This window comes from Plecotus auritus, assembly GCF_963455305.1.
Source record: "Plecotus auritus genome assembly, chromosome: 7".
NCBI lineage: Eukaryota > Metazoa > Chordata > Mammalia > Chiroptera > Vespertilionidae > Plecotus > Plecotus auritus.
Window position 1 is genome coordinate 120,126,717 of NC_137774.1, and position 72,089 is coordinate 120,198,805.

At 38.7% G+C, this 72,089-nt stretch overlaps 1 protein-coding gene across 1 annotated transcript; it reads right to left on the reverse strand.

Annotated features, from left to right (window-relative positions):
• Positions 1-5,162: 5,162 nt before the first annotated feature.
• Positions 5,163-50,625, reverse strand: ERAP2 (endoplasmic reticulum aminopeptidase 2). Its single transcript, XM_080680125.1, has 19 exons — positions 50,598-50,625; positions 47,346-48,041; positions 44,409-44,547; positions 40,822-40,956; positions 39,058-39,178; positions 36,559-36,713; positions 33,534-33,647; positions 31,876-32,007; positions 31,499-31,630; positions 29,877-29,945; positions 28,738-28,913; positions 26,549-26,628; positions 25,405-25,588; positions 21,479-21,635; positions 20,815-20,999; positions 17,802-17,963; positions 17,163-17,303; positions 14,780-14,861; positions 5,163-6,344 (listed from the first exon to the last, which is right to left on the reverse strand). Exons 2-19 carry the CDS (start codon positions 47,900-47,902, stop codon positions 6,201-6,203), a joined length of 2,865 nt encoding a protein of 954 aa, XP_080536251.1. The 5' UTR covers positions 47,903-48,041; positions 50,598-50,625; the 3' UTR covers positions 5,163-6,200.
• Positions 50,626-72,089: the final 21,464 nt, after the last annotated feature.

The following is a 72,089-nucleotide window of genomic DNA, read 5'->3' on the forward strand; positions in this document are numbered from 1 at the left end:
TCCTTAAGGCCCTTTTCTCAAATAGAGAAAACAAATTTTTTTAAACTCACACTAAAGCATGACTAATAAATTATAATTTAATATGTTAACATTCTCAGCCCAAAGGAATAAATCTGTAATGATAAAATGGTAGAAGAAAAGGCAACTGGATAAGGAGAGATGTATTATGAAACAAAACCTATGAGATTTGTTTTTCAGACAGCACTTTTTAAATTTGGATTTGCAAGGTCAACAGAGCAGGTTGTTATTTCTTTCTAGGTCCTCAAGTGAGACATAGGAACCAACAGTATACTCCCCTTGGCCTTAAAATACAAATAGCTAGGCTTCCCAAAGTAACAGTTATCTGAAACAAGAAGAAGAAGAATAAGTTTTTCCTATTTGGTAATGGCTTTTCTAAAATACAGAACACACACACACACACACACACACACACGCTATTTTTTTTTAAGATTTTTTAATTGATTTCTAGAGAGAGAGGAGGGGAGAGGGAGAGAGAGAGAGAAACATCTATGTGAGAGCAAAACATTGGCTGCCTCCTGCATGCAACAGGCAACCTTTGGACGCCCAGGACAACACCCAACTAACTGAGCCACACTACCTAGGGCTAGAACATTATTTTTAAAACAGTGCTTTGATCAGTAGTTATCATGACTACTATCTATATAGAGATAAGGCACAACTTAGAACAAAAATAAACAAATAGAAACCTTTATATGCTCTCCATCCTCTTTCATTAAATAACAACTTATTCATTGTTGCTTAAATGACCCGGATTCAGCCCCTGAGTGTGAGTTGATTCCCGTGGACTGTGTCAGGTTCACACAGATTGTGCGTAGTTGTTCCAGACCAGACCTTATCATTGCCTGTTTACCTTACATGCTAAAAAGTTCTATTTGTCCTTTTAAGATTCCTGCTTTTAGTCTTTGGGTCTACATGCCAACAGCCTTATGCCATGAAGACAATTATTTCCCCCATCCACATCCCACTTCTTTCCATATTTGAATTTTTAATGTGTCCTATCCATCCTTTTCTCAACTCCAACTCAACGTATTAGAAAGGAGTGAGAATTTTCAAACTCAGTTTCCTAGAAAATAATTTTAAAGGGGAATAAGGTTTTAAAACATAATGTCCTTAATATATTTTTTTGTCTTAGACAATTTGCTCTGCCTACTTTAAAATGAGATTTGTAATTATAACTGAGGTATTGTTTGGATGATTAAAGGGATACACCAGATTGTTTACATGGGTGGTCCTTACAGGAGCATGAACCTGAAGTGCTGTATTAAAAGAATGAAGTATGGCATAATTCCACAGAGGGAGGCAAGAACTTTAAAGTGTGGAAATTCATATGTCTAAATACCTAAAAGTGAGAATTAATGAGTCACGTACTGAGAACAGAGAACTGTTTTTGTTGTTTTTTTTCTTTATCTGGGAACATGATAGAAGATGAGGACTTTTAGGGAAAGAACAAATTAGCAAAAGATCTTGAAGTTATAGTTGCAAAGTAAAGTTTGCAGAAGTGATTGAGACATAGAAATGTTTTTCTATCTTGTTAGTGAAATCTGCATTTCTCAGACTTTCTAAACCATTTCTCCCTATGAATATTGGAAATTTTTCTTGACTTAAGTTCTGACTAAATGACTGTTTACACTACTAGCTTCCTAATTATGATACAGTGTTAGGCATCCCACAATCTCATCTATGAGAAATCGATATTATGTAGTCAATACAGCAAACAAATTTCCGTACTAAGGAGCCTCATATGTAAAAGTGTTAGGTATTTGCATATAGGAAAATAAATTATTATGGCTTTTGAGAATATACTAGACTAGGTACCCTGGCTGACCTTCTTGTTAAAATGTTTTAAAATGTAGGATAAAGTATGTTTTGAAATTGTTTTTACGCATTGATGTCCTGCAAAGTTAGTAAGGAAGACTCATGGATGAGAAATGCAGTGAAGGCAGGAACCCTGAGGGGTAAGCAGAAGGCTGAAATCAACATTCACCTTGAAGGTATCTGAAGCTTTAATTTTTATGTCTTTGAGAATGGAGGGGACAGATAACAAAACCCGGGCCTGCCCAAGTTGGGGAACATAAAGGAAGCAAAACTCAAGTATATTCTGTTTATAAAAAGACTCAACAGAAACTAAAGGATATAGAAAAATTCAAAGTAACAGAGTACAAAAAGTTTTATCAAGCAGATACCAGTCAAAAGAAACTAGTGGCATAGCTATGTAAACATTTAGTAATACTAGATATAAGAGGTTAACGTTTGGTACTGACAAGTACAGAATATAGCGGTAAGAAGAAAGTGAATTAACATCCCCTTTCAGAAAAATGGCCTGGCACTATCTTTTAAAATATTAGATTACATAAGATACAATACACTTCAGCCCTGTGTGCATGTCTGTGTTCATATTTCCCCTTCTGATAAGAACACCAGTCATATTGGATCAGGGGCCTATCCTACTCCAATATAACCTCATCTTAACTAATCACATCTGCAACAACCCTGTTTCCAAATAAAGTCCCATTCTGAGGTGCCCCACAAACCCATGTCTTTCATAATCCTTTTCATCTTTCTTCCTTATGATTCGAAGACATGATTTTGATGAGATTAAGGTTTCAGGAAGCAAATGATATAAGAGATGATTGATTTAAAGTTTATGATAATTTTTTATTTTATTTTTGTTAATCCTCACCCGAGGATATTTTCCCATTGATTTTTAGAGAGAGTGGAAGGGAGGGGGAGAGACAGAGAGAAACATTAATGTGAGAGAGACACATTAATTGGTTGCCTCCCACACGGCCTGCAACCAAGGTACATGCCTTTGACTGGAATCAAACTCAGGACCCTTCAGTCCAAGGGCTAAACACTCTATCCACTGAGCCAAACTGGCTAGGGCTGAAGTTTATAAATGTAAAGGTGGACACATAGTAAAATGGAAGAAAGAAGGTCAATAATGAATATAAGTAAAGAAGGGCTGCAGAGTTAAAATGCGGCCATTTTAAACAACCTGTGTTTGGTAGATATTAATGTTCAAGTGGAAAACTAGCTCCTATGACTATTTGGAGGTCCCCTTGTGGTTTGGGATAAACCCCTCCCTAACTCCAAAAACAAAACAAAACAACAAAAACCCATTCCCTCCATTCCCCTCAGGAATTTCCCCCAGAAAATCAAGATCTCTTGTAGTAGTACTTCCTGGTCAGGCTTGCTTCTCTGGAACCTCAAATAGACCCAATGACACAGCACGGAATGAAATGCAGAAGTGTGCACATGAGACAGGGCAAAGTCCTGTCATGGTGTTAAGTTGGACTCTTGAGGACTGAAGTGCCTATTCTCCCCACACAAACCCTGAAAGGGAACAAGCCATTGGTTCTGGGCCCCCCTGACTTGGAAGGTTTCTCATTCTGAGAAGGTTGCAGAGATCACAAAATTCTCCCAGGGGGCTCTGTGGGGAATCAGGGAGGCACAGAGAAGCTGTGTTTGCTCACTCCGTCAACTATTCATCATGTTATAACTTTTCCACAACCTGTTTGTTCATTTGGGGTAAAACTAACTTTAGCCAAGTCTTATTTGGTATTGGGGGTCTGGCACCATAAAGCTTTTGAAATACCACACTAGTAAGAACAATACATCAAAAAAAACTATTTGTTAAAACATTATTGATACATTAATTCTCATGTTTATTCTCATTAAATAATAAAATTGCTTCTTTCTGCACTCAATTCTTAAGAATCTGAAAAATTATAAATGTACTTAAATAAGGAACTAAAAAAAAGAGTTAAAAAAAACATGGAAAATTATAATAAACTAGGGGCCCAGTGCACGAATTCGTGCACCTTGGAAGGAACTGTGGGCCACGAGGCTGCAGTAGGCACAGGGGCAGGTCTCGGCCCATCCTCTGTGCCCCTGCCCAGGCCCCTCCTGCCTCAGCCCCTCCCCTTCCTGGTTACCTGTCTGTCAGCAGCCCCGCTCCCGCTGCCACCGCTCCCGCTGCCACCGCTCCCACGTGCTGATGGCGCTGGCCCTGCTCGCAGCTGCTAAAGGCGCAAAGCAATTGGGGCCGGCACCGTCAGTGGGTGCAAGTGACAGCTGCTGCCCTGATCACCCCGCTGGCACCCGCTGATGGTGCCAAGTGATTGGGACCAGCGCCGGGTACTGGCAGCAGGTGCAAGTGGCGGCTCTGGCGCCCGCTGCGGGTGCAAGTGGGCCGGCACTAGCAGTGGGTGGGAGCAACGGCTCCAGCACTGGCAAGTGTAAGTGGGGCTGTCACCGGCAGCAGTTGTGAGAGGTGGCTGCCGGCCCCGATCTCCCCTCAGGAGCAGGGGGAGGTGGAGAAGCCCTGAGGGGCGATTGGGGCCAGCAGAGCCACTCACACCTGCTGACAGCGCCAAGCAATCGGGGCCAGCACCAGACGCTGGCAGTGGGTGCGAGCAGGGCTGGTGCCGGCATCAGGTGCAAGCACCGGGTGGGACCGCAGTGCATGGGAGCAAAGAATTTTCAGTAACCACCAGAGGCTCGCTCCAATGACAGCGACCGTTGCCCCACCTTGGTCTGGCGCCCCCGTTCACCCGCTCCACCGTCCCACCATGGCTGATGCCCACCATGTTCCACACACGCCCCGTGGTGGTCAGCACACATCATAGTGACCAGTTGTTCGATTGTTCGGTTGTTCCACTGTTCATTCTATTTGCATATTAGCCTTTTATTATATAGGATAAAGTATTGTACAAAATAAAGAACTTTGATTATTTATGGAAATGTTGATGGCACAGTTCTACCAAAACTCATATACATTTCACTACTTAATTTATATATTGTCACAGTGGGGAAAAAACAGTAGTCTTTACTCTTCCAATTTCCTTATGCAAAAGTTTGTATAATTCCAGCGGGATATCCCTAAGGTATTATACAGATATTGGTGGGACCCTAACCAGGTCAAATCTATAGTCAAGACGCTTCAAAGATTCCAAGAAATTATTTGAAAACAATCTTAACAAAACGTGTATTGGGTCATGCCCACGGTCCATCCAAACTGTATTCTGTCTCTGACTGAGAAAGGTCATAGACTTTATGATATCACTCCAAAAGGGGTTGGATAATACCCCAACTGACCCCTGGCCCATTACCCCAGCTTCCCTTAATAACCCAGACAAATTAATCATTGGTTCATTTATTAACAACTTTTTATAACTTATTTATACTTCAAACTGTTTCATATGTGGGATCATTAATTTATTACATGTACTGCCTGGATGTAGAGGGGTGTTTTCTTTATTCCAAATATCTTATTCAAACAATTAAGAGAAGCATTTAGAAAAGCATTTCAGAGATCAAGAGGTTCCCTTAAAACATGAAGAAATACTAAAATTGGGTTACAAAAAGATGATGCATTTAAATATTTACATTAAACCACTATTTAACCCAAATATACACAATATAATCTAATTCTTTCAAAAGATTTATAAATAATGCAACCATGTATGGATTAAAGTGGTGTGGTATAGTCTTTCTCTCCTGTACCACTGTGACTACAGATTTTACTTCCTTTCGAGATGACCTCAAAAGGTTATCCTTGAGGCTCTTCATGAATGTGAGGCTCGAGCCAAGAGGCCCTCCTGGCCTCCTGGATAAACTCTGACAACTAGTTTCTAATAATCTGAGATTTGGTGACAGAGCCTCTGTTATCCTGATATTTGCTTTATATTTGATTCAGATTTTCAATAAATGGTAATAATTAAACTACTCAGGCTAAGTTCAAGGACAGGGAGAGTGGGAGATAGCAGGATGCAAATGAAAGATTTATTTCATGGATTTGCTGTGTTTCCCTTAAACTGGTTGGGTAAACTCCAGGATACTAGGCGAGGTTAAAAAGCAGCAAAGTGGCAAAGGAGTGGCATAATGTGAGGCAATGTAGATAGTTTGTGCTGCAGCTAAACTATTACAGGTATATCTATATGTCTATATCTATATCTCCCCATATCTTCAGAAAAGTTTACTTTTAAAAGGGCTATGAACTGGCCTTACCCTACCTTCAATGCCATACACTGGTCCACTAGAGACCATAGCTTAGAGCAGGCAGCTGTGCCGGCTGATTTCTTGAGGCTTCTTAGACAAAATCTCTGGAACTCTGACTTGAGCTTTGCCAAAGTCAAGCAGATGTAATGTGCATTTGATGTGCTCTTTGTATTGACCGTTTAAGTCCTAGCCAGTAGCCAAGTCCTTAGAGTGGGAAGATTCTTCTCCAGCCACTTAATATTTTTGGATATGGTTTCCAGAACAATTTGAAAAATATCCAGATGTAATCCTTGAGCTTTAAGAGAGTCAAAGAACAGTTTCACCTAAAAAAAATAAGCAAGAAAAGAATTACTGACATGGTTAAAAAACACTTTCTCTTCCAAAGGGTTTCAAACAGCTTGCGAATTATACAGATACAGGTGCAAGCATTTCTCTGCCAATCTCTAAAAGGTTATTTTCTTCTCCTCCTCCTCGTCCTCCTCGTCCTCCTCCTCCTCCTCCTCCTCCTCCTCCTCCTCCTCCTCCTCCTCCTCCTCTTCTTCTTCTTCTTCTTCTTCTTCTTCTTCTTCTTCTTCTTGCATAGTTAGTACTTCACTTTATCTTCAAACAATAAATAAAGACAGGAATGATAAACCCCCATCTTACAAGTGAGCACACTGTGAGAAAAATGTTGTGATTAAGCCAAGTCATTGAGTTTGTAGTGACCTGGATTAAGTTCTAGAATTTTGAGTTTGCTTAAAGTGTAAATAAATTCAGAATTTATTGTGGAAAGAAGATGTAAAACACCAGAATGCTTTAAAAAAAGACAAGTAGAGAGAGAAGGAATAATGGCGGCGGAATAGACAGACGTGTTCCGAGCCTTGTCCCGGAGCAGAAAGAAAGAACAGCTGAGGGTCGCACAAGGAGTGTTTGTTGGCTGGTTGGGAGACAGCTGAATTCCAGAAGGAGGTGGGGGACTGCTAAACGGGGTTCCCCTGACCTGGCAGCACCAACTGAGGCTGGCTCCCCTCCCGGAGCTGCGAGGTTGGACGCGGAGTCTGCGCCATCTTGATCCGGAAAGTGGAGCTTATCGGAAGCCTGAGAATCCACAACTGCAGCACCCAAGGAACAGCTGCGAGCCCCAGAACAACGCTCCCCAACTGGCGCAAACACACGGGTTCAGAGGAGCTCTACACTCCACCACAGAAAGGTCAGATTTCGCCTGGGATAAGGTGAGGTCTCTGGTCCCAGCGGGAGAGAGGAACGCGCGTTTTGCGGGAGCTGGAGGACCAGGGAAGTCTGTGCCTAGAAAAATCCGTGGCTGTAGGGGCTGGCGTGATCTGTGATTGTGGAAAGGGGTCCTCAGAGCTGCTAAGAGAAGGGCACTCTAAAAAGCAACCCATTTTGATCTGAAGTGCAGGGACACCCTAAGAATTTCAGGCAGTCCAGACTTACGCGCAGCCCCTGCGTTCCCTGGGTGCCTGGGCTTATGCGCAGTCCCGGAGTTCGCACAACTGGGCTTTTACCTCTTGAAATTCTTGCTTCTGATTACTAAGCCCAATACATAGGATCACCCAGTTGGGGACACCCTGGGAGACTGCAGGGGAAAGTTGTTTTTCTGGAACCTGGGGATCTGAGCAGGGAGTGACCATCGGAGAGTCAGCTCTGAGGGAGCCCACTCCCACAAACCAGTAGCGAGTGCCACAGGGAAAGAAGGCTCTAACACTGCCTAGAGAGGCCATAGATAGACCCGGAAGTCAATCCAGAAACACTGCCACCCAGGGGCTGAATCACAAATTGACTCTTGTGTAATCAAAAATAAAGGAATACGAGAAATTAAGACACACCGCCTGCTTAAAATCAGGACTGGCTTACAACACCGAAGAGCAGTGGATCGCAGGGAACTGCAATACTGTCTGGACTGAGAAACAGGCGTGCCAAACAGAAAAACAGAGGAAGTGAATGACCTTCACTACTTCACATTTTATTTTTACCTTTTATTTTTTTATTTATTTTATTTTTTTTTATTTTTTTTATTTTCATTTTTTGCATCTTTTAATCAAGAAACTTTTTTTTCTTTTTTCATCACTTGATTTTACCTTTTTAATTATTACATTTTTATTTTCAATTCATATTATTACTACTGCTATTTTATCTTTTTTTTTTTTAAAGTGTCATTTTATTTTCTCTTCATTTTATTTTGGGATTAGGGTTCTACATTCTATTTTTATCTTTCCTTTAGCATCGTTTTACTCTATCTCAACTCTACCTTTAGGCCATCACTCTCTTCCTAACCTCCCCCTTTTCAGTGTCCTGTTTATCTTACCCTTTTACTGCTTTAGATTTTCCCTATTCTTTCTGTTTACCCCTTGTTAAAATTTCACCCTACTTACATATCTAATCTCCAATCCCCTGCTCCAAGTCCACATACACCTCTCCCTTCGCTGTCTGAGCTATCCATAAACTTGTCCTTCTCTCTGTCCTTTTGTTGTTGTTTGCTTGAATGTAGATTATATCGAATTTTTATGCTTTTTTGTGAGATTGTTTTGCTTATTCTTCTTTTGTTTATTTTTTTGTTTGTTTTGTGCTTCAGCTTTCCCTTGCCTCACTCCATATTAGCTGCTGTTGTAGTTTGTATTAATCCCCAGGCACTTGTTGCTGGCATTTGCTGGGATTAGTGATTGTTCTATTGGAGTTTTATCCCCAATATATATAGTCTGTTCCCCTTTCTCTCTTAGTCACTTTCTTGTCTCTCTTACTTTTTTTTTTCTCTTTACTTTCCCTTTTCCCAATTTCATTTTCACACTCCTTTTTTCTTTCTTTCTTTCTTTCTTTCTTTCTTTCTTTCTTTCTTTCTTTCTTTCTTTCTTTCTTTCTTTTTTCCTCTTCTTCTTTCTCTCCTATCACCTAATTTGCCTTTCTCTGGTGGTCACCTATATTGGAGGTTATTAATATCGTGAATACATTCCTGTTCAGTGCCTTGTGAGTTGTACCTGGTAGTGCTGTAGTTTGTGCCTTTAAATCAACCCAGGAGAGAGAGAACTACATAACCAGACACCCAGAGAAGAGAGACCATGGGGAGACAAAGAAGCAGCCCGCATATTAAAGAAAAGCAGGCATCACCAGAAAAGGAAGTAAACGAAATAGAGGCAAGCAACCTTCCAGAAAAAGAATTCAGAGAAATGGTCATAAGGTGGCTGAAAAGAATGGAAGACAAATTCAACAATATGAGCAAGAACCAAGAGGAAATGAAGAAGAACCAAGAAGAAATGAAAAATGACATCGCTGCTGTAAAGAACTCAATAGAAAGCATCAAGAGAAGACTAGAAGAAGCAGAGGACTGCATCAGTGAGCTAGAAGACAAGATGGAAAAAAATACCCAAGTAGAGCAACTTCTAGAAAAAAAAATTAAAAGGCAGGAGGAGAGTCTAAGGGAACTTTGGGACAACACGAAACAAAAAAACATCCGCATAATTGGGGTTCCAGAAGGAAAGGAAGCTGAGCAAGGAATAGAAAACCTCTTTGAAGAAATAATGACAGAAAATTTCCCTGATATAGGGAAGAAAAAACCCACACAAATCCAAGAAGCTCACAGAGTCCCAAGCAAAATGAACCCCAAAAGACCGACGCCAAGGCACATTATAATTAAATTGGCAAACACCAACGACAAAGTAAGAATCTTAAAAGCAGCAAGAGAGAGACAGAAAGTTACATACAAAGGAACCCCCATCAGACTAGCAACTGATTTCTCAACAGAAACTCATCAGGCCATAAGGGAATGGAATGAAATATACAAAGTCATGCAAAGGAAGGGTCTGAATCCAAGAATACTGTACCCAGCAAGGCTGTCAATCAAAATTGAAGGTGAAATCAGGAGCTTCACAGACAATAAAGGACTAAGGGAATTTATTACCACCAAACCAGCAATGCAAGAAATGCTAAAGGGTCTGCTATTAAAAAAAAAATAAAAAAAAGAAAGAAAGAAACAGGAAGCGAAGAAGTAACACAGGGGTAAAGAATAGGAATGGCGACAAATAAGCACCTATCAATAATAACTTTAAATGTAAATGGATTAAATGCCCCAATCAAAAGACATAGGGTAACGGATTGGATAAGAAAACACGACCCATATATCTGCTGTCTACAAGAAACCCACCTCAGAAAAAAAGACGCACACAGACTGAGGGTGAAGGGATGGAAAAAGGTTTTCCAGGCAAATGGAACTGGAAAAAAAGCTGGGGTAGCAATACTTATTTCTGACAAATTAGATCTCAAACTGAAGGACGTAACAAGAGATAAGGAAGGCCATTTCATAATACTAAAGGGAGCAATCCAACAAGAAGAAATAACTCTGGTAAACATATATGCACCCAATACAGGAGCACCCAAATACATAAAAAAACTCCTGGAGGATATCAAGGGAGAGATTGATAGCAATACAATCATAGTAGGAGACTTTAATACCCCACTATCACCATTGGACAAATCCTCTAAACAAAAAATCAGCAAAGAAACATCAATCCTAAATGACTCACTAGACCAGATGGAATTAATTGACATCTTCAGAACATTTCACCCCAAAGCCACAGAATATACATTCTTCTCAAGTGCACATGGGTCATTTTCAAAGATAGACCATATGTTGGGACATAGGCAAAGTCTCTTCAAATTCAAGAAGATAGAAATCATATCAAGCATCTTCTCAGACCACAGTGGCATAAAACTGGAAATCAACTACAATAAAAACAACCCAAAGAAATCAAACACATGGAGACTAAACAGCATGCTATTAAACCATGACTGGGTTACCAGAGAGATCAAAGAAGAAATAAAAAACATCATGACAACAAATGACAATGAAAACACTACAATCCAAAATCTATGGGACACAGCGAAAGCAGTCTTGAGAGGGAAGTTCATAGCTCTACAAGCCTACTGCAAAAAACAAGAAACAGGGGTAATAAATTACCTAACCCAACAACTCCAAGAGTTAGAAAAAGAGCAACAAGAAAAGCCCAGTGTAAGCAGAAGGAAGGAAATAATAAAGATCAGAGCACAGATAAACGACATAGAGACCAAAGAAACAATACAAAAGATCAAAAAACCAAGAGCTGGTTCTTTGAAAGGATAAACAAGATTGATGAACCTCTAGCCAGGCTCACCAAGAAGCAAAGAGAGAGGACCCAAATAAACAAGATCAGAAATGAAAGAGGTGAAATAACAACAGATCCCGCCGAAATACAAAGGATTGTTAAAAAATACTACGAACAACTCTATTCCAACAAACTGGACAACCTGGAGGAAATGGACATATTCCTAGTAAAATATAACCTTCCAAAACTCAATCAGGAAGAATCTAAACAGCTCAACATGCCAGTAACTATGGAAGAAATTGAAGCAGTCATCAAAGAGCTTCCGGCAAACAAAAGCCCGGGGCCAGATGGCTTCACAGGAGAGTTCTACCAAACATTCAAGGAAGAACTAAAACCTATCCTCCTCAGACTATTCCAAAAAATTCAAGAGGAAGGAACACTTTCAAGCTCCTTCTATGAAGCCAGCATCACCCTAATACCAAAACCAGATAAAGACAACACAATGAAGGAGAATTACAGGCCAATATCCCTCATGAATGTAGATGCCAAAATCCTCAATAAAATTCTAGCAAATAGGATCCAGCAGTACATCAGAAAGATCATACACCATGACCAAGTAGGGTTTATCCCAGGAATGCAAGGATGGTTCAATATCCGCAAATCAATAAATGTGATACATCACATAAACAAATTGAGAGATAAAAATCACATAGTCATATCAATTGATGCAGAAAAAGCATTTGACAAAATCCAACACCCTTTCTTGATAAAAACTCTCAACAAGGTGGGAATAGAAGGATCATACCTCAACATCATAAAAGCTATATATGATAAACCCACAGCTAACATCATACTCAATGGGCAAAAACTAAAACCATTTCCCCTAAGAACAGGAACAAGACAGGGATGCCCACTCTCACCACTCCTGTTTGACATAGTACTGGAAGTATTAGCCACTGCAATTAGACAAGAAGAAGAAATAAAAGGCATCCAAATTGGAAAAGAAGAAGTAAAGCTGTCCTTATTTGCAGATGACATGATATTGTACATAAAAAACCCGAAAGACTCCATCAAAAAACTAACAGACTTAATAAATGAATTCGGCAATGTAGCAGGATACAAAATTAACACCAAGAAATCTATGGCATTTCTATACACCAACAATGAACTTACAGAAAGAGAGACTAAAAAAGCAATCCCATTTTCCATCGCACCAAAAAAATTAAGATACTTAGGAATAAACCTAACCAAGGAGGTAAAAGACCTATATGCGGAAAACTACAGGACACTGAAAAAAGAGATAGAGGAAGATGTAAACAGATGGAAGAACATACCATGTTCATGGATTGGTAGAATCAACATCATTAAAATGTCCATACTACCCAAAGCAATCTATAGATTCAATGCACTCCCCATTAAAATACCAACGGCGTATTTCACAGACCTAGAAAGAACTCTCCAAAAATTCATCTGGAATAAAAAAAGACCCCGAATAGCCACAGCAATCCTGAGAAAGAAGAATAAAGTAGGAGGGATCTCAATACCAGATTTCAAGCTGTATTACAAAGCCACTGTCATCAAAACAGCCTGGTACTGGCACAAGAACAGACATATAGATCAATGGAACAGAATAGAGAATCCAGATATCGACCCAAACCAATATGCGCATTTAATATTTGACAAAGGAGGCATGAGCATACAATGGAGTCAAGACAGTCTCTTTAATAAATGGTGTTGGGAAAATTGGACAGATACATGCAAAAAAATGAAACTAGATCACCAACTTACACCATACACAAAAATAAACTCAAAATGGGTACAGGACTTAAATATAAGACGGGAAACCATAAAAATTCTAGAGGAATCCACAGGCAGCAAAATCTCAGACATATGCCAAAAGAACTTTTTCAGTGATACTGCCCCTAGGGCAATGGAAGCCAAACAGAAAATAAACAAATGGGACTACATCAAAATAAAAAGCTTTTGCACAGCAAAAGAAACCATCAACAAAACAACAAGAAACCCCACTGTATGGGAGAACATATTTGCAAATGGTATCACTGATAAAGGTTTAATTTCCAACATCTACAGGCAGCTTATACAACTTAATAAAAGGAAGATAAATGATCCAATAAAAAAATGGGCAACGGACCTAAATAGAAGCTTTTCGAAAGAAGACAGAAGGAAGGCCAAGAGACACATGAAAACATGCTCAAAGTCACTAATTATCCGAGAGATGCAAATCAAAACAACAATGCGATACCATCTCACACCTGTCAGAATGGCTATCATCAACAAATCAACAAACGACAAGTGTTGGCGAGGATGCGGAGAAAAAGGAACCCTCGTGCACTGCTGGTGGGAATGCAGACTGGTGCAGCCACTGTGGAGAACAGTATGGAGTTTCCTCAAAAAACTGAAAATGGAACTCCCATTTGACCCAGTAATCCCACTCCTAGGAATATATCCTAAGAAACCAGAAACACCAATCAGAAAGGATATATGCACCCCTATGTTCATAGCAGCACAATTTACAATAGCTAAGATTTGGAAACAGCCTAGGTGCCCATCAGCAGATGACTGGATCAGAAAACTATGGTACATCTACACAATGGAATACTATGCTGCCGTAAAAAAGAAGGAATTACTACCATTTGTAGGCACTTGGATGGAATTAGAGAACATTATGCTAAGTGAAATAAGCCAGTCAATGAAAGAAAAATACCACATGATCCCACTCATTTGGGGATAATGAAAAACATTATAAACTGATGAACAAAAAGATAGTTACAGAGGCAGTAAAGCATCAAACAGACTGTCAAATTACAGTGGTAAGGTTAGGGAGAGGTGGGGGAAATAAGAGATCAACTGAAGGACTTGTTTGCATGCATATAAGAGTAACCAACGGATGCAAAACATTGGGGGGTGAGGGCATGTATGGGAGTGGGGTGGGGGTGGGGGGCAATGGTAAGATATGTACACAATAATACCTTAATAAAAATTTGAAAAAAAAAAAAGACAAGTAGAATTACCAACAATAGGAGTTGTTAAAAATCTTTAAGAACTCTTTCAATCTTCAATATAATCATTCATGATGATGCAATAATGAGCAAAATAACACAAAAGGACTCATCTCTCAAGGGTAATTTTCATTTCAAACGCTATGTATTTTAAAAGGTTCTAGTCCTTTGCCTTCCATTTACTTGCTACATAACATTGGAAAAATAAATTATTTTCTTTTCATAAAATGAGAACTTCAAACAAGATTGCACCTGTTGGCTTTCAACTCCACCACTTGAACATTTATTTTTAAACTAGAGGCCTGGTGCATGGATTCATGCACGAGTTGGGTCCCTTGGCCTGGCCTGTGGGGATCAGGCCAAAACTGGCTCTCCGACATCCCCTGAGGGGTACCGGATTGCAAGAGGGCACAAGCCAGGCTAAGGGACCCCACTGGTGCATGATCAGGACCAGGGAGGGACCACGGTAGGGCTCCAGGCATGTCCGGCCCCTTTTGCCCAGTCTGGATCTGCTGGACCCCAGCAGCAAGCTAACCTACTGGTCAGAGCGTCTGCCCCCTGGTGGTCAGTGCATGTCATAGCGACTGGTCAAACAGTCAAATGGTCAGAGGGGCAATTAGCATATTAGACTTCTATATATATAGATTGGTAGCAATAGTCACAAACCTCTTGTAACTCATCCTTGGAAGAAAAGTGAGAGGTTGTGCCAGAGATGATTATTCTCACATCAAATGAGCCCAAGCCAAATCTGAAAATAAAAGGAAATTTAAGTAATAGAAATACTGGCCTTATGTTTATTATATCATATACTTTTTAAATGTATAACATTAATAGCTATATGATAAGCTTGTATACTTACAATAGGCAGTATTAATTACCATAAGAATAACTGATATTCACCCAGTAAAACCCCCAAGGTATAAATATTAAATTTGACCATAAAATTAAAATGTAGATAAGGCTGTCCTGGACAGTTGTAGCTCAGTTGGCTGGAGTGCTGTCTGCATACCGAAAGGTATCGGGTTCAATTGCTGGTTGGGGTACATACCCAGGTTGCCAATTCCCCAGTGTGTGTGGGGGGGGGCGGGGGGGGCAGAAGGGGTGGGCATGTAGGAAACAACTGACAGATGTTTCACTCTCATATCAATGTTTCTCTGTCTCTCTCTCCCCCTCTCCCTTTATCTCTCTCTAAAATCAATAAAAATTTGTTTTAATGTAGATAAAGCTATTTTAGGAAATATGACTATCATATTCAGCAATGTTTATATTTAAATTTATGTTTATGTTTAAAGCAGCATTCTCTACATTTTCTTTTTTCTTTTTCTTTTTTGGCTATGCACCCCATCAGTAAAGGTTCTTGGACCAATAACTTCCCAAATTACATTTTATATATGAATTAGATGCACCAAAGGCCAAATAAATAAATAAATAAATAAAATGTAAATGGCATAATAAATAATATATGTGGTAATATTTTCTTCTTGCACTCCAATGTATTATCTTACTCACTTCCCAGCCCATTTTGGATACCACTGTGCTTAAACCTTGTATTTATTAGGGCAATGTTACTTGGTTGAGCTCTCATTTGTAGCCAGACTGCATCCTTCACCTAGGCAGGGGTCCTCAAACTACGGCCCGCGGGCCCCATGCGGCCCGCCGAGGACATTTATCCGGCCCGCTGGGTGCCGCTGCCTGTCCTGCTTAGCAGCCGACTCGTCCCGGGCCCGCAGTGCACATAGGAATTTGTTCATAGTTTTTTTTTTTAAACTATAGTCCGGCCCTCCAACGGTCTGAGGGACAGTGAACTGGCCCCCAGTTTAAAAAGTTTGAGGACCCCTGAGTCCTAGTGTCTTATACAGAGAATTCATACCACAGGTCAAAGGGATTCATGCTGGAAAGCAGAGCACAGATACATCTAAGAAATGGTTCCAAGTCTAGGCTCTGCACATGGTCAGACAGGGGGATAATTTCCAGTTACAAAGGAAATCTACAGCATTGCAGAAAAAGTCTGATCATTTCAGGAGGGAACCGACAGTCATGTGAACAACCAAACCAATGGTTTCAGTAGGGTTTTTAAGGAAACACCTTTTTTTTTTTTTAACAGCAGTTTCTAACTGTTTGGTTTCAGGTGAATGTCACCCCCTCCCTTGAAGGTCTGGGAGAAGGATGTAAAATGGGCTCTTTGCTTACACAAAGCTGTCTGTGAGGACTCTGAATCTTTTACGGCTAAGAAATAACAAATAAGAGGAACTGGGGATAACTGACATCAGAGATGCTAACTGACACTGTTTATCTTAAAACAGAAAATTCCTCAGCTCTTTCATACAAAGTATTTTCCATACAGTATTTCATAAGTGACATTTTGGATGTGGGTGAGGAAATGGCTGAGCACCTTAGCAGGGGGTTTATTGTGAGAGAAGGCAATGCCATTCTGTACATTCCAATGAAATGTAATTATTATTGTGCATCCCCCACCACCACCCCTGAGGATATGTTAGGCTCAGGAGCATACTGGAGTGAGCTCCGGTTCTCCCAAAAGTTGAAACCCCAGAATAGACACAGAACCAATCCAAAACACTTCTAATCAGATTTCTTTCAGCCATTCTACATTCCCTGCTGCTCCACCTTTACAGGTAAACTGAGGGTGGGGATTAGCTCTCATCAAAATTCCCCCAGAACAAAAAGCAAGCCAAATATGTGTGATGCACTATATATAGATTCACTGAAGTCCTCTGGGCTGGTGAGACAGCCAGGAGTTGGGGGATGAGGCTGATGACTGGATTTAACTCAACTAGTATTTGCTTCCAGCATTTCTTTGCCTGGGATGAATAAGAGAAATCTGTTTCCCACTCCCTTATGCTCATTCTTCTCCCTTACACCTGGACAGAGTAATTTGTGCTAGTTAGTTTTAAACCCAGTAGACTTCACTGAACCATTTGTGTGAAATGGTATCATTTATATGCTTTGGGGGACACTTGATTACAATTGGTGTTAGGCAACTGAGACAGCTGGGTGAAAGAACACACAATGGAGATAAGCCAATACCAACTTTTTTAGGAGATGGGTCCAATTTTCTCTTACAAAATTCCAGGCTAATTGCTGTCCCTTTGGACGTCTAGCAATTGCATGAAGAAGAGATGCCAAGTCCTGTGTCTTGATAATCTTTCCTTTCATTCCTAGTTCAATTAATCTGAAGAAATAAAAACCACATGAATTTTCATGGCAGGTGTTATGTAATGATAATTAACTCACACTACCAATATATTGAAAGAATAGGAGAGAAAGAGGCATGATAAAATATAATTGACCAAAAAAGTAATAAATTCTCTACTGGCTAACATTTTTAATGTTCTAGTTAAACTTTTACTTTTTTCTAGCAGTAATTTTATTCACTTATTATTTCAAATAACTTTGATAAGATTAAAGTATCTTATATACATGAATGTAGTTTTGCAATAATTTTCCTCCAAGGTTCTGTAAGTAAAACTAAGCCATTTTTCTAGTATCAATCACATGTTTAATAACTACATTTTGCTATTTACATTTTGACAATATGTTTTTTTAAGTCAAAGCAATTCAAATCCTGACTTAATTAACATGCCTTTGAAATTGGTGGCTAAAATTTTAGTGACTTCACTAAGTTTGTATCAGTTTACTTTTAACCACTTAGTTAAAGTAATGCACTTACCTCATTAACTTTTCCTGGTGTTTGCTGGTTGACAATGCATACAGAATTTTGTTTTTTTCAGCACCTGACATTGACAGTTCATATTGCTCCAAAAGATAATTCCATCCTGCTGTTGTCTGAGCACCCACGGAATACACAATCTTTAAAATATCTGTTGGAATACTGCAATATTAAGCACAAAAGTAAGGAAAAAAGTTTAATGAAAGAAAAATTATTTTTTCTTATTATGATTTAAAATTGCTATAACAGAATCACCCCTGACTTATTTCCAGTAACTAGCATACTAAACCTTTTTTTCTGCTAAACTTTTATAAAATTATTTTATGTAACTTTACTTTGCAGATTATTTGTGTGTTTTCCTAATGATGATAAATGTTAGCAGGAAAAGTAATCATAAAATTTTAACCTGCACAGAGGAATGAATAAATTAAAGAGGTGATTTCTGAAATATAAGAGCACTGGTTTATACAGAATTCTGTCATTAAATAACCTGTATTGGTGCTATATAATTTTTATTAAAATGATTACTTGCTGCTTTGAAGTCACATTAAGAGTGTATTCTAATAGGCCTATCTGGGGGTCATTTTACAATTCTGTAAAAGTGATCAGATGCAATAATATTATTTTCTATCCACCTAAAGAAGACACTACACTTTTCGGGTTTTATTATCCTATAGGATATTAACTAGTTTTAACTTTAATTCATTCTATAATTTTTAATTCCAAAAATAGTTAGATCAATAATATCTGATATTCATAGTAATGGCTTGGAAAAACCACAACACAGAGATATTGGGATGAGGCTAGAAATTTGCATTTATCACAGCAACCATATAGTAGGGATTGCACTAGTCTTTGTACACTTTATATAACTGTCAAAGCTACCCAGTGAGATGGTTATCCTAATTTTTAAAAAGTGGAAATAATGTTAGAAAGGTTAAATAACTTGCTCAAAGGTGACAGGACTAGCTATTTTGGAGATAGGTTTTAAACCTGTGATTCTAATGCTTGTGGAATTTCCACTAGACATACTTAAATATCCCAAGGACCATTTGAATCATAAAACCAAGACTAAGTAATTAAATTCTAATCCACATTGCTATGATTTTAGTGTACTTGTCTGTATAATTTTATGAAAATTGGTAATGAATACATTTTAAGTTCCTTGTAGATAGAACACATAGTAGTTTTGTCCACTACTCTACCCTTAACACTTACAGCAGTGCCTGGCACATAAGTGAAATGCAAAGTATTATATTTTTAATTCATGAATGAATAAAGTAATTAATTAAGTAATCAATCTATGTAAGGAATTCTTCATTAGGATTAATACTAATGGTCTTAAAGTTTAGCAAAAAAAAAAAAAGACAAAACACCCACAATATTTAATTATGTGTTCTTGATTATAAGCATAAATAAGCTTTACCCAGAATATTTTCACAGGCATAGATAGCATCCTACTCAACACGTGGAACCATCATATCTAGTGTACATGGGTTACTGCGGGGGAGGTCACCCCTCTAATACCTAGCATAAACACAATAGTAAATAGTATTCTATTATGTTATGGGGCAGCAAGATGTTTACATTTTAGCCTTACTCATAACAACCAATCAAAAAGAAGATAAAAATAGAGCTAAAGATTTTTAGGAGTAAATCATAAAGAGCAGTAAAGTCCCAAAAGAAGAAAACTGGAATTGCCTTTTTTTTTTTTTTTTTTTTTAAGGAATAATTTGCCCAGCCGGCTTGGCTCAGTGGTTGTGTATTGACCTATGAACCAGGAGGTAATGGTTCGATTCCTGGTCAGAGCACATGCCCAGGTTGCAGGCTCGATCTCCAGTGTGGGGCATGAAGGAGGCAGCCAATCAATGATTTTCTCTCATCATTGATGTTTCTATCTCTCTCTCCCTCTCCCTTCCTTTCTTAAAAAGAAATATTTCAAAAACTTGCTGAGATTTAGTTACATGGAGAAAAGTTATGATAGCATATCATAGCAATTTTACACAGGAAAAATTGACATCATTTCATAACATGGTACTAAAATGGTGAATTTTTTCTTCTATTTAAAAAAATGAAACTTCTTTAATTTACATAAAGATTTGATTTCTCAAAACATCCAACTCCAGGGTCAGAGTTTTAACAATAACAATATAAAATCATGTGTTGGTCAGAAATCAAGGCTTACATTGAAATGATCGCAGGCAGAGTCTGTTAGTGCCTATGAGTTGCAGACACATAATTGAAGTGCAATATAATCCACTTGATCACGGGACATCTTTCTCATTTCTACTAATCATGAAATTAATTTTGCTACCATGTACATTCTTTAAATGGCTCAACTCATTAGTTTCCCATCAAAGTGGGAACTTGGGGCCAAGGCTTGGTCTGTGGTATTGGTTAATGAGGAAGTAAACACATTTTTTTAAAAAGGCACTTCCCCCCCTTTTCTTTCACAAGTTTCCTCAAATGATCACTGAGGTTTTAATTGCATATACATTTTACATTGCTTTTTATCTTTAAAAGGCATCATTTTTGGAGATGGGTGTCCCTCTGCTCCCACAGTCTGGCTATCTTTCTGGTACCATGTCAATGTTTATTTAGCTCTCCCCTATAGAGACTTAAACCTCACTTTCTACAAAATCTATTGAGCACTTACTATGTGAGAGCATGAAACAAGAGTATATAATTCCCAGCATGTTTTTTTCTACCTTTACTAAAAGGTTTTAGCTCTCTTGTCCTGCATGATCAAAGAATTTTACATTAGTGGAAGGAACAACCTGGCTCGGCTGGCATGGCTCAGTAGTTGAGCATTGACCTATGAACCAGGAGGTCATGGTTAGGTTCCCAGTCAGGGCACATGCCTGGGTTGTGAGCTCAATGCCCAGAGTGGGGGCTTGATTCTCTTTCATTATTGATGTGTCTCTCTCTCCCTCTCCTTTCCTCTCTGAAATCAATAACAAAGTATTTTTTTTAAGTGGAAGAAACAAAGAATAGGACAGAAGTCTAGATCTACTTTAATTTCCCACTGGATTCCATCCACTGAGAGAAGAGGTCAGTTGCCTTCTGAATGCAAGGAGCATGGTTCAGGTCACAGGCCAGCTTCAACAGGGTGGAGCGGAGCATCCTGTCCCAGACGGAGCCCTCATCGCTCCAGCTTTGCATGTCAATCACTGGCTTGAAATACCGGAGAAGGTAATGCTGCAGAAAGCACAGGATGGTTTACAGGGAGGCTAAATTTAGTTCTTAACACAGCTCTGACCCATCTAAAGGCTCAACGCTAAACTATCTGCATGAACCTTTCCCAAAACACAGAACTACTTAAATTTCTCTTCTCTTTTTTTCTGGCTCCAACCCACCATGCTTAAGAAACAAAGGTAGTTTCTCCATTAAAAATATGATTTAATTTCCTCTTTGAGAGGGACCTATCAACTGATATAAGATAAAATCACCTTAGGAGGGATGTTTTGCTCATGATCCTGGTACGGCTCTTAGAATGGTGATAACAAGAAAGAAGGGGCATCCACCCATTAGGTACTGTGGTGATAATTGTGCTATCAGCCAGTATCCTCAGCTTCTCAAAAATTTAACCCCAAGAGTCCACACAAAACAGACCCAGTCTCACTGATCCTCCAGACACTGTGTATTTACTTAATGAATTTTCCGAACGTAATACAAACCTTGAGGTTTTCAGTGACATCTGAGATATTCCGTCTGTCCGTCATGTGGTAAAACAATTCTAAGTATCCCAGACCTTTGAGCAATGCAAGGCTGCTTGTTTCATGTTGGAGATAGCGGGTCAGGTCGAGAGCTTTGTCTAGGGTCAACCTTCCTGCACTGAGGAATAAAACAAATGTCGGTGGTTTGTGTATATCTTTCAGTTCTTAATATTAACTATGATATAGAGAGCCATAACAGAAGTTCATTATAGCCAGTCCATTTGGTTTAAATCCTAGCTGTGCCACTCACTAGCTGTGTGATCTTGGAAAAATTACCTAACCTCTCTGGGATTCAATTGCCTTCCTTATACAATGGGGAAACTGAAACTAGAAAGAAATGAAATGAAAGAGAACCAACTTCTGTTGTGACTTCACTCTTCTGACACGCCGCTTTAAACAAACTAAGGGAAAGCTTCCCCAAATTTTTGTCTGAAGACAGAGGGCTGGACCATATGGTCTGCTGTATTTTACAAAACACAGATCCACATAATGCCATTATTCCTTTTCACATGTGTAAGCATCATAATCCAGAGTGCAGTTGACACCCTTGAGTATCAGCAACAAAAGAAACTGGCTATTATTTTCTATGATCACAGTTTTATAAAGAATGTTTAACACATAAAAATTACTTTATATTAATCCTGGGGTTTTTTTGGCCAAGACTACTTTATTTTTCACTAAGACAAATACCATTATTAGAAAACTTTATATATGCCTACATTAAAAAAAACTTTAATCTTAATATTCATTTAAAAGAGATTCCTTTTCTTTTTATATGTAATCTATCTATATAAAAGCCTAAGTGACCATTGCGACCGAACGAGCAGAACGACCGGAAAGACCAGTCGACCAGTCTCTATGATGTGCACTGACCACCAAGGGGCAGATGCTCAATGCAGGAGCTTCCCCCTGGTGGTCAGTGTGCTCCCACAGCCAACCTCCTGAAGCCAGCCAACCTCCGCGTTCCCTCCCCGCGGCCGGCAGGCCCCCATCGTCCCCTGGAGCTAAATCATTCGTAGATGATCTGCTTCTGGGTCAGGGTTTCGTACATAGCAGAGCAGCTCCTGCGCTGCAATCTATTCAAAGTCAGCCCTCAACACAAGGGTTTGTCTCGCTCCCATCCTCTCCCTTCCCCAGGGGCTGCCCACCCGCCGTGGTGGCAGCAAGGCAGCAAGGGAAGGAGGAGAGGGGGAGCAGGGGAACTGTGCGGTGCTGGGGCGGCATCCGGCCTTAGTTCCTTCTGCGCCCAGCCCTGAGTCCATCGCCTCTTCTCCCGGGCTGGTACAGGGAACTGGGGGTGGGTGGCGGCAGATGCAGCCCCTTTCCCAGGGGTCTGAGGGCCAGCTCCCTCCTTGGAGCCACCCGCCAACCTCCCACGGTCCCTCCCCCGACCCCCGCATGCATGAATTCATGCACCGGGCTTCTAGTTGTTTAATAAAAATCCAGCTCCTCATCACCTGCACAAAACGTTATCTGAATGTTTTTTTTTACCTTAAAGATGAAACACATGCATAAGCATACACTTCAACCCAACAGGAAAAATCTATATCTACTTAATTGTATATAGTTTCAGCTAAATGGTATCTTTGTGGAAATACAACCATATTCTTATGGAAGCAATTTGGGGCTCTTTTTTTTTTTTTTTTAAAGGTGTGGGGCTAAGAGAAAAAAATAGTTTTTCTGTAAGGAAATTAAAGTTGTCATTTTAATTCCACTCAACTCAGATGAGATCAAAGTCTTAAATTATGTTTATAAAGTATGAAAATCCATTTAAAATACATATCTATTCGTGGTCCAAATTTTGTCTCCAAACTAAAAGTGATCACTGATTACTTCCTTTAACTCTTAAATAGATATTTCATAGAATAGGGAAGGAAGAGATATATATTACCAAGGGAGTCTAGCAAGTAAAAATGTTTAGACTTATTATGAGAGTTTTAAATTGTCTCCTTATACAATTAATTTTATTATTATAAAAGTAATATAAACAAATTACAAAATAATTGGAAATTAGTGAAGAGGGGGGAAATACTTATAATTTCACTATCCTACACATTTACTAATAGCACTGGAATATATCCTTCTGGTTTTGTGTTTGTTTGTTTTTCCCTCCACGTTTAGCTTATTTTTTTCCATGTAGTTAAAAACATAACAATACACAAACACATATTTTAAATGCATTTTTTTTTCAACTTCACATTATTTGAAATGCATTTTTCTATGCTGTCACCTCCTCTTCCTATTCAACACATGATCTTTTAGACAAGGTGTATTATGTAATACTAATAATGCTAACAGCTGACATTTATTGGGCAGGTACTATGCTTGGTGTTTTATCTGCCTTATTGTATGCAATCTTCAAAACACCTCAGCAGTAAATATTATTACTTAGATCTGGAGTTTAAAGACTAGGAATGTTGTAAAGACTAGAAAATTTAGGCTTAAAACAGTTAAATTACTTGCCCATGTTAAACAATAAGTGAGGAGGTAGTACTTGAATTCATCTATTTTAAACCACAATTTGTTCTCTTAATTAACTTCATTAACATGTTCATTTAGTGAAGAAAGGTAATTGCTTTTCCATGGATACATCAGTAACTGTAGTGTTCTTTCTGCTAAATTTAGTCTACCCAAACATCTATAGGTTAGAAACAGCAAAAAAGACTTGGCTACTAATGGAAAGATTGGCCTTCATTTGCTGAATTGTCAATATTTTTCATCCTTTCTAGTCTTAAATTTTTAATCTACTTTTATGCAATCTGTGAGTCTCTCCTTTGAGCAGACAAACCTTCAACTAACAAGAAATAGCCTACTAGTCTGTTATGCATCTACTCAAATGAAGGATGGTGCTTTCTTCTAATCCTAGCCTTCGATGTGCTATGATGCTGTGATGTTCCTGAGACCCATGGGGCTGAGGATTGAACTCTCAATCCTTTCCATTTTCTAACTTAGGAGATCAGTTGTATGGAGGAGAAGCTTTGTCTGAGAAATGTCCTGCTGGTTGTTTTTACTCAAGTTGACCTAAATAAACATCTGAAAGGAAATAATATGTCACACAATAAAATGAGTAATTCTCAGAATAGGAAAAGTTACAATGCACAATACTTCACCTGATCCCTACATTTTTTCTTGGCCATCTTATGATCTGATTCTTCCTACATATTATTCATTGAGGATAAATGGGAAAGGAAAGGAAATACTTTGTCTTTCCAGGAAAGTCTAAAGAGAAATAAACATAAGAAGCCAATTCTTCCTTCATTTCCCTTCCAATTTTACATTGATTTCTCTAATGTGGGCACAGTAATGAATGGATTATTATTGTACTACACTAAAATCTCATTTAAAATTGTAAAGGTTAAGACTATATTTATACTTTTTGTCCAGCAGATTACATAGGTATTTTGTGAAACAGCAAGCAACTAGCATAAACAAATTTTAAATCTGGGGTTAAAAGCGTAAGTGCCTAGAGGTTTCACCCTACTAGTAAGTGAATGAATCAAGCCATTCATGTGCACTGTCTGGGACTTGGGCATATGGAAGAGTGCAGGCCTGGCCTACAGGGGATCTTCCCACTGCACCCTCCTCTATGATTGCCCTGTGAGAATGAAGGTCCAAAGTTGCCAAATCTTCTCATTTTTAAAGAGATTCCAGAAGTCAGGATTTTTATATGAAATTCTTCACATTTTAAAATATTGGATTAAACATCTAAGCTTGTGTGTGCCAAAATACCTTATCAGTGGGTAGGCTTTGGCCTAATGGCCAGTATTTGGCTTCTGTTCAGGTCCATATCATATGAATGATAAAACACTGAATGTCTGGTTTTGAAATCAGCATATCTGGTTCTGAATCAGTTATTTCCTGTGAAATCAGATAAAATTTTACATTACCTTACTAGCTGAAACGCATCGTGGATCAGACCTGTTCTGTCCTTAGGTCTGAGAAGTGTGTGGTTCTGATTCAGTTGTTGAATGAGTTGGTCCCATCCATGCCCCTCATAGTGAACAATATAGTAGCCATTTGAGTTCACATTGAATTTCACCCAGTTGGTATTTTCAGGTAAATCCAGAATATCTGAGAGGAGGAAATTGGCATAGGCATTTCATTATCAGCATACACCCCAGGAACATCTCCAAAACTGTTAGTTTCTATACTATTATTAGAAAATCAATAAGAAGACAAAGTTTTGGAAGAGTCATGATGATATTGATTTTCATAGTCTACTGGATGGTTTCTGCTGGAAATAATGGTCTTATTAAATTAATAAATAAATTAATTCATATGAAGAGGACTGCTAAATTTGTTCTCAGAAACAGTCGATGCAGGTCTAAGAGGCATGCAAGGGCCCAATGAGCCAGATGATGAGCATGACTGGAATTTGGCTTGATTTATTGGTGGCCATGTCTCCAGGTTTAGTTACTAGCCATTGAAATATGTATATGTAAATGGTTGGTCCACTAGTTCAGTCCTTATTTAGCGTGAAATAAGGACTCCAGGTTGAATATGATGTTATGATGGAAACTCTCTCAAATTTCTGTGAAGTGTTCAAGGAAAAATTGAAATATTAAGTGTTTTTAATATGACAGACATTATACTTTGTGGTAAAATAGCATTATCATATTATCTTAATAACTGTGAGGGCTAGTCCTCATTTAAAATAAGATGAAAAAATTGAAGCTCAGGAAGAGTTAAACATTTTTCTTAAGGCCACACATCTAATAGATGACAGAATGATGATATGAATCCACAGACAATAAATTCCTAAGTGTATGCTTTTTTCTACTATACATTTGCTCCTGGTTTCACAGCTGGATTTAGGTATTAAAAGGCAAGACAGGATGCCATCATTTCTTGATATAAATAAAACTTATTTCTGAATGCTAAAAGCACAAGATGTTCTTTCAGTAACTAGTATATGGATAAATGAGAAATTCCCCAAACTTAAATTTTTATTAGTAGTATCTTTCCTCCAAATAGTTCAGAACGTATTTAATTTCAGAATTGAAACATATGTTTGGCTAATCAGTTCATTACCTGTCTTTGATTTTAAAATGTGTCTGTGAATCACATTAGAGGAACTTGTAGAGTAGGTCAATGGGATGTGCCAAAGGTACCTATGTTAGAAAGTAAAGACGGTTACAAATTAAATAAATGACTATTTCAATTTTCACATTGTCAGATTCAGATAAGCTGTAAAAGGCACCTAATCACCTATCCTTTACATTATCAGGGGCCTTATAAATTTTATTGGCTAAGACTAGCAGACCCTTGGGCATGCAATAATTCTTCCAAGATGAAGAATTGAAGGTGTAGCAACATATACGTAGTTGAATTCTGTCACAATTACCTGTGCCATTTGCTGTATAAATCTCATACCATAATAAGTTCTGTTAATTGTTTTCTATAAAGAAGAAAAAAAAACCAATCTTCCTTTCATATTTCCAAAAACTCAGACAACCTGATACTAATGCAAATATCTGAATCAAAGCTGTAGGAAAAAGCCTTAAGGAGTCTAGATCTTACTCCAGTATGACCTTCCACTTACCCTTTGGTCAACAAAGCTAACCACATCCAACCGCCCATCTGCTAAGTGACTGTAAGTGGCCAACAGTTTAGGAACTGCAGGTCAGCAAGTCCAGAGAGCAGAAAAGCAGCATGGATAGAAGCCTCAGTTACTTACCCATGGTCCTACTATGTTAAATAACAGAAACTGGCTATTTTTTTCCTCACTGACTTTCTAGAAACTTCCAGAATTTACTTCTTTAACACATTAAGCCATATTAACCATAGCAATCCAGCACATGTGAAATTAAGGGTTTGAAAACACTAACAGGTATACAATAGAAAGGAGAGAGTCCTCAAAATATATAAAATTAAAAGAAACAATATACACAGACTCCATCTAGGAAAGGGTCAGAAAGGGATTATTTACCTGCTAACCCACAAACAGTACAGATAATTAACAAAGCAATTGAAATATTTACACAAAAAAAAGGTAAAAATGGACTCATAGATATTGCCAAGACTTAATGGAATGACTCCAGGATGAAATCTTAGCTCTGGAAGAAAGGGATGTTTTCAGATAAACATATCTGGGAATAAAAAGAGGGAGATTAGCATTTCATAAGTTTGAATAGGCATGAATCAGAGAATAATCATTTAAAAACAGTAATCTAAAAGCTGCCATAGGAAGAGGAAAAATACAGGTCATTGTAGATCTTTGTGATTCTGGATCATCCACACTATTGAACTCTCTCGTGACATTTTGATAAGTTACAAAATTGTGAGTCCTGCTTTCCCAATGATGAATCAAACATAAAAATTTCCAGGCTGTGTTGCCAAGTTATAAATTATCTAAGCTCTGTGAGGTTCAGACTTCTGAAGAACATACAGAAAAACAGAAAACGGTGTCTCAGAGAAGTAGCATAAACGTTGCTGTTGGGTTGGGAATAGGTAACTGATGAAACAAAAGGAGAAAACATTCGCTTTCTATGTGCATATTCTACCTGGTATATGCTAAAGACCTTGAATTTGCTTCTGATTCTCAGAAAAATTCTAGAATTGTTATTAGACAGCTAGATCTTTAGAAAAAAGAAATAATAATCATAAGAGGCAGTACAGATTCACTTGGATTGTTTCATTTTAAACGAGCCTAATTCCTCTTGTAAATAGGCTAATAGATCAGAGAACGTGTTGTGTTTTCTCAGGATAGGCTGGTAAACAAGACAGTGTGGTTAATTGGGTTTGCTTTAATTATTACCAAGGACAGCATATGTTTTAAGACATAACATTTATAGTCTATTACTGAAAATAAAAAGGCAACAGGAGGTCTTAGCATTTAATTAATCACATGGGGGATATCTTTTCCGATGATTTGTATAGCTGTAATAACACTTCCTAGGTATAGGCCAGTCACGCAACTTATGAAGGCCCAGAAATCTAGTATTGAAAAGAGTCAGGAGATGTTATAATGGAAATATAATCGACCACCTCTGCATCAGAACTGAGTCTCTAAAGGTGGCCGCAGAAGCACTAGGAAGGCAACTGTGACCAACACCACCTGGGCCACCTGCAGCTCTTTAAATGTGATGAAGGCTAGTTTGGGCCTTAGATTCCTGTGCGAGACAGCAGCCCGCGGTCGCCAGAGAAGCTGAAAGAAAGTTAATGCCACCTCAAGCAAACTGAGCTGAGGTAAATTAGACCGACAGAAGACAAGCAGCCACCTTTCCTGCAGGGCCCTCCATCCAGGGTCCTCTTTGAACACCCCGCTCAGGAAGCGCTCCTGTCGCAGTCTGAGCGAACGTCCTTCTCGTTCAACCACCACGAGGGGGATTCCTTTCTGCAGAGTCCACGTAGCCATCATCTCTTTGACCTCCACATCTTCCCCATGAAAGGTGAGCTGAAAGGACAAGTGACTGTGGTTAAGTCAACACAGAGGAGAGAAAACAGAGAGATGAGAAACTTAGGGCCCCTGGGATGCCAGAAACAAGGCTGGGGGAGGAGGGCTGCCTCTGGGCGCAGCAATGCGGGGACTGGACAGGGCTGCTCTCAGCAAGTACCTGAGGGAGGGATGTGAGTGGGAGCTTGAGGGTTAACACACACATGGCCGGGAAAGCCAAGAGGAAGGGTTTGAGATTGGAGCCTTCCTCCTGCTTCCTTTCAAAACAACAAGAAAAGAAACACCTCTCCATTTTGGTAGTGGTGGAAGGCAGGGTGGGTGGCCTAGGAGAGAAAGGGCTTCCTTTAAGGGAAGCTTTAAATGTTCCAACAGAACCATATATCGACAGAGGTATATTAAATGGAGCACAAAACCTCTAGCTTCTTAGCATGGCTTTCTGAAAATTGGATGATCCAGAATCTTCCTTTAGAATCCATAATTTATGGGATTACCATGACTGTTAAAAAAGAGTTTGCTTTTTTGTTGTTGTTTTTGATGACTTTTTTCTCTCTCTCCTAAAGTGCTCCAATAACTTCCCAGAAGTAAACAAAAAAGACAAGGCCTCAAGAAAGCCAAAAGCCATTTGCTCTATTTCCAAACCTAGCATATCCCGCTTGGCAGTTTTCAGAGCCTAGAGGATGCCAGCGCCTGGGTAAGCACTCAGCAGAATTTAAAGCTGAGATATTTTTAGGTAGCTGTGGGCCTGTGGGAAAGCTGAATTATAAAAACAAAAATGTAGTAGTAACAGCAACATCCCCCTAAATGGCCTGAACATTCCTCCTTCAGTCTGCTTTGTTTCAAGGAAAATCCTGGAGGCTCTCTTCCTCTCCAGTTATTTAAAGGGACAGTTGGTCTATCTGAACACTCACTCGCACCAGGTGATGGGCCAGATCTCGTCTGCTCTGTAGATCTCTTTATACTTACTGTGCTTCTTGTCCTCTTGGAATCAGAATAACAAAATCCACCAGATGTAAAATCACCTTCTAAACAACCCTATAAAACAAGAATAAAGAGCACTACCATTTGGGCACTGCCAGTTGACTGAATATGCATATCAGACATGAATGCAGACATTTACTAGCATAGCTATATGGAAATTTAATTCATCTAGACATTTGATAATGAACATAGCAACTCATGAAATGAATAAAAGGCATCTTCACAGTGACCATAGGATATACACAAAGTTAGTTCATAAATTGCTGTATTCCTTATCATGTCCAGATGAATTAAATTTTCATCTATATACTTAAAGTTTGCTAAAGAAGTTCACCATAGTGGGATAACTGTTTTAGGGTTGAATCAATTTGTTGGATTTTTCTTTCATTTGTTTCCTTTCCCCTGGGAAAGGTCCTAGTTTATCCTTTTATTCTGCATATTACTCATGCCCTTATTTATCATTTAGGCAACTGTGTCTAGTATTAACTTTCTCCTGTCACATCATAAATTACTTGGCATTGGGGAAAACACCTTTGCTTACTTGGCTATTTCCAATGACTACCATAGTAGCATACATATAATGAATGCACAATAAATTTTGAATTCAGAATTGATATGAGACCTAAGAAAATCACCAGCTTGGCAATCAACCCTTGAAACCAGGATTTAATGCTCTAAGGACAACTATATGTGGGGAAAATGACATACACACTGTCTAAGGCTCTCAAGTGCTATTAAATCACTTTACAAAAAATAACATCAGAGAATTCTTGTGATTTCCAAGTTGCTATGACATGGATTAGAACTGACGGTATGTGACAATGCTGAGTAAGTTATTTTCAGAAACTTATCATTTGAATACCACAGTTTCATTTGGCATTAGAAGGGGGTCAACTAGAATATAGGTCCTTTAAGAGAAGGTTAAGTAGGAGACTTTACTGATAACGGAAGAAACTGTGATGTAATGGAAAGAATGAATACTAGATTCAGAGTCAGAAAACAGATTTTAAGCACCGACTCCATCATTCACTTGATATATGACCTTAAGCAAATCTTCCCCTTAGTATTAGTTTTCCTAACTGTACAAATGGGGTAAGAATGCCTACCTTCCCTTCCTGATATGATTATAAGTATAATGAGACAAAAATTAACATAGCAGTATTCAAAATTGGCTTTTATATATCCTCTTATTCTTGGCCAAATTTCTCCTTTAATTTCCCCCACACTACTACACACACTAAAGACAGATTGAACAAGTAGAGTTCAACCTTAAAATTTGGGCAGAGAAGATCAGGTATTACTTAATAGGAATTACAAAGTCATTAAAGATGTTGGAAAATGGGAGGATAAAAGTGTATGGTTAACCATAGCAGGGAAACCAAAGAGAATGAGGTCAAGTGCCAAACCCCTATGGCTAACCCAGTGTGGCATCCCAGTTTAGTATGGAGCCAGAGGAAAAAGGAAAGGAAGGTGCTGTCTTCTAAGGACCCTGGTAGTGTGGCAAGTGGAATAAATATTTGTTGACTGACAATATAACTATTTATAACCTTCATAATTAGCCTCTCAATTAGGCTTAACAGCCTGCTGTAACCCAACATTTGACTTACATTTGACATGCTGCTCCACAAATCATCATTCTTAGCATTTCGATAGCTGAACTTCTTTAAGTAGTGAATAATTCCTTTCCGAAATTTCTCCTCACTCAAGAAATCCTTGAGCATATTTAAAATACAAGCTCCCTAAAGAGAGAAAAAGAAAAGAATATATAAAGGAAAAGAGTATGATATATTTTTAGTATGACATATTTTTAAAGAAAGCTTAATTTTATAGAACTCATATAACGTCTGAAAAATGAACAGCAAATAAAATAAAGAAGTAAAACAGGTGACAGTAACCTGGCAGCACCAATGTCAGCTGTTAATTTTATAGGCCACCTTATAGTTCTCCTGAAAACAGAGTTTCCACTGCCCACAGCATTTACTACCTTGTTGTAGGAAATTGTATCAAACATTTCCTGTATTTGAGTAGGAGTTTTTGCTTGATTGGAGATAGGACGGGATGAATTTAGTGAATCTCTTTTAATTACTTCAAAACACACTTCCAAAAAATAGTCATCCTAAACAGAAGAGAAAATTTTTTTCAATTTCAACTTGACATTCTCAAAGCAATAGAAAACATACTACGTTTAGTAAGATATTCTTAGAAGTAAGTATTCAATTAATATTTCTGACAATTGATTATAAGTTTCTTTCCCCTTATATACTTCCCTTTCAGCAATTCTCTACTCATAAAGGTATAAATCCAACATCCCCTCAGATATGTCATGAATGTTTACCAGCTACCAAGCCTTTGGATACAGAACTAAAACTAATGGTTCCCATTAGTGAACACTTGCTATGTGCCAGGAACTTACATCCATCATCTGCCATCCTTTCAACACCCTGCTTGGGAGATACACTATATGCATTTTATAAGTGAGACTATGTGAAGCTTTGGGACTAAAACATGTATTCATCACATAGCAATAAGACACTGACTTTGAATCCATGTCTCTCTGTATCATACTAAACGAATGCCTACTCCAAAGAGCTAATTATTAACCAGCTTGATGTGATGTTTAGAGCCCCTGTGTCTATAAAAAGACAATTTTGAAGAAATCTTTTTTTTTTTGTAATAGAACATTTATTGGGTAAATTACAGAGGTAGATAAAGTAATTCCTAGAAGAAATGGGCTTAGCAAACAAGTTCTAGAGGTCAAGGAAGGGCCCTTGGAGCTTGGGAGTGAGGAAGCTAATGGTAACACGCCTGGGGCAGGGAGGGGGAAGGGAAAGAGAAGGCAAGGGTGTGCTCCCTGAAGGGAGAGCATTGAAGAAATCTTTTTATATATTTTGGGGAAGTGAATAATAGGCCCTTTGTAAATTCTAGAGGATCGTGCCCCCAGTCATGCCTAATTCAGGTTACATGCCAAGAACTCTGCACGGAACCTATAGCCATGGGCATTGTCTTATCCTATATCACTGTATATGAGCAATGAAATTTCCTCCTCTCACTCCACATACACACATGAGTATTTGTGCTATTGGAGTTGTCTGTCCAAAATTTTTTTGGTTGGGGAATTTATGTTTTGGGCTGAATAGTATGCCCCCCTCCAATTCCTAAGTTGAAGCCCTGGTCCCCAGCATGTGACTGTTTGAAAATAGGGCCTTAACAGAGGGGACTGAGTTAAAATGAAGCTGTAGGATGGGCCACAATCAAACCTGACTGGAGTCCTTATAAGAAGAGGAAATTTGGACACACAGAGAAACACCAGAGGAAAGACTGTGTGCAGACACAGCAAAGAAGGAGGCCTCTGTAAGCCAAGGAGAGGGATCTCAGAGAAAACCAAACCTGCCGAGACATTGATCTCAAACTTCTAGCCTCCAGAACTATGAGAAAGTAAATTGCTGTTGTTTAAGCCACACAGTCCGGTATTTTATCATGGCAGGCCTAGCAAACTAATACAGTTTGCTTTTTATATCAAACACAACATCATAGGCTCCAAAACACGATGCTATATTGTTTTCTCTTCATTCACAAAAATTTTAACAGTAAGTCGACGATTGCTTAGGACACATGGCATGACGTACAGAACTGTGAACTTACGAATTGTAGCTCTGGATACGTAGCATTAACAGAGATAAGTTCCATGTAGTTGGCAAAACCCTCATTGAGCCAAATGTCATTCCACCATTCCATTGTAACCAGGTTGCCAAACCACTAGGAGGTAAAAACTCCATGTTATTCAAAGTAAAAAAATACAGGTAATTGTTAACTGAAGCAAAATAATATAATGGATGCCAATTTCCTTCTTTTAGTAAATAAGGCCTTTCCTCTATCTTTGCTACCCTTTTCTCTCTGGACAATTTCCTTCTACCTTTTTCATCTCATGGCGCATATAAAATAATTAAAATTCGGTGGCACACACAAAATATATTTTTTGCCAATCTGACAAAGAAAGGCATAATTTTGATTCATTCAGACCTGACGGCTATTGTATTGGTTGTCGTCACTTTTTAATTTGATAATCTAAGGGAGAAGAGGTCAGTGCCCCTGACTAAATAGTCAAGTTTTGGATGTTTTGAAAGTTCTGGCAACTCACCAGTGTTATTCAACTGAGTTCCCTGCCTTTTTGTCTCACTACCACATTTTTGCTTGCTTCACTTTTCTTTTCTTTTGTGTTCCCATTGCCTCCAGCTCTCCAATTTTCATTCTATCCTTTGAATACTTCCTAGCTATTAGATTTACTATTCTGGAAGAAAATAAAACATTTTTTTGGGGGGGGCATTGTTTGTGTCTTGCACAACAACTATAATCTCAGCTTATCTTTGATATATGGTCATGGTCTAAGGAAAAGTATAAGCCAAAATATCCTTGGTGAAGTTACCTCTTTATTTAAGTAGTAGGTACTTAAGAGAATACCAAGAATTCATTTAGGACATTCAGATTGTTACTTAGTATTACTGATGAGCATATTTGGTGTTAACCTCTGCCCTGACAGTTCCAGGGATTAAATTGGCCACTAAAGTGAATAAAGGTCTTAGATTTTAACTATGTACATAAAATAAAAAGATGTATAAGGATAATCTAAATAGAATTCTACCATTGACCTATATTTGATCTGTAGTTTTACATATTGCTACTTTGGTGTCCTTTTATATTTTATTTATTTATTTAGCCTATATCCCCAATACAGTGCATCTAATTTATCTATTTTAGGATTGCAGTCTCCAGGAGGATGGGAAACTAAAAGATTTTAAGATCCAGAAGAGCCTTGTTACAGTTATAGAGAAGAACAGCTATATCTGTAGCTTTTAGAAAATGTTTGAGCTCTATTCCTTTTTTGATGACCCTCAGGACATTTTGCAAGTGGGCACCAATCTTCCCAAGGACATTTGTGAGAAGGGACAGGTGGTGTTTCCTCAATTGTAGAAGTGATGAATATGAGAAATGCAGGTTGAGCTGATTCTGGCCACTTTTTTTAGTTGGCAAGAGTGGTTTGCTTCTTCATTCATTCAATGATTATCTATTGAGAACCTATGTTCCTGGTACCAAGCCATATGTTAGAAATGTGAATGCATATAATACAGCCTCTGTCTCAGTACGGAGGGCAACCAGCAGACAGATAAATGCAATAAAGCATTATGGGTGCCATGATCAATGTCTGTACAAGGGACGGAGGGTTCCAGCAGGAAAGAATCAGTTCTGCTTAGAGAGTTTGTAGATTAGTTCAGAAATTATTCATTTCCTGAGTCTTGCAAGTGGTCTTGGGTATGTTGGGAGTGGTGTATGCTCTGGGCAGATCAGTAGGAGCAAAATTATAGAGCAGCAACACAACCTAGCATGTTCAGGAAATGGCAGTGGTCTGGGATGGCTAAAGCTTAGTGTGTCAGTAAGAGATGAGGCTGGAGAGGTGGAGAGGGACTATCATGGGGACCTTGTATGCCATTCTGAGGACCCTTGACTCACCCAGTTGGCACTGGGAGTCTTTGCCAGGGTTTTACACAGATCAGTGACACGGTCATATGGAGACAAAATGGTCAAGCCAAAAAATTCTAGTGCAGCCTGCTGTTTTAGCCATCCATACACTCTGCATTTCCACAAAGGAGAAGCTATTAAAGGAAAACTCAGAGGGAGCGTGGAGCTGAAGAGCTAGAGTTCTCCGACCATTTCCCTGTGAACATTGGGTAGGAAGATTAGAAATCCCTAGGCTCAGTTAAGTGCTTTAGAGCTACCAGTGACTAATATCCAAAATCCCTATGATGGGCCAGTGGGGAGATCCTGAATCCGAGAAAGCTGCCCACATAGTGCAGTGCAGAGCATGGCTCTTATGTAATTGGGTATTTAGTTCGCTGCTTAAAAAAATAAAATAAAACAAATTAAGACAGTATTATGATGATGATAAAAGGTAAACTTAAAAATTAAAAAGAAATTACCAGATTCTATATTGTCATGATATTTACATACACGGTGACAGAGAATTTCTAGGGCTCTAAATAATTCACTGTGCTACTGGGGATTCTCAGAAATAAATAGAGTAGAAATGGTCTCTAATATCTATAGTATTAGTTTTTTGGCTCCATATTTGTGTGTAAGACAGTGTCAATAAGTGGGCCTTGGAAATCTTACTCTGTAAGAAATGGTAGCAATAGTAGTGGGCATTTTCATTATTAATAACTTACACTAATTGAGGGCCTACTATATGACAGGCACAGACATCTCTAATCCTCACAACAATTTCAAGAAGCTTGATTTTGAAATATCACAGTACTAGGGCTATAAGAAAAAATATATTTAATAGAAATCTCTTTTTTGTAGGGTTTCCAATTCTGTGTTTTATGAATTTGCATAGTTGCCACCCTTCACTACTAAATGACATTTGAAGGGTCTACCCTGAAGGGTTTTAGAAAAATAAAGTGATCGCTTCTCTCATGATAAAATTCCTATATGAGTCCCATAGTCTAGAGCTGTAGCCCTCTGCTACTTGACATATTGTGTCTAGTTTGGTAATCCATAAGGTCCCCTCTAGAGATAAAATAATACAATTTTATGTTGTTTTAGGAAGATTGGGGGTGTCCTGCCTAATGCTCTTTTGAACTGATACTAAGAAAATGTCATGAGTACCAAGTACCTGGTGTGCTAATTCATGGGCTATGACTCTGGTGACCCATAGTTTATCAAAAGCAGAAGAGGTCTTTGGATCAAAGAGCAGTGATGTCTCTCTATATGTGATGAGGCCCCAATTTTCCATGGCTCCGGATCCAAAGTCAGGAATAGCAACTAGATCTAAAACATAAGAACAACCATACTTGATCATTATGGCTTCTACCCCAGAAGTGGGATTCGCTTCCTCCTCAAATACATTATGATCCTTGCAGTATACATAGCAGACTTTCTAAAAACATCAAGAATATCTTAACATTGACATAGTGTCTTGTAGTTGCACTAAAAATAATCAGTACCCATGTCAAGTAGAATATATTCTATCAATACAGTTTTAGTTGCAGTTGAAGTACCCTATTGACATTTAACCATTGTTTTTTTCAAAAAGTTCTGGACTCTGAAAATACCATGGATGCACTACTGCTAAGAAAATAATTTATCTATAGACACTCATGTTATAGTTTATGTTAGTATACTGAAAACTTCAAAAATTAAAGGTGTCTGCCTGGCTGGTGTGGCTCACTGCTTGAAGAGGTCATGGTTCAATTCCTGGTCAGGGCACATGCCTGGTTTGCGGGTTCAATCCCCAATAGGAGGTGTGCAGGAGGCAGCCGATCAATGTCTCTCTCTCATCATTGATGTTTCTATTTCTCTCTCTCCCTTCCTCTCTCTGAAATAAATAAAAGCATATTTAAACCTGAAACCTATATGATTATGTCAACCAATGTCACCCCAACAAATTTAATTACAAAAATAAAAATTAAAAATAAACAAAAATAAATAAAAGTGTCAAATAATTTTTAATACATTTGATATTCATCAAAACATATAATGAACTCATTTCTATAAAGAGAGAAAGCTATAAAAATTTAATTTTATAAAACACCTTTTAGGAGCAAAATCTGTAGTCAATATTGCAATTAATATTTCAAGAATATATGGCCTCTTTTATGAGCAAATGTTCTTTAAGGCAGTAGAGGAAAAATGCTGTGAGCATCAATTATTTCTTACCTCAATTTCCTCTCAACATTGATATTTTCTCTACCTCTTAACTAAGTCATGGGTGGGGTAGGAAGAGTGTGTGTGTGTGTGTGTGTGTGTGTGTGTATACATCCTTTGCCAGTGACTTCATGTAGGTTAGAAATTTAAAATTTCTGGCTAATATTTAATCTTGATTTTTATTTTATTTTGCCATGACATTTTGGAAGAAGTACTGTTCAGATGAAAAGAAAGATAATTTTTTTTAAAGTTTGTAATGAACCACGTCATTGGTTTAAATTGCATTGTCTGGGATTAGTACTAGTTAATTCCAGTGTATAAAAACAAATACTTATAACAAAATAAGAAACTAAATTGGCACTAATAAAGATCAGTATTCATTAGCACTTCAAATGTGGGAATGACTCCTTTTCTAAATTGTACTGTTGATTTTGTATTATTTGGATTGTTTCTCAAAGCCATTAGAGACACTTAAATCAGCTCTATTTTATTTAAGCTGCATGCTTCTTTTCAGTTAGTTTTAAAATACATTTCATATACTCTTCGAGGTTGCATTTTTCAAGAACAACATCAGATTGTTGATTGTTGTTATTTAATCTTTCCTTGACTTTTGCCATAGAGAAGAGCAGTGGATTATGGGTAACTGAATTTAGTATATCTGTGCTAAGGGGTATGCTAAGGGGCATATAGAATACACACTCTAATAATACAGTGAGATTCAGCAACTATAGGAATAAGCTCCTGATGTCTTTTCATGTTCCCTTTTACCTTCTCTTAAAAAAATAAATTGAATGGAGGTTGTGGGGAAAGGAGAGGAAGGATATGATAAGGAGAAGTATTTCTTAACATCCCAAAGAAAATAAATGTTTTGTCACTGTCAGAAACTCTTAAAAAGTAATCTATATAAGCTATAAAATTAAATCATAGTTTTTATATGTTCTGCAATATTATGAAAATCACAACTTTTAATTTTTAAGATAGAAAATTAAAAAAAAGATAGATTGTGTGTATTTTCTTACATAAAGGTCTACTACCACATTCAAATTATCTATCTCCTCCAAATCTTTTTTTAAAATCTGTACCACAGTCTTTCTTATTTTCTAACCTCAATTACCCTACAGATAACAGATGAAGGGACAATTTTCAGCTGTTTACATAAATCTTTGGCAACTTTTATGAAACATTGCTGGTCTTGTACAAATATGGTATAGGAAAAAAATGTGCTCTAGAAAATTCACCAAATTAAACCTAATATGTAATGCAGCTATTTTAACTTTAAACCTGATAAAAGAAGAGAAAAATTACCCACACTACTTAGGCTTCTCATAAATACTTTTCTACACTCAAGGACCCTCTCTGAGGTACAAATTATTGCTTCCTGTGCTAAGTGAACCTCCTGAGTGCTCATTTAAACTACATCTAAAGGGGGAAGTAATCAAATTCTATAAGCAAAAATAAAGACACCTACCCAGTTTTGGGAGTGGATAGTTGATATCAAAGTAACTTTCATAAAAATCAAGTAGCTTCAATGATGCCTCCAAAGCATAATGAGTTTGACTCCATTTGTCTGGGGATGCATAAATGGACATCTGCAAAATGTTGGTCAGAAAGAGTGGTCTTTGAATGACAGATCCTTGGCATGATACCATTCCTAACAATCCTTATCCAAAGAAAGGCAAACTACATGTCTCAAGAAATTACTGAAATACCATTAAAGCATGTTGTCAATAGGGGATATGATGTTCTGTAAAGTATTAAAGCAAAAGCCTCTCGTGAAAATTATAAACAATCCTGCATCTTTCATTACAATTCATTCCCTAGGTGCTAATTGTACTTTTCAAGCCCTGTTAACCTATTATGTCATGAGAGTCCACTTGAGCTCATCAGTATCATGTACACTTAAAACTAGCCTTCCAAAGTTATGATTAGCACAATTCAAATAAAACATAGTTTTATGAGGCGGAAAAGCCTTTAAGAACATATTGGATCCAGTTTCCCCCATCCCCTTCCTAGTCTAGTTTACTTTAAACTAAAAAATGCCAAATATGTTCATTGACTCCCCTCAAAGCAAATAGCCCTTAAGTAGAAAAAAATAAAGTTAGCTTCTGATTTTCTTGGGTTTCAAGCATAGTGCTACTTTCATTCCATTATCTGCTTTCCTGCTCGGAACTAAGTGAAGTTCCTGAGAACTTTTTAGGAAGGATATGTTTATGGCTGCCATGTTTTGATGGATTACCAGGCACTGTGTTAAAAGTGTACATGTAAGTATAAATTAATCCTCTCAATAACATTATGAAGTAGCTGCTATCATCTTCCTGGAAATTAAGTAACTTGCTCCAAGTCACCCATGTAGAATCTATAGACCTGGGATATGAGTCCAAGGAAGCTGACAGCAACCTGTCCTCTGCAGTAAAGTGTCATCTGACCTCTCACATGTCTATAGCTATGCACATACAGACCAATGTGCAGAGATGCCATGATGTGTGTGCAGATACATAATTTATATACATTTCCATAGGTATCATATGTATGTAAATTATTATAGCCAGTTTATGGCTATTTTTCATAAGTGTTATTATTTTATGGTTCTTTGAATATGTTTTTATGTCAATCATTTGGTCCCTCAGGGTAAGGAGTTCTTGTTTATTGTGTCTATTGATGTTTGCAAAACTTATATAAAAATAAATACTGGGTGTTGTAAATTTTTGCAAACAATGAAGACTCTAAAATTATGAAGAGTTTCTTTTATTGAGAAAAACGATTGGAAACAATGTGAATGTCCTGAAAAACGGTGTGATTAAAAAATTTCTATGGTAAAAATATGAGGTATAGTACTAAGCAATTATTAATATAGTATTACAGAAAAATATTTAATGGCATTCAATTTTTATTGCATATTATGGTAAAGATTGAGTTAAATAGTCGCACATTATTTTATACAAAATGTATACACAGTATATACTGTTACTATATATACATATATATACTGTCATATACTGACATACATATAAAAAGTAGTTGGAAGGTTTACATTAACATTATCAGTAATTATATCCTAGTAGTGGAATTATGGGTAATTTATTTTATTTTATTTTATTTTTTACCTATTTCTTGTTTGTAAGATAAGCATGATACTTTGATAATAAGGAATAAAGCTTAAGAAAATAAAGAAAAGTTTATTGCGCTCAGCACACTATTCTGTGCTGTGTATGAAATTAGATCTCAATCTTACCTTGACCCCTGATGAGGTTGTCCCACTCACAGACTTGAAATCACAAACTATGTAGGCTACAAGGTATGTACTCATTTTTACAGTAGTTTCAAAATGATCTTCCAAGAGGCCTCCTTCAAGTTCAATCGTCTTAGCCTACAGGAAGGAAAAGAATCATTTGAAAATGGGAGTATTTTACACCAATGCCTATGACGTAAGCCAGGTAAGTCAGAGGAGAGCCTGACACTCTGACACTTCTAGGAGGGCATAGCACTCGGTGGTCTCTCTCCCTTTATTTTTCTTATCCCTGGACTTTCCTGAAGACACACTGCACTAATTTTGAGATCCCAAAATGTATGCCAATCTTATTTGCTTGAAAATTTATTTGCTTGAAAGCATAATAGCAGCCTAGATGCTTCTACTTACTTGAAATGCAATAACCTCCAAATTGCCATAAATTCAAGTTCTGCACTTCTAAGGAAAAATACCCAGAGAATGGCCCCTTTTCCCTTGTTATATAATAAGTAAATCTCTGTTGCAGAAGGAAATGGGAGGCAAAACTGTGCTAAATGATTTGCATTATCTTTTAATCCTATTACCATGTGTTTGTGAGGTAGGTGTTATTTCACAAGTGAGGAAACAGAGTCTCAAAAATATGAACTGAACTGACCAAGATCACAAGACAAGTTCCACAGCAAGACCAAGATGTGGATGTGACCCTGTGACTCCAAAGACATGCTCATTCTTTCACCTCACTGTGTGACAGCTTTAGTCACAGTCTTATTTTTATCTTTGCTTCATTGATTTCACAATGAAAGCAGTCAGGCCAAGGAGGTCACTAGTAATCTAAGCTCCTGCCTATGTACTGAGGAAGCAAAAGTTTTAAGCCTACAGACTTGTCAGCTGCATCTCTCAAGTTCACTGAATAATTACTGAGTTCTATCTTTATTTGCACTGAAGAGCTAGTCCCAGAGATGATCTCCACTATGGTATAATACCCCTAAATACTGAATGGGTCAGATTCAGTAATCTGAAAATACCACCTTCTTCAAATTGGTGACAACTCTTGGGCTAGCTTGTTCCCCTCCTCACACCTTCCACCCCCCTTTGTAAGGTGTCAGGCTTGGGGCAGTGCTAACTAGGCCTTCTGGAGCATGTTTTATGTGTTTGGTTAAGATTATAGTTTGCTTTGGCAAGAGACAATAACTTGAAATATTACCATAAACTGCCTAGCCTACTTCAATGACAAATGTTCACGCTATTAAATTCTACATAATTTAATTCTACAGATTTCTATCAAAGCTTTCAGTTCCTAAGTTCCTATAAAGCAGAAGACACTGACCACATACTCTAAGAAAGTTAGCAGTATATTCTGGGCTGTAATTACTTCTTTCCAGCAAATTCATTTAGCTCAATAATAATCTCTTTCTTTATGAGTCTGATGCAAGCAGAGTTCTATGGATACGTACTCCTAGCAAAAAAGAGGGTCATAGAAGAGGGGGACAGGGAGAAGGCTTTGACTGTAGTCTTCTGACCAAACTCAGCAGCAAAACCATTTAGTCAAGCATATGGAGGGGTGAGGGAAAGAGGAGGCAAGGCAAGCCTGTGGTACCATGGGGAAATGAGCATCTGTGCCTCCAGACAGCTGATAGCAATGATGTGTAGGAGACAGATGGGCATTCCCTCTGATTTTCCCCCCAGATAAAGATGTAGCCCATGGAGGCTGAGTTTTGTTCAGGAACTTGGAGTGATTCATAGGTTAACACTGCCTTAAGTGGAAGTGTATGGGTGTTAGTATAAGTTCATCCAGGATGGTGATGTACGTTCCAAGCATAAAACACTTGTTGCTAGATGAGGAGTTGGCTGTTTTCTCAATACTGGCAGGACTCTACTTGCACAGCACGTGTCACCAGCAGGTGTGTGCTCCTTTAAGGAATAAAGGGGACAAAGACATGCCCCAAAGATATGCTGCCTCTACCAGTGCTTGGCTGGCCTCTCACTTCCCTTAAATCTTAACTAAACAAATTGGGAACTTAGTATTCGTTGCTTCTTCTCACCAGACCATAACCCATATTAAGTGCTGTCGCTGTTATTATCCAGAGAGTATGATTGTAGTATTCCTTTAGGTCTCCTTTTCTTCTTGGCTAAACATGAAAGTCTGGGTTGGTTGGGCATGTCAGTGAGGAGCAGAGTGTTAAGCCAATATTGCTGAAAACGGCATGATCCACAGAACTGGTCTAGTCAACTGAGGCACTGCAAAGATTCGAGGGTTGTAGAAAATATTTTCAAAGTGTTCACTTATTTTTCTTAAATATGAGAAGTTACTGGGGGTTTCTAAAAATAGAAAACTTAAACTTTGATATAACAAAATGACAATTTATGTTGGCGTCACACTTTAAGTAAAGGCTTTATGAACTCTGTTTTTACTTTAGCCTCCATGGTTATTCATATAAAAATATATTAATAAAAAGCTGCCAGAAAGGGGCTGAACTATGCTTTGCAAGCATTTCTACCTGAAAATGAGAGGGCTAATTAAATTGCTGTCTTCACAGTCGTGGAAAAGCTATAGGATGTGTGTTAAGTGTGATGTTCCTCTTGATCTGCTCTGCCAGTATTTCAGAGCAAATATCTTTTTTTTCTATTTAAATAGAAATCTGGGAAGTTCAGTATCTAGCTTATGAACTTATTTCTCCCCTTCACCATGAGTCCACTCACTGTTCAAGGCCGAGAGGGCAGTGGGGAGGGCCCTGAGCCGGCTGCTTTCTGTGCTGCCCCTTCCGCTGAAGCACTGTCAGGAGAGCCTCTACCTTTGTCCTACATTACAAGTCCGGGTGGGGAAATACTTTACATTTTGTTCAACAACACAAATGGTAAGCACAGCATTAGTGAGGAAGCAAAAGTTTTAAGCCCACTGTGTCTTTCAGAGTCTCTGCATTTTGAGTACAAATACAAGCCAAATAAAAGGTCTCTTTCAATTTAAAAAGTGTATAACCACAATAAATAATTTTTATAAATAATTTTAAGAACGACCACTGCAACTTATAAAAAATGAAAACCCATTTGTAAGTTCCAGCACAGAAGTCTAGGTCGGAATATTTGGGGAAGGGCCCAGGCAGGGGTCTCTCCATCCTTGCCATTCAAATGCGGTCCCTGGCCCCGCAGCAATGGCATCCGTCACCTGGGAGCTTGTTAACAAGACAGAATCTGGGCCTCCCTCACCACAAGACTGACTGAATCCGAATCTGAATTTTAACAAGGTCCTCGGATGATTCATGTGAACATTAAAGTCTGAGAAGTACTGCTCTCCTTGATTCTGATTTTTGTCTCTGGCCAAGTAACACTGATTTAAAAGAACAATGTTTGCATATGAACATAAAGAAGCTGTAAATCACTTTGTTTTGTTTTGTTAAAAAGCTTCTGGTGTAACAGTGTCCCAAACAAAATGACGTTAAAATCTAGAAGGATTGGGGTTATTAAATAATATGTTTGATAGAACAAATTAATACTTTAAGTCTTGAAAAAAAAAGAAAATATTTTTAAAAGCAACACAGCAAAGACAAAAGCTCAACCTGAGAACAATTCCCCAATGTTTCTGAAAGTGGCAATACCTTTGGCATGTTGGATAGTGCGATGTGTCTACTCTCTCTTCTTATCTTGATGGAAAAGTTGGCTTTGAACAATGGTTCGTCAAAGCAAGGGAAAGCCATTCGTGCCTCAGTTGGCTCAAAATCTGTTACTGCGATTGTTCTGTGAAAAGAACCACCCCCAGCCAGAATACATCAGTGAAACCAAGACAGAAATGAATTTGTGCCTTCAGAACAATCCTGGAAATGACATATTTGATTTCTCAAACTATAATTTTTGAGAATCCAGGTTTTATTTTTTTTCCAAATAAACAAGGGTAACATTTAGTTTAGTGGCTGCCAATTGTGAATAATGCATGGTGCTGGGCACTCTATTTACAGGATCTCCTTCATTCTCCTAGCAGACAGGATTTAAGGCTCAGAGAATTGGCGTGACCTTACCTGGATCCTTAACTAGCAAGTGGCTGAGAGAAGCATGCATGTCTAGTTAATTTGAGGTCAAAATGGACTAGGAAATTAGTAGGTCAGTACCATCTCTAAACCTGTGGAAATCTCAACCAGACATATGACTAATTGTGGGTCATGACTTAGGATGTGTTCCCAGGAAGCAGACCCTGATTTATTAAGGAAATTCTGCCAAAAGAAAAGGGAATGAGAAAAGCAGGACAGGGAAGAGCAAGAAGCCAGGCCAGGTCCCAGCTTCAGCCTGATCCCCAGGAGCTCTGGAAAGGAAACTCCACCTTCAAGGCCCCCCCGCACTCCCAACTGGAGGCAAGGAGCTATAGCATAGACAAATCTCTATATCACATCACCTGGATAATGCCTGAAATTGTATAATTCAGTCTGTAAAGGAGAAGCTATCAGGATTATCATAATAAGAGTCCGAAATAGCCTGCAGCTAATTATGGGAGGCATTCTGGAAGTCCTCCAGTTCTTACTCCAACAAATGCCCCTCTCTAGTCTCCCAGGTCTCCCAAAATGATATCTTTAAAAAGTATTTTCTTTGGGTAGGGCCACTGTCACTTGAATACATTTAAGAAAAGGCATCACATAGAGCCCTAGTGGAAAGAAGTTGCTGAATTTTCTATCTAGCACTACACTAGACCTGAGAACAGGCCCCTCAGAATTGAGGCTGCAATGAGGGGAAGCATCCCCAGGGGAGCGGGGGAAAGAGATGGGCCTGGGGGAAGGCTGTTCTAAGTGGACTGCTAAGGCTCTGGGGTGGATGCATGAGCCCCCAGAGGGCAATGAGTACCTAAGGTGGGGGAGGAAAAAGCAATATGTAGCAGATGCTGCTCAAGTTGCCTACTAACATATTCCCCTTCTGCAGTTCCATCAGAATCCTGATTTTGTTCCGGAAGGCAATGTATCTTTAGACTCCCTTGCAAGTTGGTAGGCATATGACTCGTGGCCTAGTTGAAGTCACTGGGTGGGAAAGCTCTGTAAAAGGAGTCAGACTCAGCTGGAATGCTTCTTTCTGCCTTTTTCCCTCCCCCATTTCCCCGTTTTTTCCTGCTGGAATGTGGACTTGAAGGCCAGAGGTGCACAAATCATCTTGTATTAGGAAGGGAGCCATATGCCAAGGAGGCTGAGCAGAAAGATGGAAGGAGTTTGGGTCCTGGATAACACTAAGAAGCACTGTAGCAAGCCTGAGCTGCCTTACTTCTGGATTTCTTTTTTTTTTCCCCCACAAGTAAATTACCCCCTATGTGTTGAGCCACTGTATTTGGATTCCTCTAACTGGCAGCTGAACACAACTGATAAAGGGTGGGAGAGCCAGGCTCTTCTTCCCTCCCAGGTGACCCAGCTCTGGACAAACAAATTATCCTCTCTTTTCTCTTTCTCTTACCTCTAGCAAATTCTGTCTGTTTTATCCTCCCAAAGAAATGCCAAGTTCAATCACTTACTCCATAAGGCACTACCTCTAGCCTGGCCCAAGCCACCATTTCTTGCCTGAACTACTGCAATGTCCTCCTAAATGATTGCTCTTCTTCTACTTTTTCCTTCCTATAATGGGTCCTCCACATACACCTGAACTTTATAAGCATGGATCAGGTCAGAACCTTCCAGTGAGTTCCACTGCACTAGAGTAAAAGCCTAAACTCCTCACAAGAGGCACTAAGTGATATCACCCCTTTCAACTCTACTTCTCTCTCTTGCTCATGCTCTTCAAGACACACTGGCCTTCTTTTCTCAATCTGTCCCACTTTGCACTTGCTGTTCCCTTTTCTGGGGACACTTTTCTCTATTACATCCTCATGATTGTGTTCTTTTTAAAAAAATGTCAGATCTCAGTTTAAATGCACCTCGTTGACAAGGCCTTCCCTGACCACTCAGCTAAATTAGTCCCAACGCCCAGCTACACTTACTCTCCATTACGGCACCTTGTTTTATTGCCTTCATAACATTTATCACCTCGTTCATATCTCACCACTAGAGATTCAGTGTCTAGAACAGTGCCAGGCATAAAGCCAATAAACATGAGGTGATCAAATAAACAGTATTTCTCAGTTCTCCAAACATATTTGCTCCTGCCTCCTGCATTTGAGTCATGCTGGTTCCTGGGTAAACTGCATACTTTCATTTCCTCTCTCTCTAGCCACATCTCACATTCCCTTCTGGCCCCAGATGAAGGCTCGCCTCCTTTGAGAATCCTCCCCTATTTCAGCTCTCTCTGCACTGAGCATCCTTTCCTACAGAACATAAACATGTCTGTCTTATCACTATCACACTGGCTTCTCCTCCCAGATACTCTCCCTCCAACAGTTTATGCCTTTGCATTCTTTCTTCCCAGCTTTCCTGCAATTTCCTTAAGAAACAGCAGAGCTTCTCCTTCTGCCTCCTTTCCCACAGTTTATTGGGCTTTTCATAACTGATTGCTGAAACATGCTCTTGGCAAAGAGATCTAACACATAAGGAAAATATCATGAGAGACTGCAAACAGCTGGGGCGACATCTTACCTTGTTTCACCACCAAGAGTCCTGTACGTGCTTTTATAAAACCCTTCAAAGCCATCAGCTAACTTGCCCTGAAAGTCAATGGCCACATAGTATTTCAGGTCAGCCGTAAGTTTCTCTGGAACCAGCAGAGCAATTTGCTCATGAGCAGGATAACTCAAAACATCCAGCTTTCTCCCTGGTTTCCTGTATCTCAAATCTTCCTCTGAATGAAGGGTGACATTCATGATTTCAAGATCTTTGCTGTGTAAGATGATAAATTGGGTGGCATCTCTGACTAAGACTTCAATCTTCTCAGATGCAACGAAGTCCAGGGAGGTGAGATTTGGATGAACAAAAAGGTCATAGTGGAGGGGAATGGCCGTGTTGGGGAGCCTTAGCTCATGCCAAGGAAATGGTTCCCCATTGGTGGCTGTCGGGAAAGCCCCAGGGTCCTGATTGAACTGATCACTAGATGGCATTGAGAACCGAGAACAAATGCATATTTTAGGTAAGATGATTGCTATACAGTAAAATCCTGTGTAAACATTAAGTGTTAGTTTTTTATGTGAATTAACCATTGCAGAAGAATGGAATATCAAGTCTATTCTCTAGAAGATAGGTTACTCTCCAGACTAACTCTCATAGTCTTCATAGCACTATATAAGCTCCAGTTGTGTCACATAGGATCTGAATAATGTTTTAATACATTGATTTAATCTAGAAGAAAATAAAACATTATTAGCATGAAAAAAAAGATTTCAACTCATAAATAAAACCTTAAAAAAATAAAAGGATATATGGGAATAGGGAAAACCTGCTCGCTGTCAGAATCAGGCCAAATATCCACAAAATAAAGTAAAATTGAGCAATTATCTGGTTATTACAAATACAAATTTTTTAGAGCTCTAATGCAAGGACTCTGCCTTAAAATTATATGGAACAAATGTCTTCCGCATTTCTGTACAGTGAACAGTAGGAAGGTGTGTAAATCATTGCCTGGTGAATGCTTCTAACATTTGGCTACAGCATTCTAAAAGTATCTGGGACACCTGAAAGTGAACTACACAGGTATTTCTATTTTCTTTTTCTACATCACAGAGAGTATATTTTTTGGATACCAGATATTACTATTAATGGCATTGAACTTTGCCTCTTTCATACACATCTGAATGGCCTTATTCTATGGCTATTGATATAAAAGATGCTGGTCAAGCTAGATGTTTACCATTGGATTATTTCCAATATATCAAAAGCTATGGAAATAAAATTTGAGTTTATAATATTCTGACATTACTAAAAAATTGTTTTTGTCCTCTGCATTTTAGGCTACCTCTGAAAACACAAATTAAACTGAATTCACGGCTTCTGTAAACAGAACTAAGATGATTTTCTCTTATTAGAAGGGTATAGCTACCAAACATATAAAATTAGGACAGTATAGCTACCGAACATATAAAATTAGGACAATATAGTTAATACACCAACTCCCACCCTGCCACCTGCCTCTACCTGCTTCCTCCCTGCTTCAACTTAAACCCATGAACGGATTATTTTCTTTTTCATTATTAACAAGTTCTTTAGAATTACTTATCTGATCAATTACTTCATTTTTCCAATTTGCAATACTAATGCAGATCAACAGGTATTGTTAAATGAACAAAGACAAAGAAGAATAAAATAATGGTTAAATTATTTTTTGACAAGTATTAAATTACTAGAGGCCCGATGCACGAAGATTTGTGCAAGAATAGGCTTTCCTGCCCTGACTGGTTTGGCTCAGTGGATAGTCGTTGGCCTGCAGACTGAAGGGTCCCAGGTTCGATTCCAGTCAAGGGCATGTACCTTGGTTGCGGGCACATCCCCAGTAGGGGCTGTGCAGGAGGCAGCTGATCGATGTTTCTCTCTCATCGATGTTTCTAACTCTCTATCCTTCTCCCTTCCTCTCTGTAAAAAAATCAATAAAAATATATTTTAAAAAAATAGGCCTTCCTTCCCCTGGCTGCCAGAACCAGCTTCCCTCTGGCACCCAGGACCCGGGCTGCTTTGCTCTGGCCACCACCACCCACCGAGGGCATGCTCTGAGCCATGCCACGGCTGCTGGGAGCATGCCCCTACCCCTGGTGTATGTCTGCTGGGGCTGGGGGCAGCACAGAGTCCCCTCCTGCCCATCTGCGTGCAAAACTTCTCCTGAGCCGGTAGTGATGCAGCCTCCTCCTGAGCTGGTCATGAAGCCTTAAGGCACCCCAGCTAATTTGCATATTACCTCTTTATATATATAGATGGCTACCAAATCTCAATGTTCCAGAATCCTCTGATACATAAAACCAAAACTGGTCTATTAGCTTGAATTTCTGATATTTTGAAAAATGAAATTGCTTATTTGTTAGGTTCTAGGTTTGGGAATCAGGATGCCTGGATTCTAATACCAGCTCTGCCACATTTACCTGTGTGAGCTGGGACAAATTTCTGATTTTTTGAGCCTTCGTTTTCTCACCTATAAAATAATGTAATAATTACACCATCTTCACGATGGGAGGATTAATTGAAGAATTTAGCACAGCACAGCAACTAGCATATAGGAAGCATGTAATGCATGTTAAATGTTAAATTATTATTTTGGATATTATAACTTGCATTCTCTGGCCTAAATTAAGAAGTAGTGCTGCCCCACTTACAGCAAACACACTCCAAGAAAGGTGCATTTTTTTTTTTTCTGTAAGAGTGAGAGAAAGGTCTTGGTATTTACTCATATAGTCTTTAACTTTAGAACTGGCGAGGACTTTAAATGCCAGATAACTCAAGTCGTTAGTGTCCAGATAAGGAAACTGGGGGTCGGGGGTGGTGGGGGCGGGGATGGTGGCCGTGACTTTCCTAAAATCACACAGGAAGTTTGAAGCAGAATCAAGAGCAAAATACAGCTCTTGGATCCTTGATCTCACGGACTTTTCCATTATATTGCACTGTAGCTTCAATAGCATTACAATGAGCAAAACATCCTGGGATTGGAGATGCAGGTATTGCAACAAACGTCTGGGAAAGGCTAAACAATCTCCAAAAGAGAGTGAGGTAAGCAGAAGATTCTTAAACGGAGTCCCATCTTTAAGCACACACTTTCCAATACAGCAGTGCCAGATTCACGCCCTTTCACCAGAGCCTCGCCTTCAATGGCAAAACTTCCTCAGTACAGCAGTTTTATGCCTTCAGTTCTGGCCATTAGCCTCACTGAAAAATTCTGATTTAAAGACAAATTCAAGAGAAATGTTAAAGCATTACCTTAATCCACGTTGTTGCAGATTTTAATGGAGGGGAATTTATTTTTGCTTTCACTTTCTATTTGGTAAGACTCAGAACTTGTGCTACTTCCTGGTCATAGCACTAGCTGGTTCATTGTCACCTAGATATAAACGGGCTTAGCACAAAAGCTTTTGTTCGGAAAGCAGGAGAAACTGGCAAGCGTCTTCAGAGCAAGAGCCACACAATAGCAAGTTCGGCTGCTGCTCCTGCTGCTTTTTCTTTCCCCTTTCTTAGCCCCACGTGTACACATTCAGAACCTAGCTTGAGTGTGTGTGTGTTTTAAAGATATGTTTTTATTGGTTTTAGAGAGAGGAAGGGAGAGGGAGAGAGAGTGGTGGTAGTTCTGCAACATTCCTCTTCACAGGACCCAGCCTAGCTGTGTGTATCTGTCTGTGTGTCTGTGAGTTCTCAGGATTCTCCCCTGCCCCTGAGGACAGAAGTGATGATGGAGAGCGAGGAACCAAGGTGATCAGATTGATCTGTGGAATCCTAGAAGAAAAAGTTGAGTAGGATCCAGGTGACTTCGTAGCTTATTATTTAAAACTATTTCTCACCAGAGGGGTTTCTAACTCTTTTTTCCCCCTGAGAATAGAATAAGCTTTGGGATGTGTGTTACTTAGGGAATTCACATATCTCACTCTCTCGTATCATCCTGGTCTTCACAACCATCTCTTGCTCAGAGAAGCTGTCCTTGTTGGCTCTGTCTAAAACAGCAGCACTCCTCCCTAAGTCCACCCCAGCCACCTCTGCCTCCTTAGCCTGCTTTATTTTTCATCTTCACATTTATCAATTCCTGATACTTCACTATGTATGTCTTTATTTGTTCTGTTTATCTCCCCAGTAGGACATAAGCTCCTTGCTGGCAGGACTGTGTCTGCTTTGCTCACCACTCCATGCCCAGAGCCTAGGAAGAGTCAGGCATGTAAGAGACCCTCGATAAATATCTGCTGAATGGGGGAAGGCATTTTAAATATTTTCACATTTTTCTTTTCAGATTGCCCTACACTTGCTCCATGCTTCAGGCTAATCAGGGAAACTTCCATTTCCAGGTGAGCCAGCATTTCCTCACCTTTACTGAGGCTGCCACTCTATATGCAATTCATCTCTCTCAATGTGGCGTGTATAGACCTATCACAAGGCAAATGTCACCTTCAGGAAGCCACCCGGGAGGAAGTGACACATGCTTCCTCCCCAGCCCCTAACTAGGCATTTTGTTCAGTCAGGTCTACTGGCCCTCACCTTATGCTGCCATATTTGTGCTTCATATTCTTCCTTAAACTATCAACTCCTGAAGGCCAGGGCCACACACCATGCCCCCACCTCTCTCCAGCACTGCTCAGAGTTGTGCACCTTGGAGGCCCTGAACACACAGGCGAGAATGAATAAGTTAAAATTAATTTTCCAAAGAGTTGAAATTGATGTATTTGTAAAAGTGATGGAAGAGTTTTACTAATTTTTAATGGAAATCTTTCCCAAATATATTACAAATATTTCCATCCCCTTATGGTGTTCTCAACAGATTTAAATCTTAGTGGCTCAGGTTTTTATTTTATTTTATTACACACTGGACCTAGAATCAAGAGAACTGGATTACAGTCATCTTCTTAAAATAGGTCACTTCCTCATTTCCAAAGAAGAAGCAGTAACACTTTCCTTAATTATTACAGAGGATTATTGTCAATCTCAGAATGACTGTGATAATACATATGTGGAAACAGTTTATAAATGGTTTGAAAACTTTAAAGTTGTTTACATGCATCAGTTACCTTTTATTAATAATCATCAATGCTATGTTGTAGTGAAGTGCTGCCCTTGAGGCCAACCAGATGTAATAACCCATGTTGCTATATATTTTTCAATTCTGTGAGTACTATACAGAGTTTATTCCAGTTTCTCCATTATTATTAGTTTTTTAATTTACTTTCTTTTGTTATCTCAGCTATTCCCAACATCCATCCTATACCTGTTTTAAGTTTATTCCTTCTAAAATGCTACAGGCTGATAAATTAGCAAATGAAGCTTGTTGGACATTATTTCAGGCACTCAGATGCCTTAACATTTATTTCTTAATGCTGCCTATGGCTTTAGTGTTGTGGATGGTGAGATTTCAGTATAAACAAAATGATTAATAGCCTCCTGACAAATGAAAGGTTACTGAATCTGCTTTTAGCTTTTTGCTGTTGAATTTTTCCTCTTAACATAGACACAGCATGGCCTTTGTTACTGCTAGATCCTATCACTCTGAATACCAGCTAGTTCACAGTTTTAAAAACTACTTCTTCTCTGCCTTCTATTTCTTTTCAAAAGGATCTCTAAAAATCTATTGAAATTACTTCACGAAATTATTGCTATGCCTCTGTACATTTTCAAATAAAATAGAGGCAGAGTCTATAATATTGGTTTAAAAGTTTTAGTTTAAAAAAATAAAGTTTATGATAGTACAAAGACTCAGAGTACATGAAGGGGTTGGGGAATTCACCTAGAAAATGCATTCTGTAGCTTCTTTTAAACTCATTCAGTTTCAACAGAAAATTAAAAGAGCATAATATCAGAATTTTAAGTCAGTAACTGACAGGAAGGTGGCTTTTCAAATAATATCTTTAACATGTCTTCCACAACATTTACTAAAAATGAAAACAGAAGAATGTCACAATGAAAATTTTACATTGTTAATGTAGAACAGAATATTAAGTACAACTGAAATTATACTATATTTAAATTTTTTTCTTTAATAGCCAAATGAAAAATTATTTTGCTTCTGTCACCTTTCCAATTAAAGATCACAGAAATAACTGATGACACATTTTCAAGCAGGAAAAGTAATTTAAAAAGAAATCAAAGTGATTCAGAGCTTGTTAAATGTTTTGAAGGGAAAATTTTATGCTTCCAACTGATTAAACCAAACAAGAGTATTGCTTGGCTTCCCACTACTTAGAGATTTAGCTTAAAAATCTGTAAGAACTTCCACTATGGCCAAAATAGAGTAGGGCCTGGGATTTATATCCTCACTTGAAACAACCAAAAAGAATGGACAAAAGACAGTTGCAAGGCAGTGAAGACAGGGATCACCAAAGAGAAACGATGTTGACTAAAGTAATTGCCAATTCTTACTGCAAGGAAATAGAGGCTTTCTCTTTCTCCTGATGTCCCTTGTTTGCACCTCCCCGAAGCCAATACTTGGTATAAAACCCATACCAGTTGGGGATGATGGGTACACCTTTTTAAATAAAACGTGTATCAACTAGAGAAGTCATGGAATACAATTTTAAGGCCATTCATGTGCATTTTAACACGTAATTTTCTAAATTTCACTGAACTTAGCAAAATAGATTAGTCACCTTACCCTCAGAGCAAAGCAACTTTGAGTAAGCTTGGTTAAAGATTTTAAATTCCACATCACTGAAGTCTGGTAGCCAAACAGAACAAATTCTCTTGAGAGGAGAGCAAAAGTAGCAGGAGCTTCATCTAGTGGTGACAAGTGTAACTGCCGAAGGCATTTGTCAGTACTAACTATGCAAACATGCAGCCTATGGCAAATCATGCAATCCAACAGGCAATTAGATACCTTCATATAATACACAACACAGACGTGAGATCATCCACTTTCTAGGTAGACTTGGGTTTCTGATATGTGAAATTGAGGGGTCTGAAGTCAAAAGATTCTGTTACTAAATCTAATCTAGAAGCTTTGAATGCTTTGGAAGTACAACCTTTATTACATCAGTGGGGACATTAGAAATGGAGGAATATCCCCCCCACTCCCAACCTGTCCTGGTTGGGTGCTTTAAAGTTAATCATATTTTTTAAATAGAAAATTTCCTACAAGATGCAGATCTTGAGTGATTTTTCTGTATCTGTAAGAATATTCAGACACCTTTACTATTATTTAGATAAGAATATCACTCCTTTAGGAGACATAAGGGGAATTGAGGAGGTCTCATATTTGCTCAAGGGACCAAACCTTCATCATGCCAGTTGTATACATTAATTATTGACTAAAAACCCTAGAAAGAATTTCAGAAAGAGATAGCACAAAAAGTAAAAAACTAAAATAAAATTATTAACTTTAACCCAGGATTTGTTCTTAATGTTTATATCTCTCTGCTCAATTTTCAAATATCTTTAAAATTACCTTAGATTTGCATATATTTACCAATAAGATTTCCACTTAATGCATACATCTATATATATAAAAGGTTAATATGCTGTCTAGCCGACTGGTAGCTATGACACGCACTGACCACCAGAGGGCAGACACTCAACTCAGGAGCTGCAGTGACGCACAGTGACCATTTACAGAGGAACAGCACTGCGGACCTGGCGCCCACAAAGCAACACTCGGCTTCCCCCGCCACCACCCCAGAGCAACACCCCACCCAATCGCAGCCAACGCTGCCAAGACCCCATGGTGCAAAATGCGGCCCACAGCCCAGCCCAGAAATGGTTGCTGTGGGCACCGGGTAATGATGTCACATAGCAACACCCAGTTTCCTCTCCCTAGCGACTAGCCTCCTTGCAGTTTTTTTAGCTCAGGAACAGGACTTGCTTTATAGCCAGGTGGAAACATTTTACACTTTAACCAAATGTCTATGAAGTGTTTTCTCATGCCTGATCTCATTTGATCCTTACAGAAATTCTGGAGTAGGTAGATAGGAGACTAGGTAGAATTCTATTTTCTTTTCATTAGCCAGAAAACAGAGATTTAGAAAGTTTAGAAACTTGACCCAACTGAAAAGAAGTAAGAAATGGTGGACCTTGAAAATGACTTCAGGTTTTCTCACTGCACAGAATATAGTCAAACACTGCTGCAGTTAAATATTTTACCCTTTGTTCTCCCTGCATGATCTACAATAATAATCTGCTTCATGTTGATATTTACTGCTGTGTTGCTGACAATTACCTGAAAGAGAAGTTGGGGTGTTTCACTGGGCTGGAAAAGTTTAGCTACATTAGAAAGCAGGTCTAATTAAGCAAGTTTATTCTATATCTATAAAAGGCTATGTTGATTCACACCTGCGCAATACATATAAAGCTCTCGCTGGTGCCAGTCACATGCGTGTGTTTCGATCTGTCATTGTTGAACATGAATTTGGTTGACACTTCTATTATAGAGAAAGGGCAAATAGCGATATTAAAATATTTCTTCTAATTAATTTCCTTTCAATGTGTACAAATTTGTGCACCGGGCCACTAGTATTTCTATAAGTTGAACCTCTGATAAGAAAATACAGCTTAATTGACATCTAAGGAAGTCACTTTGAAAAAAATCGTATTGTTCCCTTGTTCAACCTGTCAAATCTTTCCCATATGCTAAGGAAATGACTACTGAACTTGCACCTTTAAGAGACCCAAATCCAGAGTATCAGATGCAATACAGTTGACTAAAAAGCAGAATTCCCTTTCAAAGCATTGTATCCCCTTCAAAGAAAAAGGGTTTATATATGTATTTTTCATAATTAATTGATTTTTAATATTTTTTATAATTATATCTTATGAAAAATAACCTTAAACCCTTCAACCACAGCTGAAATATGACTTTTGTTTATCATTTAATTGAATATTTCTGTGCAATTTGTACCAGACTGATGCATACAAATGTAGCAAAATAAATCTGAGATTTTCCCACTATCATCTTTTCTGTAGTGAGAAAGATGTTATTTTCAATGTGCATTCATTTTCTTTGAAGTGCTCAGAGAACTCTGAATGCTACTTTTAGAGAAAGAAGAAGCGACCATTTACCAATCTAAGGGCAAACATAATAACACACAGCTTTCGCGTATTTGGCATTAAATAATATTCAGCTCAGCTATTATGTTAATAATAAGGCAATCTTAATGCTCTCTGAGGTAACAATATCATATAACCACCAAACCTTATTTAAATACAGGTGAGAGTGGCAACATTATTCATTCAACAGAGGTTGGTTGTGTATATATTTTGGCAAAGTGCTATATTAGGTGCTGCCAGGGAATAAAACAACTCTTGCCCCTGTTTGAAACACCTTGCGTGCATGTAAATGTGAATGTACCCATCTTTTAAAAATCACCATAAATATGCACACAGTAAAAAATCAAATAGTAGAAAAATTATAATGAAAAGCAAGAAAACCTCTCCCTACTCCTTCCTATTTCCCAGAAGCAACCATTTGTAAGCTTTTTTGTTTTATTTTTTGACAGTTATTTCCTAATTCTAAATAATATTTTGGACCACTGAACCTTGAAATAGGGTCTATTGTCTCCCTGGTTTGAAATATGAAAATTTAGTTCATTTCTACTTTCTTCAATTTTCCCTCTTACTCCAAAAGTTGTTTTAAATGACTTTCAGTTTCTCTGTTACCTTTATATCTTTATACAATATATGTAAACCTTGTTTTCTGATTCCATCAACTTTAGACAATATCTCTTCCTGCTTGAATATGTAAGATAACAATGACTTAGATTTAATTGGGCATTTGCTGTGTGCCAGACACTGTTTTAAGCATTCACATGCATGATGTTATTTAATCTTTATAGCAGTCCTATTATTCCCAATTTACAGATGAGGTGTGTGTGTGTGTCGGGGGGTGGTGGCTTGCCTAAGGTCTCAAGGTCAGTAAGGTGGCAGAGACCAGAAAATCTGAATCCAGACCCAGAAAGCTCTACTGTCTCCCACATAAGGGTATCAGTGTCCCCTACATCTTCTCCCCACTTCCACTCCCACCTTATATGAACCAGACCTGCACTTTTACAGCATTAAGATAAGTAATATTTACAGTCTGTCATATAATCATACTTAAATCTCCTTTTTTGTAGGTCGGTTCTAAAGGCTGAGAATCATTATGTACACATACATTGTGACTAAGTGACTGTTCCCAAGAAAACCAAGAAATGTGCCACATTTACCTTTTCTGCTCTTCTCCCAAAATATCTGCTGTCCTTTCTCCATTCATTATTCATTCACTTTTTCATTTATGTGTTCAAGAAACACTGTTTTCAATATTCAATATTATTTTATATTAGTTTCAGGTGTACAGCATAGTGGTTAGACAATTATATAATTTACACAGTGATCCCCGGATAATTCAAGTACGCACCTGGCACCATACATAGGTATCACAATATTGAAAGCTTACTAAGTGTTGGGAATTGGGGAGGGGCGGTGGAGATGAATACAATGAGAAATACAACGTTGTCTAACCCATGTCTCTGCCCTTAGGAATTTATAGTGAAGAATTTACACTATACCTGGGGTCAAGGAAGGATTTGAGAAGAGGGAACATAGACTGGAACTTAAAGAATGATGAGAATTTGAAAAGGGGAAGAGGGCACATGAGGAAGTGATACTAAAGGGACAATGAGATTGTGATTGAGATGAGATTTTTTTTTTTTTAAAGAAATGAGATTTTTGAAATGAGTGGCCTGCTTTGAAGCAGGGGTTTGCAGTAGGGAGGAGTGGCAGCTGTGATTAGATCCCATTTGCATTTTGAGAAGAGTACCACTCTGACCGCTGAATGGAGGATGGATTTGAGCAGGACAAGACTTGACATTTATCTTTAATATACACACCCAATTTTGCTGTAATGTGATCAGTGAATTCTTCAATGCATTCCAGAGCACCAAGTGGTTTGAGGGAATCATAATTTGAAGTTCAAGAATCCCACTCCACATTTCTTAAACTCCAGGTACTGTATCTAAGTGGTTTATAGAAGTGCTGATGTACAGTGGTACCTAGTCAAGTGGAGTTTGGCACCAGACAGCTTTGGGTACAATCCTTAGTTCTGCCATTTACAAACTATGATCTGAATGCCTCTCTGAGTCTCCAATTCCTTCTTTGAAAACTACAGATAGAAACTGTTTACCTCATTATGTTGTTATAATTGCTAATGAAATAGTCTCAGTATCTCAGTAATAATCATACAAGGACCCTCCCAATTGTTTTTCCACATTCTTTGACTACCCTAAACATGATTTGCTTAATATTTACTAATAGTGTCCCACTTTAAAAAACTCAAATGTATTCATTAAAAAAAAAGCATATTTTTTAAAGTGCCAAAGGTAGAGAGTTTCATGACTCACTCCATTGAGAAAGGGCAGCTGGGGGAAAAAAGACTCTATAAGTGTGAGGTCAAGATAGAGATATGTGGGTCTGGAGCTGCTCTGACAGGTCCCAAGAAGATGAAGACAACAGCAGGAAGGTCCAACCAGATGTGAGGGCAGCGGGACCCTGGTATCTGGCAGCACAGGGGAAAGCAGTGTGTGCCAGCCTGGGAGTGGGTCCAGGTGACTGGTGACAGGAACCCCTGAGGCCATGGAGGCTCTGCAGTCAACAGAGGGCTAAGTGAGGGGTTGTGGAGGGTAGGATGAGATGCGGGGGTCAGAGGGGGGCGGGACTTGGGGAATGAAAGAGCAGAGGCTCCTGAGCCGGCGTGAAGGGGACGAGAAGGTGAAAGGCCAAGATTAAGGCAAAATGGTGGATTTAGAGAGGAGAGACTCCAGGAGATAGTGGGGGTTGGTCTTGAAATAAGAAATATTTATGTAAAACAATTAAGTGAATCCTAAGGTTCTGAGAAGCATAAGTTAAGTGTCAATTGTGTAACTCATTATAACTCATTGGCTACTAAAAAGTCAACCATTTACCAGATAATGATGGAGTCTCTTTTAACGTCTTGTTCAGAACCACTCAAATTCAGATAATTTTTGTCAAAAGCTCCAAATCTCATGGCTGGCTATCACACACTGTGATACTTGCTAATAGCTGCTTGGTTTAGCCTGATTCTCAGGTCACCTTTACCCTGGTCAGTGGCTTCAATTTCCCAAGTAAAAAGGCAAGTTTTAGTTTTGTTATTTGTTTTTGTTTTTGTTTTGAGGCACAGAACTTGTATGACAATGTCTTGCTGAGTATAGAACTTAGTAATAGTGATAAAGTTTTATGAAGATTGATTTAGTTTCCTGTTTATGGGAGTAATTTGCTGGTTCAAGCCAAGAATCACAGTATAGATTGGTTCACAAATCACACAAGTTATTTCAGAATGAGAAAGGTATTGGGATGCTTTAAATTGCAAGTGTATTTTGATTATTAAAAAGTAGTGGGAAAAATTACTGCTGGGTAAATGCCAGCAGAATTGTCACAAGGGCATTGGCTCTGCCCCACTGATCTAATCAAGTGTTGAGCCCATGAGCTTTGGGGTTAAGTGCACTTACTTCAGTTAAGTTCTGTTGCCTCAACTTCCTTATTGGTGAAATGGGGATCATGAATGCCCCTACCTTGAAGGGCTGTAAAGCTAGAATCAAATGTGATGGGGCCTGGTACATACTAAGTGCTCAATACATATTAGTCATTCCTGTTATTGATGGTGACTAATTTTAGCAGTAGCATCAGAGGAAACATTGCCAAACTGGATTAAGGCTTTCAGAAATAACTTTCAGTATCTTTGGTGCTGCTTATGAACCTCAAGACTTATCTCCATGAAATCATTAAATAAGCATCAGATGTATCAGTTAAAAACCACTTAGATTTTTACCTAATTTGCATTCAGGTCCCCTAGTGCAGTGGTCGGCTAACTCATTAGCCAACAGAGCCAAATATCAACAGTACAACGATTGAAATTTCTTTTGAGAGCCAAATTTTTTAAACTTAAACTTCTTCTAGCGCCACTTCTTCAAAATAGACTCGCCCAGGCCGTGGTATTTTGTGGAAGAGCCACACTCAAGGGGCCAAGGAGCCGCATGTGGCTCGCGAGCCGCAGTTTGCCCACCACTGCCCTAGTGATATTGCTCTTCAGAAATCCTCCCTAAGAGAGCTCTTTGTTTTGCCTGAGAGTGAGTTGCAGACTGCCTGGCTGAAATGTCTTACGTGTGTTCATTATCTCTGGGACATCAACATGTTTGCAGAGAAAACTCCCACTGAAGCCAGCTGCTTCTGGAAGCTGTGGCAGGTTCTAAGACCAGTAGATTCCACAGTCATGGCCCTTTCTCACACCTCCTATGCTGTGATATAATTGGATGCATTATATGTGAGAATTTATTAAATGATATTTGGCAGTTCAAAGAATGGTTAGGAGGGCCGTAGAAATAGATTTCTACGCTTCCGGGAAAACAACATCTATAAATTAGCCAACGAATCACATCAGGATTGTGACCGTACGATGATTGCTCTCTTCAGTAAATAGCCTCTGCCTACACTCTTGTTTTAAAGAAAGGTCAACTCAATGAAAGTGGCAGCAAATATAATTGTCTTCATTATGTGACATTTCTAGTGATGTTTCAGCGAGGGGTGTTGTAAAAAGTATTTAATAATCAGTGCTACACAGATGCCGCAGACCAATTAGAATGGTGGCTGCCTTAGTTCAGAGCATGGCCTGGATGCCCGGCCGGCAGGGCATTAAACCGTTTGTTTACAGTTGGTGAAGAAGTCCAGAGCAGTGGTATGAGGTGGGATAGGGGACTTCTGGAATACCCAGTGGAGACACTAGAAAGACCAAGATGGTGGTCTGGACATTTGTGGGCTCAGGAAAACCATATGGAAATAATTCAACATTTTAGCAACTGGAATAACTATACTGTGCATATCTGTTACCTATCAGCCCTGGTTTTGACACTCATCAAAGTTTAGTTGACTTTGAGATCAGCTCTCCTGTTTATGATCCAGCTCTGGGTTTCAGTGATAGTGAGAGATGTACAGAGGCCGAAAGGCAGATATGTCCATATGATATGTTGGGTTTATACTTGAGAAGGAAACATGCCACACTCACATATGTGTGTGTGTACACGCGTGCATGAGTTTGTCTATTTGCACTAATTACCAGAGACCTGAAAATTCCCTTCCTCTGCACCTTCCTGTTCCCTTATACCTAAAAGCTCCAGAAGGAGATGTGTTGGGACTCAGATTCACTTGATTGTGAATGCAGATCTAAGTGTGGCTCAAGCTGTTGAGTAAGTGGTAGAGAGTGGAAATAATCCAAGGAGAGTCAAAGTTCTGCTGCAATCATCTCTGATAGGGGGCCAAGGTTTAAAGTATGTCATCACCCTATTTTCTTGGAGCAAAGTGCCTGGTTTCTGTGAGTTCATGGAAAGGAACACAGTCTTTACCCTAAAATCAGAGGTTACTATGCAAGGGAAGCCCCATGGGGAGCATTGGTCTGTTCACACCTCTGCCCACTCAGTTGCGTTGACTTTTTCCCCAAAGCCTTCCTGATAAATAATTGTTTCAAGAGTGAGAGAGACAGTGCATCCTATAAAAGTAGTTTTGACAGAATTGTTTACATTCCTGCAGGTTACTGTCATAGGATATTTATTCAACTTTCCTCATCATTGTTATTTTTATTGTTGATTCTATTATATATGCCCCTTATCCCCCCCAATCCTTTGCTCCCCTCCACCCTGTCCCTGCCCCTTTTAGGCATTTACCACATTATTGTCCCTGTCCATGGGCTATGCATATATGCATATATATTTTTTGGTTGATCTCTTTCCATCCTCCCCACCTTCCTCCCCTCTGAGATCTATCAGTCTGTTCCATTTCTCCATGTCTCTGGTACTATTTTTTTTTTGTAATGAGACCTCTTAGGATCTACATTCTTTTTTTTTTTTTTAATATTTCTTTATTGATTTCAGAGAGGAAGGGAGAGGGATAGAGAGATAGAAACATCAATGATGAGAGAGAATCATTGATCGGCTGCCTCCTGCACGCCCCCTATTGGGGATCGAGCCCACAACCCGGGTATGTGCCCCTGGCCGGAATCGAACCTGGGACCCTTCAGTCCGCAGGCCGATGCTCTATCCACTGAGTCAAACCGGCTAGGGCTCTGGTACTATTTTGTTTGTCAGTTTATTTTGTAGTTTTCCACAGAGAAAAAGGCTTAGTGGTGAGTATCACCATTAGTTGTTATAATAATGATGACGCAAACATACAGTCTGTTCTTCTACAATGTGTGTTTTTAATGCTGATTTGAGCATGTGTTGAAAGAAAAACTAAAGCATAGTAAATATTTTAAGAGTTCATTTGAGCAATATTCAATTTGAATTGGGTAGCATCAAACCATTGGAAATGGTTAGGAGTGCTCCACCAACAGAAGACAGTGGAAAGAGTTTTTTAGAGAAGAGGTGGAAGAAAACAAAGAAATTATTTGATTGGCCATAGCTTAAGTGGCTGCATTATTTGGGAAAGCCTAGGTAGCTGTTTGTGATTGGTTGTCCTTAGAGCTTGATTTCTTAATCTTAAGGCATTTACAGGCTTAGGTTTTGGTTTGCTTACCTCAGCTGCTCAGGTATTAGAACCACCCCAGACTAAAAGACTCCTTGTTTAATTAATTTAACATATTCGCCTTGTAAACTGGAGAATGAGATCAGTGTATTGAGGAAGTTGTGTGGTTTCATACACAATTTTGCCCAACATGTTAATGTTTTAGAGTCATTAGAGCTATGCTTTCTCACAATTAGAGAAAAAGCTTCACAGTATATTAAGACTTTAAGCCTGCTGCTGCTTGAGGTGATGGGTTCAGCACAGTGCTTCTGAAATGTTTAAGAATAACTTGGGAGAGAAACCAAGATGGCGGCATAGGTAAACACCTAAACTGCTGCCTCGCACAACAATTTCAAAACTACAACTAAAAGACAAAACGAACATCATCCAGAACCACAGGAAGGCTGGCTGAGTAGAAATTCTACAACTAGAAGGAAAGAGAAAAGCACACTGAGACTCAGAGGAGCTGCAGGAGGCAGAGGTACTGAACGTGTGCACAGAGAGGACTGGCAACTGAGTGCGCGGCTGGCTTTCTCAAGTGGGAGGGAGACAAAAGCTCCCAACTGTGCTGAACTCCAGTTCCGGGCGAACCTCTGGGGATCCAGACTCATACAGGGTGAAACTGGACTGTCAGGGAAGAGAAAAGCACACTGAGACTCAGAGGAACTGCAAAAGGCAGAGGTACCAAGGTGCGCGCGCGGAGAGGGCGGGCAACTGAGCGCGCGGCTGGCTTTCTCAAGCGGGAGGGAGACAAAAGCTCCCAACTGCACTGAACTCCAGTTCTGGGCGAGACTCTGGGGACCCAGACTCATTCGGGGAGAAAATGGACTGTCTGGCAGCAGGCGGAACTTGAGGGCAGCTTTCTCTCAGAGGTGCTTGCAGCAATTACCATGGGACACTGAGACACAGGGGCCTATTAGGGCAGGGCTGATGGGAAACCAATGCTGTCTGCTTTGCCCTGAGACTCCGCCCCATCCAAGCTGAGCACAGAAGCTTTTGCAAGTCTAGTCTCATAAGGGTGTCTCCAGCACAGAAGTTCTCCCAGCATAGACACAGCTGATCCTCACAGCCAATTGGCCTGGATGTCAATTCCTCCCAGTGATACCAACAACAATCAAGGCTTAACTACAATATGACTGTGCACACAGCCCACAAAGGGGTGTACCAAGAGTGTCCACCTCAGGTAACTGGGGAGGCTGAGCCACTGGGCCCTATAGGACACCTACCACACAAAGCCACTCTATCAACTCAGGGAAGCAGCCAAAATGCAGAGACAAAGAAACAGGTCACAAATGAAAGAAATGGAGGAAAGCAAATGACTGGATATAGAGTTCAAAACCATGGTTATAAGGTTTTTCAAGAATTTTCTAGAAAAGGCCGATAAATTTAGTGAGACCCTCAAGGTTATGAAAAAAGACCAACTAGAAATTAAGCATACACTGACTGAAATAAAAAACATTATACAGAGATCTAACAGCAGACTAGAGGATCGCAAGAATCAAGTCAAAGATTTGAAATACAAAGAAGCAAAAAACACTCAACTGGAAAAGCAAAAAGCAAAAAGAATCCAAAAATATGAAGATAGTGTAAGGAGCCTCTGGGACAACTTCAAGTGTACCAACATCAGAATTATGGCGGTGCCAGAAGAAGAGAGAGAGCAAGATACTGAAAACCTATTTGAAGAAATAATGACCGAGCCCTAACTGGTGTTGCTCAGTGGGTAGAGCATCGGCCTGCGGACTCAAGGGTCCCAGGTTCGATTGTGGTCAAGGCCATGTACCTTGGTTGCGGGCATATCCCTGGTGGGCGGTGTGTAGGATGCAGCTGATCGAAGTTTTTAACTCCCTATCCCTCTTCCTTCCTCTCTGTAAAAAATCAATAAAATATATATTAAAAAAAAAAAGAAAGAAATAATGACCGAAAACTTCCCCAACCTGGTGAAAGAAATAGACTTACAAGTCCAGGAAGCGCACAGAACCCCAAACAAAAGGAATCCAAAGAGGACCACACCAAGACACATCATAATTAAAATGCCAAGAGCAAAAGACAAAGAGAGAATATTAAAAGCAGCAAGAGAAAAACAGTTAGTTACCTACTAGGGAGCACCCATACAACTGTCACCTGATTTGTCAACAGAAACTATGCAGGCCAGACGGGAGTGACAAGAAATATTCAAAATGATGAATAGCAAGAACCTACAACCAAGATTACTCTACCCAGCAAAGCTATCATTCAGAATTGAAGGGCAGATAAAGAGCTTCACAGATAAGAAAAAGCTAACGGAGTTCATCACTGCCAAACCAGTATTATATGAAATGCTAAAAGGTGTTCTTTAAGAAGAGGAAGAAGAAGAAAATGGTAAAGATAAAAATTATGAACAACAAATACATGTCTATCAACAAGTGAATCTAAAAATCAAGTGAATAAAAAATCTGATGAACAGAATAAACTGGTGAATATAATAGAATCAGGGGCATAAAAAGGGAGTGTACTGGCAATTCTCGGGGGGAAAGGGGTGTGGAGGGTGCAGGAAGAGACTGGACAAAAATCGTACACCTATGGATGAGGACAGTGGCGGGGGGTAAGGGCAGAGGGTGGGGTGGGAACTGGGTGGAGGGAAGCTATGGGGGAAAGAAAGAGGCACAATTGTAATAATCTTAACAATAAAGATTTATTAAATTTTTAAAAAAAGAAAAACAAACAAAAACTCAGAGACAGACAATAGTATGGTGGTTACCAGAGGGAAGTGGGGTTGTGATAAGGGTAAAAGGGGTCAAGTATATGGTGACTGAAGGAGATTTGAATTTGGGTGGTGAGCACACAATGTAATTTACAAATGATGTATCATAGAATTGTACACTAAAAACCTATGTAATCTTATCTACCAATGTCACCCCAATAAATTTAATTTAAAAATTAAAAAAAAAGACTTTAAGATAAAGGCTAAAAATCCTACAGAAATGCCTTTTCTTTGTGCAAAATGTGACTTATCTTCAAAACCACTACATTTTCTACCATGTTAAGCTCTCCAGGGAGTTTCAAGTAGAGATGAAGAAGCCTAAAATATTTACCCCACATTACAAATAGCAATTAAGGATAAAGAAGGCTGCTCTTGGATTGTATGTTAAATTTTGGTTAAACTGATTATTATGGGTGTGCCTGTCTTTAAGGATCTTTATTTTGAAAGACAAAGGAAGCATGACTCCAGAGTAATAGGCCACAGGTTGGGATGACTGAGATTCTGTGGCAAATGTCCATGGAAATGTAACCATGCTAGTATAATGTCTTATTAGAATTCTAATTGGTTTTATTAGGAAGATGACATCCAAGTTGTACTGATTTTTAATACTCTGCCCTTAATACTAATTTTTTCCATCGACCCTGCTATTTTTAATGTGCAATTTTTACAAAATCTAAAGTTTTTCAGGAACTCATATATGAGGTTATTGTAAGTGCCTATACTGTATTTATCATTTGAACAAAAAAGATGAAAAGAAAAACTGAGAGTGCTCAGAGTACAATATTGGCCTTCAATTATTTAAGTGTATAAATCGCCTTAATTTGATTTGCTTATAAATCCAAGTAAAATTGTCGGCTGCAGACCACTTCATCAGCATCTGTTGCTAGGTATTTGGGGTGTCTATAGAATATAAAAAATAGTATTAATTTGCATCAATGACTACAGCCTTCTAGTAACCTTTACTACCTGCTAGATGGCCATTACACTGAGTGCTTTGCATCATCATGTCATTTGTTCTCACACCTAGGAGGCCAGTACTATTACTCCTAGTTTATAGAGTAGAAAAGTAAAGTTCTATATGTGTGCGAGTATTCAAGACTGGGGGTCAAGGGATAGAGCAGGATTATTTCATTTAGGATGAACTCAGAAATGTCTGTGATTATAGATTTCTTCCAGTGTATTGATGTCCTTCAAAAATCTACCTTTTACTGTCCTTTATAAGTGAACACTTCCTCCTCTTTGGGCACAAATGCAATTGCTACCACTATTAATAGTTTGCTTACCTTTCTATGATCCTTTCTCAGAACTCTTAAGTACTTTGAGGTTAACTGGTCTTCAGACTTGTAACATTGCCTCTTGTTATTTTAGGCACTCTGCTCATAAAACAAATTTGAAAATACTACATGGAGAAAACCATCTTTCCAAAGCCACATTTTACAGTTAGTTCCAAATTCACATCTTCCAGTGGCCTGTGTGTTCCCTAGTTTACAACCTGAATAAATACAACTCATATTATCCAAATCCTTGCCAGGGGGGAAATGGGTCCACTGTGCCAAATTAGGTTGATCATAGCTGCCCCTATGACCTAACAGGTGCCTTAGTATCTCCAGTCCTTGGCCTTTGTCCCTTTGTACACACTTCTAAACAAAGTATACAAGCCATTGAACTGACTTTTGAATAACTTTTTGGACTCTGTAGTGTACATATTCTTAATATGTATGAGACTAATTGGTAAGTTTAGCCTCTCTGTTTTGGCCTCATATAATCACATGTCTGATCTATTTCTACTGTAGCCTAGATCCTGTTCTAGATCCCTACCTTCTGCCCACAGGTTGTGGAGAGCAAACATCTTCCCTGGAATCCGTGACCACAGTTCTGTCGTTGGAGCACACCAGTTGGCCCTTCCTTTCTTTGTGGACTTCTAGACCTTATTTTCTCTTTTCTTACAGCAGAGCCTCTGCCCTTGAACCCTTATCTATTTACCTCTGTACTTGTCGAATGAATGAACAAGTACCATACTATCAGCTGAGTCTAGTCTCCCAATCCTGCCCCTGAAGTGAATCAAGAAGCATAATTTAAAACAGTTCACCCAAGAGAAATATTTTAATAAAATATCTCTAGAAAATCACATTTAAAGTCATCTATAGCCTACTACATATCATTCTGCCTTATTGTGAGTAGAGTACATTCATTTTTCAAGGTAGATAAATCATAAGGTAACTTAAAACAGTTCAATCCCTGCAGCATTTACAGAACTAAGATTAAATTTAAGGCAATAATAATTACCTGTCAGGAGAAAATGAATCTATTCATCTTTCACATTGCCATCTGAACATTGTAAAACTTAATTAAAAACAATGGGATTGTAATATAGCTTTTGAAAAGGTCTATTTTAATTGTCAGACTTAAATATAAAACTTTGCATCTAAAATAAGTTTTTTTCAAAAGTAACAAAGCACTAAATTATATTTATGGAAACACAATACCATTTTGTTGTTGTTAAATATGGGTATTATATCTTGCCCTAAAATTTTAACTAAATTTTTTGGGGAATGAATTTTTTTCAATATTTCTTTCAAAAAAAACTTAAGAATAGAAATTAAGTTACAAACCTAGATATGCAAAAATTGTACTTTTATTTTCTTTCTATAACTGACTTCTATCTTGTGCCCAGAATCCACCCAGTGATAGGAGTCCAAGAAAGATTTTTCTTAGTGATTTCTGAGATTCCATGTTTATCACTATCTGGAGGTGGGGACAGCTTTATGTTACACTGAGATCGGGGAAGTTGGAGGTAAGGATCTAGTCCTCAGTAAGCATTTATCTTTGCTGACATTCCCTTCTCATAAAAGTAGTATTATCCATCTATGTTTCTCTGCCAGGTTTCATGCTCCTGAGTATATAGGGCCAGAAAAAATAGCAATACTCTACCTGTTGGAGTAAATCAGGGAATCTAATCTCCTTGGCCCATTGTAAAAAAAAAAAAAAAAAAAAAGTGGAGGTCTGTAAGTGAATCAAGTTTAGGCTTCTTCCACAGAGAGACCCCAGTCAGTACTTGTTGATGGATGAGTGAATGAACAAACGATGAATGAATGAATGAGTGAATGAATGAATGAATGAGTTAATACTGCCATTGCTACACTGTTGAGGAGCTTCTTTGACCCCTCTCTCCACATGGCAGAACCACTCTAAGTCTGTTATCACTTGCTCTCTTCTCAGCTGTCAAAGGACTTGCTGCTTGCTCTCCACACCACCATTTCTAATCAGTATGTCCTTGACATTGGTCTCCTTTGCTCTTCCTATTCTTTTTGTCTTTTATATTTCCTCTGGTTCTTGTCCTTTTTTCTATGTGCCTCACCTCTCCTGAGAAAAGGTTAAAATGTCATGCCATTTTCAGCCAGAGTGATCATGTGCTGCTGGCCCCAGCACAAGGCACACTTGGTGTTCTTTGGCTGCGCTTGGCTGTTTACCTGCTGCTCTGATACTGGAGTGGCCTGACATTGCAATCTCTTCGGTTCCAAGGTTCAAAAGGTGAACTGCCAGAAAACAGATTCCACTCACCATCCTGGATTGAATACATGAAGTAAAATCAGCATCTGTGTGTAGGTCTGCTGTGCCATGCCTATAGGTTGTTTAGACACAAACTTACAGGACCCTGGAAAAGAAAAAAAATGCAGCATCAGAAAAATGTAGGACATTATCTATCAGTCAAGCAGTCCAGGCTAACTGTAGTAGTAGGCCATGCCAAACACTGATCTATGTCTGCAGAGGGCTCCAGACTTTTGTTTTCCTCAGTGTTTAGTTTGTAGTTAACTCATAGATTCTGGTGTCCCTGTTCATTCTTCACCAGTGAAAAGAGCCATGGGATACAAGGCCTAACGCAGTCTGATTAAGGAAACCAAGTTCGCCCATTGATGCCTCAACAGAAACAGAATTATTGCGTAGGAAATTACTTTCAGATAATCAGCTCTCAGAGTCATGCCTTCAATTAAAAGAAAAGTTTAATTATTATAAAGCATTAATTAAATATAGACCATAATTTAATTATGCTGAAACCTTTTTAATCAGAAATAATTTTCATAGGTGCTATTTATATATTCAAATATATATTTTTGAGGGAATAGAAAGAAAACTGAAAGAAATTTAAAATGGTAGTTTTAAAGAAGAAAGAAAAGTGGAGGAAATTGAACACAGCAAAATGTTTTCTGACTCCCTCCAACTATGATTAGGTCTACGACTCTAGAGTAGCATCTTAAAAAATGTGGGATGCTCATGTGTGACGGGATGGGGGGAGGTTTCTGTGGAGGATATGTTGGGAAAACAGAGGCCTAGAAAGGGTTGAAAAGTCTAATTTTGAAGTTTTACTTTTTGCCAGTCTTTAAGTCACATACCAACCAATATGTAGTATAAATCCCCAAGAAAAAGAAATGCATTTAGCATTTCCCAGGGCTATTCAAACAGAATGGTAGAAGATGTTGTTGTGTTGGTGTTGTATGGAACACACTCTTGGAAGTCTACACTATATAAATAATAAAATTAATTATCAGGACACATTGAAATTTAGTGGTTTTTACACTAAAGGGACAGTTAAAAATTGATAACAGAGCAACACAAGGGCATAAAGAGCTGTACTGAAACAATTGCACTTGGTACAGCTTCATCACAATCCATTTACACATGTTCAGTCTTGCTGATAAGTTGCTAGATAAATATGCAATGTTGACATATACATTTAGCAGAAAATTAGATGAGTTGTTTTTAAAATCAGCAAGATTTAATGCATATCAATCTTTCTTAAATTCTTATTGTTCAAGCAAGTAAGGGTTTATTTAAATAGATTAAGGGAATTTCTATTTCCATGTTACAAAATATAGTAACCAGAAAGTTAGGCTTAATGGGTCCAAAGGAAACATCCTAAATTTTGAGTCTTTATTACCATAAGAAGGTTTCATCAGGAAAAACTTTCTCATAAGCATCCATTTATTTCTCTCAACTCTTCTTATTCACAAATACTGGCCTTCAGGTTATCTTTACCCAGAACATTTTTTTTTAAAATTTGTGTTATTTGGATTTAACTTTTAAATGGCATTTTCCTGGACACGAATTATGTCATTCCAATGACCAGCTGATTATAGCATCCAAATAGGACCTCAAGTGCACCATTTGTTCCAGTTTTCAATGTCTTTATACTACCAGCAGCACTCTCCAAATCAACCACTCATTCTTTTGCCATGGCTTCTCTATTTCTGAGTTCCTAACTTTGATTCACTTTCTAGTTAGCTGGGTGGGAGAAGAGATGCTGGGGATTTTAGAAAGAGAACAAAATATAAATTGTCATCTATAACGTTACTACTCAATGTAGGATCCAAGGCCAACAGCAATGGCACCTCCTGGGAGGTTGTTAGTAATGCAGAACTTCATGCCCCATCTCAGGCAACTGAATCAGAATCTGCACATTAACAAGATTCCCAGGAAATCCATATGCCCATTGAAGTTTAAGAAGAACAGGTAAAGGACACCAGTTCTCAAACTGGGGGGCATATAGTAGTCACTTTGATAAAAAGTACTGATGCCTGGCTTCCCTGGGGAAGATTTTGATTCAATTGGTCTAAAGTCCGGCCTGGGTTTCAGGGTTTTTAAAAGCTCCCAGCTCATTCTAATGTGCAGAAAACTTTGCAAAACCACTGGTCAAGGGGAGTGGAAGAGTAAATAGCCCAGGGCAGTTGTTCTCAACATTTGGTATGTGTCACCACCAAATAAAACAATAAAGCAACACAGAGGACCAGGCTGCTGACTAGGTCAGACCCTGAGCCTTGGTCTGTATCATGATTCACAGTTGATTCTGACAAACACCAGTATTTCAGAACCCCTGGAGCAGTAAAGTATGTGTAATCACTGGGCAGCTATAAGGGCCTCTGACGTTCCCGGAGATCTCCCTTGTGTTCTGTTTATTAATGGCTGAGCTAAAATCCTGATAAAAGCATTAGTATGACCTATTCCCTTCCTGTTTTATCAACTAATGTATGTCAAGCACTGATTTTTCCAGGGATTAAATTATGGCCTGTTTGCTAGACTAGTACTACCAAGAACATTATTTTATATGTAATCTTCAAAGAAAAAATCCAGACATTTTAAATCATGTATTCATATAATTTCTTTCCCTCTGTTCTCAGAACATACATAAAAATTTGCATGTGCAAATATATTTAAATTTATAGACTGATAGAGCTGAAGTGGCTCTTATGGATAATCTCATCTGTCATTTTCAGTTGAGACAAGGAAGACCAGAAGGCGTGAGTGAGCACCCCAAGATCACACAGAGAATGGCAGAATATGAGCAATAGCTCTGCTAATTTTTAAAAGTTTTTGAGCAGGCAAACCTGCTACATCAGCCTAAACTTTGTGAGTTATGTATTACTCACATAAATTAATCAAATAGAAGAACCAAGTTTATAGGTAACATTTACTAATGTGCATATAATTAATAAATTGCAGCGTAATTAAGCCCAAAT

Excerpts from the sequence above, each read along its gene's own strand:
- ERAP2 (XM_080680125.1), bottom strand. The coding sequence starts at position 47,902 with ATGGTTAATTCACATAAAAAACTAACACTTAATGTTTACACAGGATTT. Across the intron at positions 28,914-29,876 it reads CCAAGAGGACAAGAAGCACA|CTCACCTTTCATGGGGAAGA; the intron begins GTAAGTATAAAG and ends TTGTCCTTTCAG. Across the intron at positions 21,636-25,404 it reads GATGCGTTTCAGCTAGTAAG|TGCAGGAAGGTTGACCCTAG; the intron begins GTAATGTAAAAT and ends TTTATTCCTCAG.